The sequence below is a fragment of the Lycium ferocissimum genome, chromosome 5, assembly GCF_029784015.1.
Source record: "Lycium ferocissimum isolate CSIRO_LF1 chromosome 5, AGI_CSIRO_Lferr_CH_V1, whole genome shotgun sequence".
Taxonomy (NCBI): Eukaryota; Viridiplantae; Streptophyta; class Magnoliopsida; order Solanales; family Solanaceae; genus Lycium; species Lycium ferocissimum.
Genome location: NC_081346.1, coordinates 3,646,284 through 3,718,372, shown reverse-complemented (window position 1 = coordinate 3,718,372; position 72,089 = coordinate 3,646,284). Strand labels below are relative to the sequence as shown.

At 37.1% G+C, this 72,089-nt stretch overlaps 3 protein-coding genes and 1 pseudogene across 7 annotated transcripts; 2 read left to right on the top strand and 2 right to left on the bottom strand.

Moving 5' to 3' along the window:
- Positions 1-19,274: 19,274 nt before the first annotated feature.
- On the bottom strand, positions 19,275-29,695 carry LOC132055495 (protein decapping 5-like). Of its 4 annotated transcripts, XM_059447352.1 has the most exons (11): positions 29,410-29,695; positions 24,477-24,577; positions 23,144-23,215; positions 22,879-23,061; positions 22,225-22,800; positions 21,630-21,689; positions 21,480-21,545; positions 20,696-20,767; positions 19,846-20,049; positions 19,622-19,726; positions 19,275-19,536 (listed from the first exon to the last, which is right to left on the bottom strand). In XM_059447352.1, exons 1-11 carry the CDS (start codon positions 29,543-29,545, stop codon positions 19,372-19,374), a joined length of 1,740 nt encoding a protein of 579 aa, XP_059303335.1. In that variant the 5' UTR covers positions 29,546-29,695; the 3' UTR covers positions 19,275-19,371. The 4 variants fall into 4 exon arrangements, with proteins under 4 accessions (XP_059303335.1, XP_059303333.1, XP_059303334.1 ...); XM_059447350.1 differs by having other exon boundaries at positions 22,225-23,061; XM_059447351.1 differs by lacking the exon at positions 20,696-20,767 and having other exon boundaries at positions 22,225-23,061; positions 29,410-29,694.
- Positions 29,696-34,830: 5,135 nt separating this feature from the next.
- On the top strand, positions 34,831-36,320 carry LOC132055494 (peptidyl-prolyl cis-trans isomerase CYP26-2, chloroplastic). Its single transcript, XM_059447348.1, has 2 exons — positions 34,831-35,827; positions 36,052-36,320. The coding sequence occupies exons 1-2, from the start codon at positions 34,962-34,964 to the stop codon at positions 36,152-36,154; spliced, it is 969 nt and encodes a 322-aa protein (XP_059303331.1). The 5' UTR covers positions 34,831-34,961; the 3' UTR covers positions 36,155-36,320.
- On the bottom strand, positions 36,049-45,027 carry LOC132055493 (uncharacterized). 2 transcript variants are annotated; one of them, XR_009414584.1, is made up of 8 exons: positions 44,839-45,027; positions 43,159-43,339; positions 42,090-42,213; positions 41,616-41,953; positions 40,086-41,091; positions 38,099-38,292; positions 36,265-36,705; positions 36,049-36,191 (listed from the first exon to the last, which is right to left on the bottom strand). XR_009414584.1 is itself a non-coding variant. In XM_059447347.1 (7 exons), exons 1-7 carry the CDS (start codon positions 44,919-44,921, stop codon positions 36,625-36,627), a joined length of 2,007 nt encoding a protein of 668 aa, XP_059303330.1. In that variant the 5' UTR covers positions 44,922-45,027; the 3' UTR covers positions 36,049-36,624. The 2 variants fall into 2 exon arrangements, 1 of the variants encoding a protein (XP_059303330.1); XM_059447347.1 differs by having other exon boundaries at positions 36,049-36,705.
- A 10,858-nt stretch (positions 45,028-55,885) lies between these two features.
- On the top strand, positions 55,886-57,109 carry LOC132058091 (early nodulin-like protein 5; annotated as a pseudogene).
- The last annotated feature ends 14,980 nt before the right edge of the window (positions 57,110-72,089 follow it).

The following is a 72,089-nucleotide window of genomic DNA, read 5'->3' as shown; positions in this document are numbered from 1 at the left end:
CAGGAGCACGTGACTTTATACACCTGTGCCATAAAAGGCAATGACGTCGAAGAGGATGAAATTGAGTCCGTGTTGTTGAAAAAGTTTAGGGAAACCCTATCGAAGGGAGCATTAACTTGGTATGACCATCTGCCCGAGCATTCAATCACTTCTTTCGAAATGCTCGCGGATGCGTTCATAAAAGCCCATGCTGGAGCTAAAAAGGTGCAGGCCCGGAAGGCGGATATTTTTCGTATATCCCAAAGGGACAATGAGTTATTACGTGAATTTGTCAACCGGTTCCAAAGGGAACGGATGGAGCTCCCTCCGGTTCCAGAGGAATGGGTGCACAAGCTTTTACCAAAGGGCTTAATCCTCGGAGCTCGACGGCCTCGTTCAAACCAAAAGAAAACTTGGCCGGAATGCGAGGGCGCGACACAGGCGGATGTCCATAACGACATGCGAATCAAAGATTCGGGTAAAGGATGACCAACTCGAGCTTCCCCCGGGGCCTGTAAATATGAGCAAAAGCTCTGAGAGAACGAGGAAAAATTACGAGCCGGAGTCAAGACCATCGAGGGAAAGGTATCGGCCATACTCTCATTCGGAAAAGCCAAGCTTCAGGTAGGAAAAATCAAGGGTTGGCCCCAGTCAATTCTCCGGTTGGGGTGATAGACGGACCGAGCGCCCGTCGAACAGTCGAGGTCTATCATTTAGAAGTGATGCCGGGAGTTCGGCTAGCAACAAAGACCTACCGAGGATATCGGAGTACAACTTCAGCATCAATACCTCGGATCTCGTCTCGGCCATTGGCCGTATCGCAGAAGCAAGATGGCCGAGACCACTGAGATCAGATCCGAGTCAACGGGACCCGAGCGTGATGTGTGAGTACCACGGAACTCATGGTCACAGAACTGAAGACTGTCGCCAATTGAGGGAGGAGATGGCTCGGTTACTGAAAAATGGCCACCTCCGAGAATTCCTGAGTGAACGAGCTAAAAGCCACTACAAGGAAAGGGAGTCCCACAAACGGGCCGAACCGGTGGAACCTCAACATATAATCAACATGATAATCGGAGGTACAGATGCTCCTCGAGGGCCGGTGATGAAACGGACAAAGGTTACCGTTGTGCGTGAGAAGCGCAGCCGGGATTACGTGCCCGAGGGTTCCATCTCCTTCAGCAACGAGGATGCAGAAGGCATCATTCAACCACACAATGATGCGTTGGTAATTTCTATTCTTATTTTTAAATCACAAGTTAAACGTATTTTGATTGACCCAGGTAGCTTGGCCAATATCATCCGGTGGAGAGTGGTTGAACGGCTAAGGCTACTCGATCGATTGTATCCGGTACCCGAGTGCTTAGTGGGTTCAATATGGCGAGTGAAACCACGAAGGGGAGATTTCTTTGCCGGTCAACATTGACGGCACCATTCAGCAGACGGTGTTCTATGTCATCGAAGGGGATATGAAGTATAATGCTTTGCTTGGCAGACCGTGGATACATAGCATGAGGGTTGTGCCATCGAAATTACATAAGCTGTTGAAATTCCCAACACCGGAGGGGATAAAAACCATTCGAGGTGAACAGCCTGCTGCAAGGGAGATGTTCGCGGTCGAGAAAGCACCACTCTTTCCCAAAAAATTGGATATGAAAAATGATGAGTCAGTCGGTGGCAAGGATTCTAAATAACAACTAAAGTGTACGGGTTCGACAGCGGAGCAGAAGGGGTCGGACCCGGGGAATGAAGAAGATAATTTCGGTGTACCCAGATCATTCGTCTTGCCGGATGACTCGGATGCAACCAAGTCTACAGTAGAGGATCTGGAGCAAGTCATCTTGTTCGAATATCTACCGGATAGAAAGGTATACTCCGGGTGGGGTTAACCTCGGAGCTCAGGAATAAGTTAATTAAGTTTCTTCAAGCTAATGCCGATTGTTTCGCATGGTCCCATATAGATATGACAGGTGTGTCACCGAAAGTGATGACTCACAAGCTCAGCCTTGACGGGAGATTTCCCCTGGTGAAGCAGAAGAGGAGGCCAATGCCAGAGCCAAAACACGCCTTCGTAAAGGATGAGGTAACAAAGCTTTTGAAAATAGGCTCTATCCGGGAGGTAAATACCAGGACTGGCTAGCTAACGTAGTGGTGGTGCCGAAAAAAGGTAATAAATTTAGAATTTGCGTTGATTATAAGGATTTAAACAAAGCATGCCCTAAGGATTCATTTCTGATGTCTCACATCGATAGAATGATCAATGCGACAGCCAGGCATAAGATGTTAAGTTTTCTCGATGCTTACTCCAGGTACAACCAAATCCGGATGCACTCGGAGGATCAAGAGAAAACATCATTTATTACCCGGTACGGGACTTACTGTTATAATGTCATGCCCTTCAGATTAAAAAATGCCGGTGTAACTTACCAACGCCTAGTTAATAGGATATTCGAAGAACAAATAAGGAAAACAATGGAAGTTTATATTGACGACATGGTAGTCAAGTCCCTGGAAACAGAGGCCCATTTAAAACATTTGCAGGAAACCTTCGATGTACTCCGTAAATATAACATGAAGCTTAACCCGGAGAAATGTGCCTTCGATGTCCGATCGGGCAAGTTCTTGGGTTTCATGATTGTCACGACCCAACCCCGTGGGCCGCGACTGGTGTCCTAACTGGACACCCATACGCACCTACCCTCGACGTATCCGGCATATCAAACAGCTAATCTCGTTTAGACATACATAAATTCATACAAATATCGGGTACGTCGCATATAAATATACATACATACGTAAACATACTTAGACACGTACACTAGCCGCCGAGGCTATCATAACGACAGTCGCAAACCCGAACATACGTGCCGACCGGTGACAACTCACAACCCACAATCATGTGTGCGGACCTCTAACATACGAGAATAGAATCGAGAGAAAGACGGGACGGGGGCCCCGCCGTACCCAAATAGTCATATATATATAGACCATATGAACAACGAGAAGATATATACAAAAGTATCGGCTCCGGATCAAGGGAGCTCCTCGAAACACGAGATCGAAGTCCTAGACCGGTGGCGTATCACGCGGTGCGTCCGTACCTGTGGGCATGTAACACGACCCCAGGAAGCAAGGGGGTCGGTACGAAGATGTACCGAGTATGTAAAGCGAGAAAGGTAACAAGTATAACCATGATCAAAGACAGGAGTACGGAAGCATAACGGAGCGTAATTAGAATGCGAAGTACAAAAAGTAACACCGTGTCCGAGACCTCAAAAGACATAATGCATATCGGATCATATAATATCATACGAATATGTATCGTGTCCCGGCCCTCGGATAAGGGACTCGGTAAGTAAAGTCATGCATAACGAGAATCATGTACCATATGTGTAGATGACGTGTCCCGCCCTTATTAAGGGACTCGGTAATATGGAATCATATCTCACAAATCATATATCATGTATACATAACGTGTCCGCCTACTGCGGGTCTCGGTGAATAATAATCATGTGCCGTCTTTCGGCCGCCATCCCCGTATCATCGTATCATAATCATATACAAATAACGTGTCCCGCCCGCAAGTACGAGGGACTCGGTGAATAATGCGAGAGAAGTGCGCACGAGAACATGTCTGGCCGGGACTCGGTGAAAAGACATATCATAGCTTGCACGAACGAGTAGTGCGAGAAACATATGCATATAAGTCCGGACTCACGGACCCGATCACACAAATAGTCATAATACGTACCTTTCGGATGCCATGACGGATTATGTCAAATCAGAGTTTTTGGAGACTATTCGTACGTAACAAATATATCATAGGGCTTACAAAAGATTCAAACTGATCGTTCTTGAGCAAACGGAACAATACAAATGGCATATCATTTCAAGGAAATCGGACGATGCTTGTATAGGTATATGTATGCCCTTTTTGGGGATGGCACGATTTCTTACTTCAGATCATATTTTTAGGATCATAACCCATATCAAGACATATCATAAACTTATCATATTCATTGTTCGACAACGGTACAATCATCAAAGATTCCTTTAAACATGGTATAGGAATAAATTAATTAAAATCATAATAAGAGGTCTCGATTCTATGGGCCCACCTCGGGTCAAATCGAGGCGGCGGGCATAAATCATGGATCATAGTCTTTATGAAGTCATTTGAAAGCGTTTGGGACAAACCCGTGTTCATTTGGGAAGGTTTCGTACATATAAGTCATTTTGATGACAACTTGTGAAGAAACGAGGTTCAATCTTCTTGAACGTTTTGACGCTATTTTTAATCTTGAATTATGGAACGCGAAGTGCAATCGAGGCTCACTTTTAAGCCCCGTACACTCGAACATGCCGAAGAAGAATAGGGACGGCTTTACATACCTCGATTTCGCCTTATGCTCGCTTGGCTTCACTTCCAATTTCGTCGAAATCGCAAATGGTCACTCTTACCGAGTTACTATTCATGAAAGCTAACATTTCAACTTTGGTCTATACTTGGCTACCGAAATTTCGGCGAAGACTTCCCCTACACATATGACACCCCCGAGATTCAACTCGGCCAAAACAACCAAACAACAACCCAACAACAACATCAATAATCACAATGAAACACAACATAACATAAATAGTCTTCTTTCTTCATAAGCAACAACTTCCAAACTAACTTCACATTTGCAAACTAACATCGACGTTCTCATATTCATTTACTCATTCAAGACCATCAAATACAATTCAAGAACATTTCACAAATTATACAAAAATTTCACCGAAACCATAATTCGTTCAAAACTTCCAACTTCCAACAAAACCATTGATCCTCTATTCACTTCACAATGCCATAACAACATAATCAACATACCAAATAAATTCAACCAATTCCCTTACATATATACAAAGTATACCAAATATACAACTTTCCAACATAAGGCCAAAATTCTCATTCCAACTCCATACTTTCAAATCAATGCTAACTCAAATCCTTAAACCTTTATTGATGTTACAAGAATCATAACGACACAACTAACATGACAAACAAAACAATTCATTTTCATTCCAATTCTTCCATAACTCACGGCCAACTCCTATATTTTCCAATTTCCATCAATTCATTCTACTTTCATTTTCAACATGAATTTCCATCATAACCATAACTAAAACACAATACAAAATTCAACTCACCATAACCATGCACCATACACACACACACGGCCATATACACACCCACACACACACGGCTCACACATGCACATGCACACACACCATAATTTCATGATTTTCATTCAATTCCATTCACTCTAACCTCCATAAATCTTCTACAACATAAAAGGAATATGAAACCTTACCTTTTCTTAATTTCTCCACTTGCCACCAAGATCACTTCCTTGCTTTGAAAATTATACCATGTTGGAGAGGAACTTGAGCTTAGTAATAGTCCCAAGAGAGATGGATTTTTGAACCAAGGGATTTGGCTCCAAGAATTTCTTTTCTTTTCTTTTCTTTTTTTTCTCTTCTTAGCCGATTTCTCCTCTTCCTTTTTGTTCTTGTTTTTGCTCAATTTTTCTTGAAAATTCTAGAGGTAATGATCCCTTTATAATCAATTTATCACATGCAAAATTTAATAAATCATGGGTTGGGCCATGTAGTGGCCGGCCACCCCTTCCAATCTTTGGGCCTTAATTTTTCATATTTTTTTTTTAGCCCAATTCTTCACAAATCGTATTTCATAATTCCCGAAATAAATTTCTAAAATTCCAATTTTGCCCTTAGGCCCTCTCCGATGTTTTCACATTCAAATTTTCATAACCGACATACACATACTAAGAAAATTTCAAACATAGCCTCCTTTCTCATAATTCACAATTATTTCGAATTTTTCGATTATGCAAAAAGACGGGATGTAACATCCTCCCCCTTAAAACATTCGTCCTCGAATGTTAATTCAACCTCATGGTAGGTCAAAATCGGTGGGGAGGTCTACTTGCCATTTACATACTTGCACTTGATCGAAGAACTTGTAACAACCTTGATTTTCCCACTTCATCCATCTTTCTTCTATATCACCTTATTAGGGTTGTTCATACCATCTTAAATCGAATGCACGGCGGACGAATCTCAACCGTAAACCAGAAGATCAAACGGACGTCAGACGGAGTCATGTCCGGGGTCAGAAGTACAGAAATACGACAGACAGAATCATATTCCGATGATTATCTTAAACGAATTCAAATTCGGAGCCAGACGTACAGAGACATATCAGACGGATCTATAATCAGAGTCAGACATATAGAGATTTATCAGACAGATTTAAAATCAGAACCAGACGTACCGAAGTATATCTACGGTTACGATCGAGTTCGGACGTACGAGAGGTATGTTAAACAGATACGTAATGAGATTCGGTGGCACGAGTATAGTAAATAGAGCTTCGCCGAAAGCGAGGGACGCGAAAATATAGCGTACGGAATCGCGATCGAGTCGAACTACCTTTCCGTACGTCGAGACTTACGAAATTTCCTTGTCATCCTACTTAAATTACCCCAATTTCTCATTTAGTCCCCATATCCATATTTGTGAAAATTCTTCGACGTACTTCCCAGGTCACCCATCCCCGAATTTCTGCGGTCTTAGCACGCTTAACTTCAAATCTTTCACGCATTTTGGTGTACGTTAACGCTAATATAACCGCGTCATCTCGCCTCCACACACGACCTTCGTCACGTAATTTAGTAAGGCAGTGTCGGACTAATAAAATTTTTTTTCGAAAAATTTCCGTAGCGGGTCCCACCCCGGTCTAGACTATATAGTTACCACACGCCCTCCCGTTTCCAATCCGTACATATGTATAGCCGCCCTCGAAGGTTCTTGTAATTTGGGTTTATGCTTTACTCTTACTAGCACCCGAAAAAGAAAGTCATACAACATAATGAAATACGGATCAATCAATGCACGTACTTTTCGAGGAAAGCACAGTATACCCGGATCCGCATCCGTGATACCCTGGTCCCGCGGCCGGTCGAAAGCGGGACACGCGGCTCGAAGGACCGCTAGAACAAGGTCGACTCCGCCTCTCGCTGCGCCTCGACCGGGTGCCGAGATATTCGCCCGCGTGGGCGTGCCGGTTACCGAAGGAGAAACGAGCGGCATCTCGAATGGCAGGTCAGGCGTCGAACTCGAACCGCCCCCCGTACGGCACTCTCACACGAACGCCCGCCGCCGCACGAAAACAAAAGCGTGGCGGAGGCAGCACTCTCCGGATGATGCTGTCTGTTGAGGATGCTTGGGGCAAAGATAACCTCGGCCAGTGAACACGGGTATAAAATTTCAGGTCCGGACTTACTGGAACTACGGCCTACTCGACGGACAGCGCCATCCGTGTGCACGCGGACAGATGCCAGCGGTCCCGACGGAGGAAGAATCTACCCGGGGCGTCGGCGGGGCCGTGCGGCCTCGAGAACCCCGGGAATACTCCTCGGAAATGCGGCCGCCGGGGCGGGTCTCTGTCCATCTTTCTCTACGGACCCGGTCTTCCCCATGCGGGTCCTACCCACACGGTGCGTGGCTTTGTGGCCGGGGCGATGTCCATGGGTGCGCGCGGCCGCCATGCGACGATCAACGAAATAGGGGTCCGAAGCCCACGTCGTGTACGAGTACGTCCAGGTCATCGCGTATCGACCACAATCGTCGGCGCATGTCGGGCAGAGGGTCAAACTCCAAATTATACTCGAATGCTCCTTTCTCTGCTAATGTCCGCAAAATGGGTCAACTCTCGCCGTCGCCGCTGCGAGTCGCGGTAGAAAGTGGCGGAGAACGGGGTCGAACTCGTCCCCGCGTGTCAAAAGGCATCCTCGCCACGGATGACAGCTCCCGGACTCGTACCGATTCGCCGCAACATCTCGTAGTACGTGCGAGGCTAACTCGACGGACGCCTTGGCCTCCCTAAGCCCCGACCGGTCCCTAATGCATGCCTCATTCCAATTTTGCCCTTAGTCACATTCCGTATGTTTTCACATTCAAATTTTCATAACCGACATACACATACTAAGAAAAATTTCAAACATAGCCTCCTTTCTCATAATTCACAATTATTTCGAATTTTTCGATTATGCAAAAAGACGGGATGTAACAATGGTGTTCAACCGGGGAATTGAAATTAACCCGGACAAGATCAAAGCCATCGAGGATTTTGAGGTGGTAAATAATGTCAAAGGAGTGCAGAGGCTCACCGAAGGATATCGCCACGAGTCGGTTCATATCGAGATATTCGGATAAAAGTCCGCAGATTTCTTATTAAGGAAGAAGAATGACTTCGTTTGGACACCGGAATGCTAAAGAGCCTTGCAGGAATTGAAAAGGTACTTGTCCAGCCCGCCTCTGCTGTATACACCGAAAGAGGATGAGCAGTTGTTTCTCTACCTTGCCGTATTCGAGGTAGCGGTAAGTGGTGTTTTGGTCCGAGAAGAATCAGGTACGCAATTCCCTATATATTATGTGAGTAGAACTTTAGGGGATGCGGAGACCCGTTATCCCCACCTTGAAAGTTGGCTTTGGCATTGGTAAGTGTTCAAATAAAGCTCAAACCTTACTTTCGAATGCCATCCGATATGTGTAGTAACTACTTATCCTCTAAAGAACATCATGCATAAACTGGAATTGTCGGGTAGACTGACCAAATGGGCCATAGAGATTAGCGGATATGATATCGAACATAAACCCCAGACGGCCATTAAGTCCCAAATCTTGGCCGATTTTATGACATATTTTACCCCGGCTATGATCCCTGAGATTGAGAAAGAACTCCTGCTAACTTCGGGAAAAGCTTAGGATATTGGTCTTTACACACGAATGGGGCCTCGAACCTCAAAGGTTCAGGGCTAGGCATCGTCCTTAAAACCCCCGCCGGAGATGCCATTAGACAGTCGGTTAGAACTATTAAATTGACTAACAATAAGCGAGAGTATGAAAGTTATGATGTGCAAGTTTGGAATTTAGCTCGGAGTATGGGGGCCGAAATAATCGAAGCAAAAAAAATGCGACTCTCTTGTCGTTAACTAAGTAAATGGCGTGCGAGTTAGAGGATGAACGAATGAAAAGGTATACGGAGAAAATTCCCGGTGATACTACAGGACGAAAGAGTGGGCCAGGTGCGGCATGTACCCGGGGAGCGGAAACGGTAAACCGACGCATTGGCCTTTTTTGGGCTCTTCGGTCAAAGGGGAAGAAATCAACCCGGCTTATAGTGCGGTTAGATGAATTCGGCGATAGAAAACGGGCGTCCGAAATAAACACGATAGGTTTAACTTGATTGGCGCAACAAATACATCGACTGCGCAAGATGGAAAGCTCTGAGAGTGACCCAAAAGAATCACGATCGCTAAGGATAAAAGCGACACGGTTCGCTTTAATAGACGGCCAATTGTATCGACGGTCTTTCTTCGTCCCCTGGCGTCGTTTGGGTCGGGAGAAACCGATTATGTGATGAGAGAGAGGTCCAGCGAGGGGACCTCGCGGTAATCACTCCGGTGCGAAGCCTTAGTGCAAAAAAAATTATCGGAAGTAAGTTATTATTGGAACAGGATGGAGGAGGATTCGAAGAATTTTATCCGAAAATGTGATGGGTGTCAAAGACATGCCCCCGATGATTAATCGGCCGGGGAGTTGCTACGGCTCGGTGATATCCACGCTTTGCCCACGCTACATGAAGTGGGGAATGGATATTGTTGGTCCTACCATGGGCACTAGGTAAGGCCGTTTTTATTTTGTTTATACTATTTCTCCAAATGGGTTGAAGTGCGAGGCCTTCGAAAGATTGAGGAAAAGGAGGTTATTGACTTCATATGGGACCACATTATTTGTCGTTTCGGCATCCCGGCCGAGATAACTTGTGATAACGGTCCTCAGTTCGTTGGCAGCAAAGTCAATGATTTCCTTGAAGGGTTGAAGATCAAGAAAATTGTATCAACTCTGTATCACCCAAGTGCAAACGGACAGGCAGAATCCACGAATAAAACAATAATTCAAAATCTAAGGAAAAGACTTGAAACATCGAAGCATCACTGGAGGGAAGTGCTACCGGAGGTATTGTGGGCTTACAGAACCATATCAAAATCAAGCACGGGAGAAACGCCTTTCTCGTTGGTGTCACGGGGCCGAAGCCCTTATCACGTAGAAGTTGGTGAGCCGAGCCTCCGATTCGTATACACCACCGGTGTCAAACGAGGAGGCCATGGCCGTAAAACTCGACACACGGATGAACTTCGAAAACGCGTTGGTCCGCATTGCGGCCCGAAAACGAGGAAATGGAAAGGTACTATAATCGAGAGGGCCAATTTTTGACATTTTCAAGTTGGGAACTTGGTGCTTCGGAAAGTTACTTTGAACACCAAGAATCCCAACGATGAAAAGTTGGGTCCTAAGGCGGGAAGGGCCGTACAAGATAACCGGAATAACGGGTAAAGGGTCGTATCAGCTGGAATCCATGGACGGACAACGGTTGCGCAATAACTGGAATGTGGCTCATTTGAAGAGATACTACTGCTAAGGTATGGACATCTATCCTTGTGTTTATTTTTTGTTAATCTTTCCTTTTTGCAGGAAGTCGAGTATCGGATGAAGTTAGGTGCTAGGTCTGAAAACACGTGTTGCACTCTTTTTCTTAGTACGGTTTTGTCCCAAAATGAATTTTTCGACAAGGTTTTTAATGAGGCAACAAGTACAACGTGTTACTTAATAAAAATGAGGACAATTGTCCGAAAAGCGCGGGTATACCTACGAGTGGGGACTTGATAGTGCTTACCCGATCATGCGGCTCGGATAAACACTAGGGGACTATCGTATGCACATCGAGGCTTACCCGGTTAATAGAAAACGAAAGCGACTCGACAAAGCAAGTGAACGGCCCCAGATGCTACCCCGGAGAGGTCCTCGAAATTTTGTACTTCTCATCTTCGTCCAAAACCGGACCTTCTGTACTAGGTTTCGATGTAAGGACCAAACGATCAGAACAAATCGTGTCCACTTAGTAGTTGCTATGGCAAAAACAGAAGGAAACGAACGAAATCTTCATGTCATGTACGTGCAAATACTTGCAATATAAAGATTATTGACAATTCAGATTATTGCATTTCGGATATGTCTTCTTGTTAAACACAATACACCGGTGATTACCGCCGAAATTCGGCATCATTTTATCTAAATACCCTATACCGGGGACTATAGTCGAAATTCGACAAAGGCAACAAGGTCGCATTGAACCAAGCCAAAATCTTTTAACACCCTCGAATGGGGACTGCTATATCAAAAATTGATAAGGCAGGGATTCAGGTGTCCGAACCTAATCTATGATAAGTAAGCTGTCGAAAAACATTAGCCCTAAAATGCCTAACGTGATTCAGAGACGTCTGAATTCACAGAGCATAAATAAGTCCCACGGGCAAACCACTCGATCAAATCCCGGGACAAAATGTACTGGACGAAGAGAAAAGCCAATAGTTAGGCACAGCCGGGAAAAATGACTCCGAGCCTTTGTTTGTTCCTTAACGGGATTGACGATTAGGGCAAAAGTCATAACAAGCATTCAGATAAAGGAATAAAGAGAATCAGAAAGAAAATGCACATTCCATATATGAAGGTTTTTTACATCCGAAATTTCTACAAAGTTAAAAAACAAAAACAAGCCAAAAAGGCAAAGGCAAAATAAAGGCTAGCGTAGGCCCTGGTCTACCCGGTGCGGCGGAGCCGGAGTGCTCGGATCTTGTTCTCTCGAAATCCTCCAAAATCGGTATCGAGGGCTCTCTTCGCTTCCTCCTCGATCGTTCGCTTCGAGTATCGGGGCTGGAGGTCCCCAAATCCTTGTTGGGCTTGCTCGAGGTGGCCTCAAGACTTTCCACCATTCATACTCAACCGTAATCATGGTATGAGCCTCGGCGACCTCCACATTCTTAAGAGATCGGCTAAGTCGGCCTCGGCTTGGGCCAATTTAGCCACTGGTTTCAACCTCTTTCATCGAGGATTCTTTGAACTTGGGTAGCCGACTCAAGCTCGGCCTTCAGAATGTCATTGGCCTCGGCTGTCTCCTCAAATTTGGTTTTGAGCTCGTCGCATATCCGGGCCCTATCCTCGGCTTTCTGTTCGAATACCCTCAACTTCTCTTTATACTCAGCATTCTTGGATTCAAGCAGCCTATGCCTCTTGGCCATCTTCACGGTATCAGCCTTGACCGAGTCCAGCTCACTCCGAAGTTGAGGGATAGTGGCCTCGAGTTCACCAAGCCTCGAAGAAAACGGGCATTGTCTTGGCTAAGGCCGACCTTGTCCGCTTCCAGGAGCCGGTTCTTTTCGACTATTCCGGCCAACTCAGCCTTCAATCGAAGATTTTCGGCCTTCGCGCCGAGCTCGGGTTGAAGGTTGGAAAGAAGCATTTTGCCCGGTTCTTGATCTCCTTTACTTGCAAAAGTCTTTGGAACTTCTCGTTTCTCGACCACGGGCATCCAGTGGCCATTAAGGTCGTTAACCTTTTGCGAGCACGGATGAAGGCCTCGTTGACGAGCACCACCTCTGTAAAAGAAACGAAGAGTTAAACTTGGATAAATCGGATCTAAAGTTCACATTGAATTATGGAAGGATTGGGTGATAAGCTTACCGGTTGCCGCGTATGCATGCCCTCGTTAATAAGACTCGCCGGGGACTTCGGCCATCTTCCGCTATCCGAGGTCGAGATGAGGGCGTCGGATAGCTTGCAATTCCCACAGGACGGGACAAGAAACTGCAATCCTCGGGGACAGTAACCACGGCCGATCTCGTCCTCCTCGGATCCACGCTCGGGGCCGGGAAGACACGTACTAGGCTTTCCCTTGAACCAGTTTCGATGGACCGACTAGCTGCCCTCGTAACCCGTGGAATAGGGAGATGTCCAAAGTCGGTACGCTTCCCCGGTTGCAGGTGGTGTATCTCTAGAACATGTCATTGAGGTTAAATAACCTCGGTGCAGGAGAAGTTGGAGTAGCCCCAGCGGTCTCGGTAGAGGCAGGTGCCTCGGATGTTGCAGTTGGGTCGCCATCGGGTAGTGGACCGGTATCCATTGGAGCCTCGGTGTCAGGGACCGGCTCAGCACTTTGTTCGGCCTCCGCAGTCGAAGCGAGCCCGGATCGTCTAGTCCTTTGCAGGGGAGTCTCCTCAGATGAAGCATCACCTGAAATGTCAACATATTCAATTGACCTTAGAGGAGTCGGATAAAGAACTTTTTCCCCACTGTGTGCAATGCGGAGGTAGAAGGTCCTTCCTCGGGCGAAAATAGCGGAATGGTGGTTTCACTCCTCCGGAACAGAGGCGTCGGAGGGGGCCACACCGACTCTTCGAATAAGGAAATTGGGCTCTGCTTCATCCCTTAGAGTCCGAACGACGCTCCTTACCTTCTTCTTCGATTTTTGCCTTTTGTCCGAGGCCTTTCTCCGCCTTTTATTGGCAGCAGCAATAAGACAAGATGTCCCTGCTGAATCAAATTCGGTGCGGGCGCGGCAACAGGCTCGGCCGCCGGCTCGGTCTTGGCTCCACCGAGCCGGGTAAACCTCGAATACGAAGAGGTTATGAAAAGGAAAGGAAAAAGTAGAAGATACAATATATTCCAACTCGAGCGAGTATTACCGTGATTTTGGGCAACCCATCGGCCACGCGACGAAGTTCCTGTGTCGGATTCTTCGTGGGTGTGTTGACGGGGGTGCTCCAACCCATTCATTCATGTTCGGACGGGGAGGTATCCATGCCACGGCTGATATAAAGAGAGAAGGGGAGCAATCGTGTGAATACAAGTGTTTGACAAAGCATTCAAGATTAATTATTGAAGGGGAAGATTAATTATTGAAGGGAGAACTGAGAAATTACGATTATCGTTCCACCCTTCCGGGAAGGGCATATAATCAGCCGGAATAATGTCCGCGGTCCTCACCCAGACGTAACGCTCTAACCAACCTCGGTCTCTGTCTTCATCCATCTTTGAAAAGATCGGGTTCCGACCTTGCTTGGCGAGCTTTATCACGCCCCCTTGGAATAGCCTCGAGGAATATAAACGGATGAAATGTGTCATCGTAAATTCCCTTTTTATATTGTTGGCCAACAGGCGGAGGCAGGCCACGGTACTCCAGATTATCGGACCAATTTGGGCCAAGGTCACGCTGTATGTTCGGCACATATCCAAAATAACCGGGTCAATTGGGGGGTTGAGCTTGAGTGTGAAGGGATAGGTATAAACATATAAGAAGCCTTCCCTATGATCGATGATAGATTCGTCGGGCTCGAGGGAGAACACTTGCACCGGACGATTATCCCATCCGCAATCAGCCCGAACCTGATCAAGTTTATCCTCGGTAATAGACGAAGGGTATCGCCTTACATTGAACCCTCTATCCACAACCAGAGAAGGCTTCTCGGCTTCAAATTCTTTGTTGTAGTTGGGTTTGGACGGTACTATGTCCGAAGCAGTAAGTTCAATGACGGTTTTTTCCTTGGGTTGTGAGGTTGGCTCGGCTCCTTGAAAAGAAACCGAGGGAACATCCTGGGAGTTAGTTTCGGTGTTAGAAGATATGGAAGAGGAGATTGATGAATTCGAAGTAGGATACGAAACAAATTGAAAGTGTAAGAAGGATTGAAGAGACAGTTGGAAAAAATTCAAAATGACGAGATGAAAGAAGAAACACAACAGCACTTTCGATCAAAGAACAACAATTGAGAAGTTAGCAAAGTTGGTCTATTTTTACGATCAAAACAAGCGAGAAAAGGAGATGATCACGATCAAAACAAGCGAGAAAAGGAGATGATCACGATCAAAGCAAGTAAGAAAAGGAGATGATCACGGTTGAAACAAGTAAGAAAATGGGAGAGGAAAACGATCAGAAGTGGAGAAGAAGGTGAAGTGAAAGTGGTAAAATGAGAGGGTTAAAAGCCTTATATAGGCATGGGGGACTGAAACGGTTACAGAGGTCAACCAAGCGGAGGGTGTCACGTGTCCCACAATTAATGAGACGTGATTTGAAGAGACGTGCATTACAACGGTTACCGAAGTCGGCCATTCAGGATGAGACACGTGGCTGATGGCAGAGGGATGTGACACAACTGTTCCCGCCAAAATTTAAAGATAAGAGCGAGCTTGTGAAACCACCGATTTGTGACTTATCCACTTCCCGTTACTCCGATAAAACTACGGTCTGGAAAGCGTGGGGACTATCTGTATACGGTAAAAATCGGATATGCGCAATACCGGTGACACCAGAGCCGGGGGTAAGATCAAATGACCACGAGTATGATCAGTCTTTTCTTCAGACCAGGGATTGCACCAGATGTGGCTGATGAAGAAAAGAGAAGTAAATACGGTAGTCGGTGTCTCATGCTCAAACTCGTCGCGATTAGCATGGTTTCGGTAAGTCAAGTTCCTCGTGTCGTCAACCCGGTTTCTCTCTGTGTCCCGAGATTGAGCGTGGCGGGTGTAGTCGGATTAACCGTACAACGAACGACGCCACGCATCAAGACCTTTTGCCATTTTGTCTGCCGACAACCGTACGGGTGTCGAGCCGCACGGTCCTATCTTATCCTTTTAGGGTTTCTTTATTTCAAAGGGCTTTGTGTAGTATGAAAGGCCCGTGAGGCAAAACTATAAATAGAGGACATTTCCCTACTTTTAAAGGTTAGCTTTTCAAGATCGAGAACATTGTAATAGCAAATATATATTAAAGCATTATCTCACTCTCTCTCTCTTTAGTCGAATCGGTAGATCTTTGTGGTTTTTGCTTATTCTCCTAACACCATTAGCTTAATCATCTATGTGATATATTCATTCAAAGGCATTGATATATATTCATACATACATATTATAGCACGCAAATCCATAATATTTCTCATAAACCCAAAATAGATTAAAATTATCCACATATCCTATACCTTACCTACAAATTCAATTTTTACCTAAATTCGGGGTAAACAAATATAAGTCTGCATAATTAATAATTCACAATATATGAAAAGAGTTGAAGAAAATCATAAAAAATCATAGTCAAAGAAAGAGCTGTTTGACTTCCCAAATTAGTCAACCTTCATATAAATTGAGACTGAGGGAGCAACAAATATGGATAGAAAGCGACATGTTTATTTTACGTCTATTAGTATGATACAAACATCGTATACCATTAACTTTTTCCCTATAAAAACATACACTTAATTAGTAATTTGATTATTGGAGTGTAGTGGGAGCGGGGAAGCGTCATACGCGTATCAGGGATCACTCTGTCCTTATAAAAACAAGTGGAGTGAGGAGAAACATCCTCAGAAAATTGTGGTCCTCTGTTTTTCGGTTCTTACTCCTTTGTCTTCTTTACACCATTTCATTTTTTCCTGTTCCAGGCTCACCTTAAATTTATTTTAAACCAAAGAAATAAAAACCTTTTTAAACGTAATAAAAGTAAGGTAGTTGCCAGGGGATGACCTAGGGACGGAAGAGGATCATCTAAATCAGAAGCGGAGTCAAAATGTCAACTTTATGAGTTTTGAATTTTAGAATGACGACTCCAAATACTAATAACTGCGTTCAAAATTTAATCGCATACATATTTAATGAATTTCTTAACAAAAATGCACTGTTTAACCAAAAGCTACCGAGTTCCACCAAACTCGAACGTATCTAAGCTTCTACCTTCGCCCTTGATCTGAACCCTTTTAATTACTGGACAACTGTACAGTTATATATCATAAATATTCGCCTTAGCTCCTTCATGTGCCTACATTTTTATATCATGAATTCCTGATAGGTGTTGTTCTTATGGGAACACTGACTTTGAGGGATAAGTGGCTAGTGAAAGTGACCTAAAGTAAAATGGCTTGTCTTTTGCGATGGATCAAGAATTACATCTACTATACATGCCATTATATTCCTTATAATAGTTTTAACATTTTGTGTAATAAAACCTGTTCTGCGTCGTTTCATTTACTGTTCTTTAATCGCCGGGGCTTTAGCTTTTTGAAAATGATTCTGCATGTGGCTTTTAGATAGTTTATTTGGTCAATAAAGTTTTAAGAATAATATTCTGAGAGAAAACAACCTCGAGATCTTCAAGTACAAAGGCTACAAGCGGTTTGCTAGTAATTTATGGTGTTTGTCTTAACTACTCCTAATTTAGACAAACTTACCTTAACCAAATATTCTTTGATTTGTCTCGTCGATTTGATTATGTTGTATAAAGTTTTGTGTATATAGTTTTTTCTTCACCGGAATATGCTTGAGAGAAAGAGAGTGGCATTCATGTAAATCCACCCACCATAATCAATATCAAAAGAGTTTTTTTTTTCCCCTTCTATATTCCTATACATCAGGAAGAGAACAAAAAGAGCATAGCTCGTGTTATATACAACTCTACAATGATCTTATTAATATAATAGTACATATAATAAAAAGTTATAAACTCCTTTTTGCTGTCTAAATGGAAAGGCTAATTAAAAGTACGACCATTGTCCAGAAGAAGGGAAACAATTTCTCACAAAATCCCTGCCAGCTGGCCGTTAGCCCTAAACTTCCTTGTTGGAAAAAACATGTCAAAGACACCCTAAAGTTTTTTCTGCACGAAATATTAAATACACAACTATTAGATGTTCTTTAATACTCCTATGTCCTAGTAAAATTTTGAACTGTTCATTTCTTTATGCTACAGATCATTAATCATTTGCCGACAGACTTGTAGTCCAAGGGCGAGGTATTGCATATATTTTGTTCTTACAATAGGATTAGACTTAATATACAGTACTACTCACATTTAGTCGAGTGTATGACCTACATACAACGCACATCTTTTAAATTTCTACAATGAACCAATTGAATGAGTTCTTCTTCTTCTGTTTTTCCCTATTTTGACATTTATTTAAAATAAATAAAGGTTCCATTTTCTTGCAAGAAGAACTCAATTTGACTTGGTTCTACTTAAGTAAGTGATGAGCATATACATGTGCGCAGATATACACAACATATCACATATGCAAAAACAAAATGTCCCTCTAGTACTTGTACTAGGTCCTTGATAAACCATAGACAATTTACTAATGTTCCTCCTTAGAGAAACAAATACTAAAAAATAGTCACATCCAGTTCATCATCATCTTCCAGAAACAAATAGATAGTAATATGTTAAGCTAACATCTTTCTAACTTCCACTTATCACTTGATATATAATTTTTAAACGATACGCATGCATTGACAAGCGTCGATAATCATATGTCAATTGATGAGATTTAAACAACTAATGAATCAAAATATGCTACATTAAACGAGAAAATGAACCTTTAGCATCATACCTGAGCAATATTTCAAGATTGGTTCCTTGGTAGAGAAAAGGCCGTTTGATAGACCGATGCAAAAGGTAAGATTCCTTTCAAAATATCAAGTTCCAAACCTGGCCGTCTTTGATTAAAATATCACGTGTAATAAGTATCATTTTGTGACGTTTATAAACAGTAATAATATGCAATCAATGCGAGCTAGGATTAAAACCTTGCAACAGCACTTGCAAATTATCATTTTAATCGAGCTTCAAAACCGAGCTCCAATAGCAGCATTTACTTTTCGACTCAGTAGAATCAGATCACTGAATTCTACTGCTTGTTGAACCTGCGCATAACAAAATATTTTTAGCACTTCAAAGAAATACTAAAACATACATCCAACAATGTCAACAAAGTTCATCAAAGATAATATTCAAAGCAGCTAGAACTGCAACAACTAATACAACTCCTCCAATGTCAATTGGATACTGTCGACAAAGTTTGTAGAAGACCCTATTGGAAGCAGCTATATCTGCTTGCTTATTTCCCCTTTTGCTTGTAGACGTGAGCACAAGCAAGGATGTCTCAGGAAGTTATGGTATCAGCTGACCATTTACAGCTGATCACATGCTTCTACGATTACCAAGTCCTACAACTTTAAATAGTTTTCCACCATAATTATTGCACTAAATGATAAGACTGAATTAAATGCGACCAGAATATCATCAAAGATAATATTCAAAGCGAGAACTGCAACAACTAATACAACTCCTCCAATGTCAATTGGATACTGTCGACAAAGTTTGTAGAAGACCCTATTGGAAGCAGCTATATCTGCTTGTTTATTTCCCCTTTTGCTTGTAGACGTGAGCACAAGCAAGGATGTCCCAGGAAGTTATGGTATCAGCTGACCATTTACAGCTGATCACATACTTCTACGATTACCAAGTCCTACAACTTTAAATAGTTTTCCACCATAATTATTGCACTAAACGATAAGATTGAGTTAAATGCGACCAGAAGATGACGCACAACCGGATATTGAAAGGTGGTTTTATATCTGAACACCACCCCCATGCAGCAACACGGCAGCTCATTTTAAGTAACGCGGCCTCACAACTGATCTCCTATGACCACGACCACGACCACCCCGTGCATTGCCATGTCCTCTACCACGATACGAGACTTGAGATGCCCCAGCACACCTTGGTCCCTGCCCATGACCCTGTTTGAGTATTGGGATCTCAACTCCAAATGTCTGGAAACACATCAACAAGTCTCTTAATGGAATGAAAATTGATATGCATTTATAGTGATGTGGGCCAATGAACGAGTTATATTACCTCAGCATCTTTTTTCCTTTGTTCACAGAGCGTCACTTCTGCAGATTCTTGATCAAGTGCATCACAAGAAAAAGAATCAAAGGAGTCATCCTTACAGAAAACAGGCTGCAAAACAGATAGAAGTTAATAAAAAACCAGCCATAAACGTCGCGTGCACAGAGCATGCATGGATAGCAAACCTTAGACAACTTCTAAATCAACTTGTGTGTATTCCACCAGCTTACCTTACTATCGTCTTTTACATGTACTTCACTGGCTTCACCTTTAACATCAGAGTCTTCCGTCTCTTTTTCATTTTCATCTCCATCATCTGCGTCGGCTTTGTTATTTTTGCCGAGATAGTCCCATACCTCTTCCTTATTGGACTTTTCATTCATTGCCTCAAAATCAAAATCCTCCTTAAATCTTCTAATGACACGAGAGGAATTCTGAATATGAAAAACAAAAGTTATTCTGAGGAAAGATGTGAGACTATTATTAACAAACCTACAAGGAAATAATTAAAAAAAAACTAGAAAATACTAGTTAAGAGAGCAACAGTAAGCGCACTCATGTTTCCCTATTTGCAAAAGATTTGAAAGAAAAAAGGAATCTCCACTAGGGGGGAGGGATGGGGCCGAATTGTAGGTGTTAAGAAGAAAACATGATATGTCTCCAAATAGGCTATGTTTTTTGTTTATATAGAAAGCAAACAAAGGAGTGAGCAAATGAGTATTTCACAATAACAATATAAGGAAGAGAGAAAATCTTAAGACTTGCCACAATTATATGACAAGAAGAATCTATAGTGATACAGTGGCGAGTGTACATGTGAGACGTAAATGAAATTTTTTACTAAGAAAAGTGGATAAAACAGGAGGCAGCTACAAGTAATAAGGAAATTTGAGATAACCGAATTGAACAAGGAAATTTGAGATCACTGAGTCGTTCCATGCAGTAAAACTTGAAAACGTAGTCCAGAAAGTATAGCTACCAGGAATTCTCAAGGATACCATGTCTACTCATTTTTTTTTTTTTAATTTAAAGGTCTAGTCAAGAAAACTCAATAAGATGAATTCCTCAAATAATGGTCACCTTAGGTCCACGTCCCCAAAAGCGACTTCCCGCATAGCCAGGATTGCGTAAAGGAACACCATCTGGTTGGAACTATATAGAGGCAGAAAAAGGAGGAGGTCATATGCATAATACGAAGAAGACAAGTAAAGAACTCTGAAAATTTTGAAGAGAGATAACAGAAACAGGCCATACAAGAGAACACAAGTAGAGAATCATGACCATCAAAACGGATAAAACTAAAAGAAAGAAATAAAAGAAAAATGAAAGAGGAATTTGTCTGAAGACATGGGACCTGATGATAAACAAGGAGAAGAAAGGAACATATCCAACTGGACTAACCCTCCTCTGATGAGGAAGTAAAGCAGCCCCAACAAGCTGGAAGGGGGAAAAGTAGTATCGCATAGGTCCCTTTCTAAGTAAGAGTAAGTCATCAGATGGTGCACTAAAAGTTGCCAAAATGCATGAATAGTCAGGTAGTAATAAAAACAAAATGTTCTAAACCTAATACACTTTACTCAATTTCTTCTTCCCACCGCATGGTTTCTTGAGCTTTGATGTATATATAAAGCAACTCCATTTGGCTGAGACGATTTTTTTTTTTTTTTTTAAAAAAAAAAAAAAAGCAAGAGCCACTTCAGAGTACAGAAATACTTGAACTCTTTTTTTGTCTTGGCACCAAGGAAAGTGAGACAGATATGGAGTTTGCTACCACCCACAGGTTAGCATCTCTATTCAAGAAACAGGCTAAAACACCAGTTTAAACTAGCAATTCAAAGAAAGTCAAACAAGTGTGTTAAGTTACCACATTTGCCCGCCCTTGTGCACGGCCTCTATAACTATGATTAGTGAATGCAGGGTTTCGATGCGCCTGAATGCATAATAAACATCCCATTAGACACAAATCGCTACCTATGTAGGCTTAAATGAAAATGCAAACAAAAGAGAGAATTACCTGATCTCCTCCTCGAGCAAAATGACCTTTACAATGATGAGATGATGTAGATCCCAGCAACTTGAAGGAGAGGGGAAAAAATAGAAAGGGTTGTCAAGCACAGAAACAAGTTAAAGATTATTGACTACTGTTGTTTTGAGACAATGTGATCCAAGCAATTAGAAGAGGGAGAGAGGGAGAAGAGAGAGAAAAAAGGAAGCACAAACACATAACAGAACCTCCCAGAAAAGTAGGAGTCAGCTTATGGCTTACCATGTGCCATTAACCTAAGGGTCTAACTTTTTTGAAGTGTTAAAGTACAATGGAAGTCAAGCCGGAAGATGCTTATTGAATTTCACGGCGTCGGAGAGAGATTTTGGTTAATATTTGCTGCTTTCATTTTTTTAACTTAAATGTAGTTTACAAGCAGCAAGAATATACTTGATTGTTTGCTAATCAGCATTCAGCAATAGTTATGGTTTAACTCATCAGTGACAAGGAACAAATATGGTTTACACACGAAACATAATTTAGAAAGGGGAAAAGGGTGATATCAGCTCAACTGCTTCACAAGGAAGAACAAACTAGGAGCTGAGGGAACAAAGAGAGGACATACAGTTTTAGCTGTGGATTTCAGCGATGACTCCAGGGTTTCTCCAGTGCTATTTGATGATAGCACAGGTTCCAATACTGGTGCTAGAGCAGTCTTTGCATCAATATCTGTGGTCTGCAGTGACTGAGATGAAGAGGACTGCTTCAATCCTGACTGCTCCTCAATTGTCATGGAAGATAGAGTTTGAGAGATTGTCGGATCAATTGAACTTGATTCATTAATAACTGAAGCCGGAGTAGCATTAACAATAAGTACTTCTTGCAAAGAAGATGCCATTTTTGGGCCAGGATCCACTGCTACACTTGAAAGAGCACTAGATCCTTCATTTGGCCTTGGAATAGATAATAAATTAGACACAAGATCAGCAAACCGCCCCGGATTGGATTGAACAAATGGTGTGGGTAGCAAAGGAGGCAGTGTATTTGGGGAACCAGTACTACCACGCAGCAGCAACGGATGACGGAGTTCAGAAAACCTGGATCCTCCAGCTACAGATGTATTTACATTCTGGTGTTGCGCTTGCTGCTGAACTGGCGGAAGTGATGCCAACAAACTCTGTGGCGGCGGCGGATAACGATGCTGAAAATAAGAAACTCCTCCTGAGGATCCAACTAATCCTGGGCAATAATTAGGTACAACAAGCCTACTGATATTTACAGGTGGAGGAGGGAGCGATGAGCCCCAAAAGCTAGAACTTGATGCTGATGGGCCACGGGGCAGATTCAACTGGACTGGTGTAACAGGGAGAATGGGATGCACACTGGTACTAAAATTTGCTATTTGTGCAGCACCATGAGATGTCGACGCCATAGTTGTAGGTGAGGGCTGAGGAAAATGAGACTGCAAAAAATTTACATGCAGAAGGTTAGACAAGTCTCCATGGTGAAATCTGAAAAACTAATCTGTATAGAGATGAGTATACCTGTATTATCGCAGGATCGTCAGGAACAGCTGATGTACTTTGAGGTAATGGGGAAGATATAACTTGCAGATCCTGTGCAACTCAAGACAAAAGAAAAAGAGAGATTCAGAACGAGATCATGTTTTCGGAAGAAAGAAGAATATTTTATGATGTGATGAATGGATCTAACTTTCAACACTAAAAAACCTTCCAGCTCTTGCAGAGCATGCAAATTTCATTCAGCCAACTGAAAGACAATAAGTCATCTTTTCCTCACGACCTCTTCCTCATTTAAAGCCATAAATTTCATATATATCGCAATGTTATCTTTTCTTTTACGTCTTCCTTTCATGATACAAAATTGTATGCCGATTAAACAAAACGATATATGCAGGATGGTCACCAAGATTGATGAGAAACCATCCAATGTCACTCAGGGGATGCCACAAACTTCCTATAGCATTTTCTGCACAAACTTGATCTAGCAACCAGGAAGATCTCTTCCTTTTCACCATTTGGTGCCCCGAAGGAAACATATGTTACCGTAGCTTATATGAAAGAAGGAAAGAAGAAGAGAACCTGAGAACCTCACGCCTCTGATTTCAGGTATACAATTCTTGCTACAGAATGGGTTTAATAAGAGGAGTCTCTCTTGAGTGGCTCCTATAGGTCTTAGAAATCTCTTTTTCAGTAAAAAATAATTGTTTACGTTGTATGTACGAGGCTATAGATGGTCTGTCTAAGGCTTAGAACCAATGTTGGAGTTCCAGGTTCTGACCTGGCACTTCTTAGAAGCATGCATATGGCAACAGAGGTATCAATATCAGTCTCTGACATTTTGAGCTTCCCATAAAAACACACACACACACTTTATACCAGTATCTCCTTCTAATATTAGTCTCCTATCTTTCATTTTTGGATAACCACCACTTAAATCCTTTTTCTAATGCTAGTGAGTTTGATTTTCCAGTCCTCGTGTATTTCTTATGGTGGAAATTACATTCCTTAAACATAACGTTACGCTTTTGTTTAGCACTTCTCATTAGTATCTCATAAGGGCCTCCTAAATTACCTACCAATTAAGGTCTAGCTGAAGTATAAATTACCTACCTTTTATTGATAGCTTATAGGTAACATTCTAAAAGATTGTTTACTGGAGAGCATACATAAAGCTAATGACACACAACATTACATAGCTCTGAAAAACTTTCTTATTCTAATAGAAAGCAAAATGGTACCAATATTCGAACCATTGGAACAGCTTCACAACATCCTAAATTGTTTGAAGACACTCCATTCACCTCAAAAAATCTAGTTGACAAGTTAGCAGGGAAAGGATGTAAGTACAGTTCACCTTTATGTCGCAACCTCTGAAGAATATGTGCTCATAGATTTCATCACTCGCAAGAAGCTGAAGTCCATCTTTCCTCCGTCCTTCTGTCCCAAAAGATTTCACTGCAGCCAGATATAGATTAATTACGCGTAAAAAGGGTACATGATACGAAGCAAAAAAATTGACATGAGAACAGTGTTCTACGCCTGCAATTCATACTTACACATAAAGCTGCAACTGAATTGCTGTCAATAGCAATTACACTAGATATATTTAAAATATTATAATAATAATTGAACAAGAAACAAAATCCAGGAATTATAAATGGAGATCAGTACGTAAAAGATTTGGTTTCTTTATTTGGTTGCTTGCAGCAAAAGATTTGTCAATTTCTTTCACACGAAAAGATTTTTATTTCCAATTAGTAATTGGAGAAGTTATTATTCATTTCTAACCATATTCTACTTCAATATTGACGACAAGCTTCCAAAGCAACTAGAAGTTTCAGAAACTGAATCTAAAGATTCGTCCTTTTATGCACTTATTCAGGAGACTAGAGGTACAAAAATCAAGAAGGGCCACTTTCCAATTTACATGTACAGTTCTGCCCCTCAAATCACTTTCCAATTTACATGTACAGTACTGCCCCTCAAGTTAGACATAGATTCAATGACACACCAATCAGTTGACAGGAATTAAAATCTCGCATTATGTCTATGTCTGAATATAATATTTACTACCAAGCAACCTTTATTTTGGCAGTAGGCACGCTTATATCCATACAAATTTGTCTGTGCATGCATGAATCATGCAGAAATTTAGGGTGTAAAGATGCTCAGGTGGCTACAGAACTTCCGTAAGCCTTTCCATCTAATCTTCATGGCCAAACCAATGCTGCTTATACCACCATAGTCTCAACTACTTTTTCCATCTTATGGTTGAATTGAATATTTAAAGAAACAATTTATTGGAAGTTTAGAATTTGAAGAAATAGTTCAGCAAGTATGAACTTATACTAACACGTACAATACCTAATATGTGGATGGCCTAGTTTTACATCATGGTAAATTTCACTCCATAAAAGCTTCATATGATCATAAACAGCATCAGAGCGTCATGCCATTTCATTCACTTCTCTATGACAAGGTCTTTTGCGCAAACTTCTATGACTTTAATGCCTTCTTCTTATGTAATAAATATTATATCAAAGAACTTTTCTTTGCGTAAAATCAACTAACAAGACTTCCTAGATTTTGACTGATCCAAAAAAAAAAATGACTTCCTAGATTTATCAACTGACGGGGGCAAATACGTAGTTAGTTAGTAAATGAGACTCAGTTAACTATACAATTTCTTATCTATACACACACACACATATATAGACTTAGTTTTGAGAAATTATAGAAGTAACCAGAAAATACTACTCCTCTTGAGCTTTACATTAAGATGAGCTTATTTAGGAAATAATTCTAGTAAACGTTATTCCTTGCATCCCAGTCCCCAGAATGAATAATGTGATCCGAAGTATGAGGAACTACAGTGAAATACAAGCAGATTTCGAACATTGATCCCTTCATTATCTGAGAATGGAATTTCAGATTTAAAGCTAAATAAAGAATACTAAAACCCGTTTCTTAAATAATTGAGAATATTTGAAAGAAGAATGAGTTTGAAATAAGTCTAGGTCAAAACAAGAATTGTAATGGGAGAGGGAAGCAAGCAAGTAGACCTAACACAAAAGGAATTCAACGTAAAGCAAGATATATATCAATAATAGTTGGTGTATTATATGGACGGGAAGAAGCATCACTAAGCTGGTCTAGAATAATGCTGCATATCCTGGTCTAATGTATCTTCAAACGAAGTTAACATTCCAGGTTACCAACAGTGTAATACTATATATGTCACACTCTTTCAAGTCAAACATGATTCTTTTGGATCTACGTGACAACCTTAAATGGGTATGACCACTTCCAAATTAACAGATCACAGATAAAAAAAAATAAAAAAAATAAAAAGGATGCAGACTCCAAATGAAAGAAGAAAACAAAGGAAAAATAAGCAGCATGACCAATCTTGACCCAAAAGGAGATGCAGGTAGCAGACACTATGCTCTTCATGCGTGTGTCTCAAGTTAGCCCCGATATTGAAATACAGTTGCACAAGCATTTAGTATAATCCAATATCCTACTAAGGTTTTTGCTTCCTAATTTGGTGAATTCCTAAGGTGTCATTGAACTTGTGAATATTCTTAACTAATTTAAGTGGCCGCTCGAGCAAGTTGCTTGGTGTTGTTAGGGTTTATGTTTGCCCTAACGAAATAGTGTGAAAGAAAAGTTCTATGTAACTTTCCACTACTCATACCCTGTCTCATTGTACTCTTATTCAATCTCTTCTTCTTCTTCTTTTTTTTTTGTGAAGCACTATTCATGGAAACGTGAACTCCTGGTAACTTTCCGTCTTAGTCTCTCTTCTCTTGATTAAGTGCTAGCAGCTGTTTTCCATTTTAAGCTTCTTACAATTTCCCTATATTTTCTTCGTCTACGCTTTCTTTGCCATTTTTATTTACTAGATGAGATACATCCTCAATCTTGAAAACCATGTGATTGATTTTTTATTTCGTTTTTAAAAAAAAAGTCAAGGTAACACATCCATAGGATTGAATCTTTGATCAGATGTTTTCAAAAAAATCCTTTTTTTTCCTAGGATAAATATAATCTTTTTGCCTTCCTTGGCTATGCTCCCAACAGGACTTCAAAAATAACAGAAACAAATACGACAGCTGATACTAATATTTATAATACTAGCTGTCACTAAAAAGTTCAATTTGTAGGTGTTGATCACCAGAAATTAAACTCTTACAACACACATGCATACTAAAAATCACTACAGAATTCCCAAGAAAAACAAGAGAAGGACTATTTCTGTGTGGTTAAGTATAAAAACAACTCAAAATCGAGGTTTGAGAATCCCGAGACCACTAAGAACCAGTACAGATAACCAATGCAGCATTATATATAGAAACACACAGGTAAAACAAAAAAACGAACAAAAAGTACTATCAGAGTAGAGATAGATTATACACAAAAACAATTAAAATCAAAAACCAAAAGACCCAAAAGTACTATTTTTGTACAAAAAAAGATAACTGCTATTTCTGTGTGGTTTTAACAAAAACAAAAACTCAAAATCGAGGCTATAGAACCACGAAACCAGTAAGAATCAGTTAAGATAACAATGCAGCCTTATAAAAACATACAAATACAACAAAAAAATGATTACAAAAAAGTACTAGCAGTGATAGAAGGACTATTTCTGTGTGATTACTGATTTTGTACAAAAACAACTCAAAATCGAGGCTATAGAACCACAAAACCATAAAACAACTAAGAATCAGTACAGATAACCATGCAGCATTAAAAAAACATACATATACAATTTAAAAAACAAACAAAAAGTACTATTTCTGTGTGATTTTGTACAAAAACAACTCAAAATCGGGGCTAGAAAACCACGAAATCACTAATAATCAGTACAAATAACCATGCAGGGTTATAAAATCATACAGATAAAATTAAGAAAACGACCAAAAAGTTCTATTTCTGTGTGATTTTGTACAAAATAAACTCAAAATCGCGGCTATAGAACCACAAAACCACTAAGACCACTAAAAATCAGTACATACAACGAATGCACTGTTATAATAACACATAGATACAGCAAAAAAGAACAAAAAGTTTTTTTTTTTTATCAAGTAACAAAAGTGATAGAACTATTTCTGTGTGATTTTTCACAAAAACAACTCAAAATCAAGGCTAGAGAACCAAAATCAGTGCAGATAACCAGTGAAGCGTTATAAAAACATATAGATACAACCAAAAAAAAAATAGGACTATTTCAGTGTGATTTTGTACAAAAACAACTCAAAATCGAGGCTATAAAACCATGGAACCACTAATAATCAGTACAAATAACCATGCAGCGTCATAAAAACATACAGATACAATTAAAAAAAGACCAAAAAGTACTATTTATATTTCTGTGTGATTTTGCACAAAAAAAACTCGAAATCGGGGCTATAGAACCACTAAAATCAGTACACACAACCAATGCAGCATTATAAAACAAAAAAATACACCAAAAAAAAAAAAGACAAAAAGTTTTTTTTTTTTTTTTTTAATCAAGTAACAAAAGTGATCGAATGACTATGTCCGTGTGATTTTGTGCAAAAACAACTCAAAATCAAGGCTATAAAACCATAAAACAACTAAAAATCAGTACATATAATCAATGCAGCGTTATAAAAACACATAGATACAACCAAAAAAAGTAACCACAACTCAAAATCGAGGCTAGAGAACCAAGTCAAGGACTATTTCCGTGTGATTTGTACACAAAAACAAGTCAAAATCGAGGCTATAAAACCACTAATAATCAGGACAAATAACCATGCAGCGTCAAAAAACATACAGATACAATTAAAGAACGACCAAAAAGTACTATTTCTGTGTGATTTTGAACAAAAACAACTCAAAATCGCGGCTATAGAACCACAAAACCACTAAATTCAGTACAGATAACCAAAAAGTTTTTTTTTTCTTTGATCAAGTAACAAAAGTGATAGAAGGACTATTTCTGTGTGATTTTGCACAAAAACAACTCAAAATCAAGGCTATAAAACCACTAAACCACTAAAAATTAATACAGATAATCAATGCAGCATTATAAAAACACATAGATACAACCAAAAAAAAAAAAAGTTTTTTTTGATCAAGTAAAAAAAGTGATCGGAGGACTATTTCAGTGTGATTTCGCACAAAAACAACTCAAAATCAAGTCCATAGAACCACGAAACAACTAAAATTCAGTACAGATAACCATGCAGCATCATTAAAACACACATATACAGCAAAAAAAAAAAAGTAGTAACAAAGTGATGAAAAGGTATATATACCGTTACGAAGACCAATGGTGGAATCACTAGGGTTGAGAAGAAACACAAAGCCTTCATAACGAATATCTGATTGTGATATCAAACTAATAAAACTCCCTATATACAAGTTTACCGGCTTGGGCGGTGTTATTGTCATTGTGGTTTGTTTTGAGAGAAATGAAACCCTAATGAATAGTTAGCGATGAATTTATAGAAGAGATTACAAGAATCCAAAATGAAGAAGAAGAATCCAGATGAAACCGCTTGCCCGTTTTATGTGTCATTTTGTCAAAAGAGTGAAGCCAAAGTGCAAGTGCAAGTGAAGCTCCTTTTATATCAGCACTCAACTGTTTTTCCCTCTTCATTTAACTCTTGTCTTCTTTTTTTTATTGTTTTTTTTCTTTCTGTATTCTAGTGCACGTTTTAGGTGCTTTCCCACGTAGGATTTTGGTTTTTTCTTTTTTACTTTCCTTCTTTCACTGAGTTTTTTTTTTTTTTTTTTTTTTCCTTCTTGGGCGTGATTAATTAGGAAACACGAAGATTCAATTAGGCATCAATTCAAACTTCCATTCATAAATTTCATAACAATCTTTAACACTAAATTATTAGGAAATTGCATAATTGTACCATTTTACTACGCTCAAACATCTATAATAACAGTGTTTGTCCGAAAATTTCATGGCTGTTATATTGAGAGGTGATCGTGTTATGTATGTATACAAACATTTCATGTTTATAATTCATTTAGTTGTTATAAACAAAAGTATGCAAATAATTGTTTTATGTACTTTTTATGTTATAAACGAAAATAATATTTGTTAATTTTAAATCTTCAATTGATTTTCATATCTCATTAATTAAAAATTGAAAAGACTAATAAATTACTAATAAATTCATGATTAGTTTTATCATACCGATAAAGAATTAAAATCTAAGGAACATATGCATTTAAATTAATTGAGAATTTTAATATTTCATGTTTGACATAAGAATTTGCAACATATTGTAGGTTGTTTCGTAAATTTCAATCTCTTAGTGATGATATATGACGCTTGAATTGACGAGGAATTTTGTCCAAACTTCTTGTACATAACATTTATGATGATTACTATAAATATTTTAATATTTTATTTTTATATATAATATATTTCTTACAAAATATTATAGTATTAGAGAGGTATTTTTACAAAGATTGTACTATTATAATGAATGTCATTATCATTAGAATGTAACGTCATATATAGTAATAAAACTATAACATGAAAAATTAATTTCGGAGAAAATCAGACCATTATGGTGAAATATTATTATAACGAATGACAATTATAAAGAGTTTCGACTATATATTGAGACTTATTTTGGTAACAAACAAATATTTTTTTTTTGTTTTTCAGTCTTTTCATTGTTAAGTTCGTGTTAAGCTTGAAGCCAATGTCATGACGATGTTTTACCTTGGGAGAGTGACATTTGATTATTTTCATACCGTATGTCTTTTCACCTGGATCTTAGCTTCTTCTTTTTTTTTTTTTTTTTCTTCATTCAAAAACTCTACAACAATAACATACGCACTGTAATTCACAGGTGGGGCCTGGGTGTGTAAAGTGTATGAAGACCTTACCCTATTTTCGGGGAGGCGGCTGTTTCCGACGCCCCTCCGCTCGGCGAAAAGCACATCAAAGCAGATTGAAAAAAGAAATAACGGAAGTGAAGAAACCACGGCAAAGAACTATAGAAAGTATGACAAAGCATTCTGAAAAAGAAAGAAAAGAACAGTAACTACAACAGAATAATACGATAATCGAAGTACAAGAAACAACATATAGTAACAGAAATCAAAGGACGAGAAACTACATGAGAAATACTACGACTACTAGTACGGAAGGAAAAACGAGACAATACTCTACTACCCTTTTACCCTAATTTCGTGTCCTCCACCTCCTATCTTTTTTTCTTCAAAAAATCTGTTTAGTACAATTAAGAAAGATAATTCAGAAATGAATTCTCGAATTGTTTTGGTAATATCCCGCTATGATGATAATATATAATGATAACTGCATGAAAAGTATAGCATGAAGTGATCTTCAAAAGTTCAAACTTGAGTAAAAAGAAGCAATTTTAATTTAACTTGAGTTATTATAGTCATCCTTTTTTCACATATTCTTAGTAGTGGCCAATTATTATACGGGTTGTATTCTCTTCTTTTCTAAATGATAAATTATTCTCACGGTGTAATAGTGACAATTTTTAAATTTTTAAACGAATCAAATATCTTCTAATAAGCAACAAGATGATTACTTTTTGAATTACCTAAAAGTTTTACAATAGTATTCTCAGTCATTAAAATATATACAAGACAAATATTTGCTTAGCTATGGTTTTGACAAATATATACATTAAATTTGTCTTGTATATACTATAGTATCGATTACCCGTCAAAATCTACATCATTAATTAGAATATGAAAATAAAAATTCACCTACTAATATCAAAGAATTGTATTTAGACTTTATGTAGTTATATACTAACATTGAACACATCCTTGTGCAAATTGTAATAATAAAATTTTAAATTACGACTAGTTTATTAAAAAAAGGCATAAAGACCTTGTGCTTAGGCCAAAATGCCAGTTACATTTCTTATTTTTGTGAGTACTCTATTACCTTTTTAAACTTTCTGAAACGAATTTATGTATCTCTTTGAGTGTTTGCTTAGGTGGCAGAGAGTATATTCTTACTTTGCTTTTTCGTTTTTCCTATTCCTCTTTTTCTTATGTCACAGGCTTCATTAATCTTTGTTGGGTTGTTTCTCTTAGGTTGTCGTGTCAAAATTTTGAAATAAACTGGGTGAGGTTTCAGATGATTTGAAAGTGGAAATAAAGGGTAAAAATATGGATGAAAATGGAAATAAAAAGTAGAAGGTGATTTGGATAGGCTATGACTGGAAAGGAAGAGAGAACGAAGAAGGAGAAAATATGAAAATATAAAAAAGAGAAATAAAAGTGATAAAATGACTTTGTTAGGCGCATGTACCAGCTATGATGTTTTAAGGGCATGTTTGTTACATTTTAAAATAATTCAGGAATAATAAAACCTTCGTCAAGAAAAAAAAATTTAACATACATTTTGATCCAAATACAAGGGGATGTTTATGCATTTTCCCTGATTTATACCATGTTGATTATGTGCACTTACACTTTCTTTTTTCTTATGGAGCAGTATATTGTGCATCAAATTATAAACAAAATCCATGACTCCTTCACGTGTTAGGCTTGTACTTTTTGTTTTCCCCAATAGCACGTTTATAATGCTACTGCTTTAATCTTGCGAGTAGAAAACGCATCATTAAATGGTGTGAACATCTATGAAATTCTTTTTTGGCAACATTTTCAAACATTACTCGACCACAAAAATAAGTACTCCCTTCGATCACTTTTACTTGTCACGTTCGCTTCTCGATAGTCAATTTGACTAATCGGAGCTAAATTGAATTAGGTTAATACAATATTTAAAAATTAAAATTTAGATATTCGAAAACTATACAAGAAATATTATAAGTTACAATTTTTCTCATATAATATAATAAAAAAATACATCTTAAAATATTAGTCAAAGTTGATGTAGCTTAATTTTCAAGAAGCAAACTATGACAAGTGAATGGAAGGAGTGTTATATTTGTAATGTCACCCAACTATAAAAAGAAATAGGGGAAATTACACATTTGGGCGCTCGGCCAATTCACAATCGCTAAACAATATACATAAATTATACTTTTGCTTCGCTATTTTTTTCTCGAGCCTATTTAAATTAATTTTCCTAAGGGCCTTTTGGAAAGCTACCCGGTAATTGGAATTGGGTGTAATCACATAGTTTGACCCGTTTGTTCGACTCGTGTAATTACACTACGTTATGCGGGAATTGGGGTGTATTGAGAATGTGTAATACACCTCCACCCTCCAAGCGGCCGAGAATGTAATTACACTCGTAATTACATAGTGTTACCTTTTAGTTTATTTCTTTTTAATTTAATTTTAATTTCTTTTCTTTTTTAATTTATTTTTTATTTCTATTATTTAATTTATTTTTATTTTATTTTAATTTTTCTTCTTTTCTGATTTATTTTTTATTTCTATTATTTAATGTCTTTTTTATTTTTACTTTTAATTAATTTTTATTTTTTAAATATATTTTTATTTTTATATATTTATAATTCATTTCTTTCTCATTCCCAACCTTTACTTCGTTGTTCCATATAATCGTCGTATTTTTTTTTAGTTTTTTAATTTTATTCATTTAGCATAAATCGTGTTAATATTCTAATTTTTGAAACTACATCTCTTAATATTAGAAAGAATGAGTCATTAACAAACTTTGATATAATAATGTCGACGTTATTAAAGTAGAATTTCATCGTGAACGAGGTTATAGACTTATATTTTCCCTTTCTTTTGAATTATATAGTATTTACTTATGTTACGTTAAAACTTACTTATGTAACGTTTGAATTTGACATAAGAGTATTATGTTAAATTTTTTCTTTTGGATTTTGAATTTGGATTATATTTTTTATTTTAAAAATATTTGCTTTAGTACTATTGACTTGTTATTTCACATTACAACAACAACAAGAAGCTCAAAGATAATCCCCACCATGGGTCCAGAGAGAAAGAGAGCGTACGACCTAACCCCCACCTCGGAAAGGAGGGCTACTGCTTTCCGAAAGACCTCTACTTTAAGAGAGGAAGACAAGATAAAACAAGACAAAAGGTCGCTACGTAAGGCAAGATATCGAAACAAGACTTGTTATTTCCACATCGTACGTTTTATTTTTCACTTACATTTGATAGAATTTTGTCAAACATTTGAATAATGTTATGGCATTATATTTATAAATATTCTTTTTTTGTCAAACATCCAATCCCATGATGTTGTCACAAAAAAGGTATGCTTTTAAGTTTTATAATCAATTAAAATTAAAATATTATTAATTTGAAATATATATCAATTATTTTTACAATATTAGTTACAAATATATGATTATTAATTGACATATTTTCAAGAAACAATGTATTATTAAATAACTAATTTAATATCATTTATAAAGGCACATATTTTTTAAATATTAATTTTAATTTTTTTATAACCAAATGTTATTTTTAAATTAAACTAACTGTAATTACACTTGCGCAAACCAAACAACACGCTCATAATTACACCGTAATTATATTACGATAAATAAACAAGTCATCAGTAATTCGCAATACTGTGTAATTATAGGCTGTGTAATTACTAGGGTAGTAATTACACCAATTCCAATTACCAGGTGGCTTTCCAAACATGCTCTAAAAGATATTTATTCCAGTTGGATGATAGCTCAAATGAGCCCAACTGCCCAAGTTAAGGATGGCCCAGTCAAGTCTTTATAAACCAGTAGCATGATAGAATTAGATATGACAGGATTGGCTGTGCTGTTCCTATCCACAAAATCACTGTGTATCTTCTAGGAGAAAACAGAGTGAAGAAAGAATAAGTTGGGTAAAAATTAGAGAGGCAGAAAGGGACCAAAATCAGAAAATTATGCAGTACTCAGCACAGTTTCTCCAGGCTCCAGCAACCCCGCTTCCTCCAAAACAAATTCAAGGCACAGCCACAACTAAAACTCTTTCAATTCCCAACCAATGCTGCAAATTCTCACGCAGAGAACTCGCCATTAGCACTAGTTCATCCATGCTTCTACTCTTAGGCTCTCATGCTCTAGAGCCGTTGAATTTGTCAAGAGCAAGGGCAGATGAGCTTCCTGATAACCCCGATAAAATAGAACCAGAAGAGCCTTCAAGAAAAGTCGACTATTGTTCAGACCAGAATGTAACAAAGAGAGCATTTCTTGAAGTATCAGTTGATGGGGAACCTATTGGAAGGATTGTTATCGGGCTACAGGGTGAGAGTGCCCCGGTTGGCTCAGCAAGGTTCAGCAATCTTGTTAGCGGAGCAGCAGGGGTTAGTTATAGAAGAAAAGATTTTGTGAGGATAATGCCAAATTATGTACAACATGGTGGATTGAGGTCATATGGAGTGGATGCTGAACTTGCAAAGAGCACTGGAAGAACTATGGAAATCGATAACCTCGTGAATGAATGGGAGAAACAGAGTGAAATGTGTCAGGGTACCAAGAATGTGGCAAGAAGTGTTAGCATTATTGTGAGGGACCCCTCAAAACCACCTCCAAAGACGAAGCTGGTTGCTCGAGGAGGAAAGCTCGAAATCGATCAAGAAGAAGTGGGAAAAGATGTGAATGGAACAGAGTTTACAATTGCACTTAAAGACTCACCTGAGTTAGATGCCTCTGCTTTAATCATTGGGAGAGTCTTGGAGGGGATGGATGTTGTTGAGAGAATTGGCCAGGTCAAAACTGTGAAAGAGAATACCAGTTCTCCTTATTTCAGGTACCAGTAATCTCCCAATCATCTAGATCTGGTGGCTAGTAATGAAAATTGATTACATAAGAACACATAAAAATAGACTAACTGGTTAACTGGTATTTTCAAGGACTAAGAGAACGATATATACCAGTTTCCTAATAAGAAAATCATAGTATACATAAAACATAAACCAACCGATTCACCAAGTGAACCGTATAGATGCATTAATTTTCTGGTTTTATCAACAGGGCAGCCAAGTTGATAGGAGATAAAAGGGCTGTAGTTGCAGAGAGAGGCTTCAACAGACCTTACTCAAAGGTGAAAATAACTAATTGCGGCTTGATGGAATGATCAAAGATGCAGTTGAGAGATTTTTGTCCTTTCATTTCTGTTAAGAGGAAGAACTATTCAGCTAAAAGTGTACAAAACTCATGTATCAAACAAATTCCATGCAATTTTACCTCTCGTCCGAGAGCTTACATCAATGGTAACAATTACAGTGTCTTCCCCTTGTTTATTTCATCTGTCAAAAAGAACAGATTACAACCCTCTCCAAATAAGTAATCAATAATTTCACTTTGGAGAAATCATATCAAACAATGTCATGCTAATTAGCCACTATGACAATTCTAGAATAGAGGTGCATCCTCTACAGCTATTCTTCAAAAGTTCACAGTTGTGACATCCAGGTAAAATATAGGCAATAAGACGCAGAAACTGTCTCCTCTGAGAAGGTAATCTCATCACCCAGTCTGCTTGGCGAAAGTCATTTTCCTCGTGAAACATGGGGTGTACTCCATCACATGGATAACTTTGTTGAATTAACTTGGACGAACAAGCTTCCTTCGTTTGGCCGTTGGAGATGTAAAAAGCTTTTGCACTGAAGCAACAGGATCATCCACCTGCATAGGAGCAAAACAAGATAAGTCATTTGCTTTCTGGTGATAGAACTTTCCATTCATCCCATTACTCGGACCATCTGGTATCAAGAGATCAAAAGGAAGCTTGTCCTTGCATTGTCTCAAACACCACAGACAAACCACTAACAATGCGTGTTAAGGACCAACTCACCAGATTTCACTAACACCATTATAAAGTCATATAAACTACCCATTAAATTCAGATAAACAGTGCAACCAAGCAAAATGTCGACAAATTAAATGAGCTACAATAGAACCTCTAGTGATAAACCGTTTTCAATTATCAGCAAACAAAAAGACAACACTGAGAGCTTAGTCTGGGCAAGCAACATCCCAAAGTCTTGGATGCACGAAGATGCCTCAGCAGTGTTATAAGGGCATGCAATTTGACCGGGCATCTTAGACTAATGATCTCATTTGTTTTGTTTTTTCTTTTTTTTGCGATTTACTACGAAAATTTAATGGATATTGAAGTTGTCATGTTCATATAAGTTTGAATAAAAGAACTAAGTAGACATGGTCAATAAAATGTGAAGCTCAAAATCGAAACCTGGTCTCCAGAAAGATAAGTCATCTATCCAACAGAAGATAGTACTCCTACTATATACTTCTCACTGAATTATTCTTGGTCTATGCATTCAATTCTCTGAAGTACATAATGCACAGTATCCAAATCGATTTTTTCTTTTTTGTCCAAATGCAAATTACTAAGTTTAATGTAAACAATCTTTCCTTCAGTTCTCAAGTTATCATATCAAAGGAAAAATTGGAGTATGACTCCAGGCTGCATATAGTGGACCATCTGGAAGGAAAGGAATTCAACATGTTTTGAAAATAAAAGCAATCCTATCCAGAAGATAAAGCTTAATTGTATTCGACTTCTGTTTTTTTTGGTGTAAAGAAAAGTACATAGATGACACAGAGACACTCATACAATTTCTAGAGTCTCTTCAGTTGCTGGTTTAATATTTATGTGTAGCTTTTGTTAGCCTCCCTGTAACTATGGCCTTCTGGCCCCTTTTGATTATAATACAGCTTGTTACCATCTCAAAAAAAAAAAAAAAAAAAAAAAAAAAGGTTATCATATCCAAACAGTAAAGCTAAAAATTGTATTTATCCAAGTCAAGGCCATGATGAAAATGATTTTTGTGAAGGAATGGAAGGAGCAGCATTTCATCAATATATATATGATAAACACCAACCAAAATGTCAGTTTATACGTTAATAAGGTTGCTTTAATTAGCTACTGATTGTTACCTTTTTCATAGTAAGCTTAGCCTAATTACTACACAATTAGCTAAAAACATGTCTTTATCCTTAACGGTCAAATTAACTTGCTACCTTATCTATTAGTACTAGTTTACTTCTTCCTTACCTTAATCAAGGAAGATGAAGCATAACTGGACAAAGGAGAAGAAGATTCCTCATGACGCTCTAAAGCAGATAATGTTTGTTCCCATCCTGGCGGAGAGCCACCATTAGATGCAATCCAGGGGCAAAAGTATCTGTGCAGCCTGAAGGGATCAAACTCCAAAGCTTTATCTACGGATAGAATTTGCAACTCCTTCCCTGAAAGGACAACGTAGTCTGTCAGTTACACTCGTACGCTCAACATAAGTAGAGAAAAAAATGCACTTAAAAAAATGTCTTTTCTATTGCTAACAATTTAAACACCCACCCTCCTCTCCCTTGGCACCCAAACAAAAAAACACATTAAGATACAGCATTTGCAGCATGCAGAGAGATGTACTTGGCAGGACAAATGGCTTGGGGACACTTTAGTAAAAGAATCATTTCCTTCACTATTTCTGATAGCTTCTAACAAAGAAGCAACATTAGCTCAATATTGAGACAACAACTGTTGATGATTTTCTTTCTCTCTTAGAAAGATTGGGACATAGTACTTTGGTGGCAGAATCTCAAGACAGAATCCTCTGGGGCAATTCTAAGGAAAAGATTTTCCCTGTGAAGGAATGTTACAACTGCTGGAGTTCTCAAAATAGCCTTTTAGAGGTTTGGCCTTGGAAACTTGTATGGAGAACCAGACAGCCTCTCAGAGTCACTTGCTTCACTTGGACTGCACTGAAGGAAGCATGCCTAACACAAGACAATCTCAGGAGGAGAGGTGTAATCGTCGTCAACATGTGTGCCATGTGCAAGCAGACCAATCAAAGTGTCAACCACCTATTTTTGCACTGCCCTGCAGCCTTTGGTATTTCTTCTATTCTATGCTTGGTCTCCAATGGGTAATGCCCTTCAACATCAAAGATGCCTATGCTAGCTGGATACTCTGGAGAGTTGACAAATCCATCAAAAGGATCTGGAGAATGATCCCAGCAGTAATTTTTTGGACCCTATGGAAGGAGAGAAACAATAGATGCTTTGATGGAATCTCAACTCCTATTTGCATTTTAAGTCTAGGTGTTTAGTTAGTCTTTTCAGTTGGCACTTTTTTGCCCCTGTAAACAGTGTGGATAACTTTCTGGATTTTGTTAGCTCCCTTTCTCTAGTACAGTAGAGATGGGATTTCTTTAGACTGTTTTACAGGTTTTTGCTAAGTCTGCCTCATGTTTTGTTTGAAGCAGCTTTTTGCTCATCTATGACCTTGCATCTTCTTGATGCTTTTCTAATGACATTTTATTACTTTACCCAAAAAAAAAGAGAGATGTACTTCCTTAAACACTTAAAAATGAAGTATATAAATACTAAATAGTGCTGAGTCTTCATCATAAGAATTTCTGCATGAAAATGCAATAATTTTGTGAAATTGTAAATTGGTTGAAAAGAATCTCTTTTCCAAGCATATATGTCTGATATATCAGCAAAGCAGATAAAAATACTTAAAGAGGCAATATGGTGCAACTCAAAATGTGCATCACGGAATAGGGAAGGGACCTGCCTAGACTTGAAGCTGGAGAAGAATAAAATACTTGGGCATCAACGAGGTCAGGTCTTTGGACAGACAGCAGAATGTAGATAGGTGTGTACTACTGATTCATGGACATAAAAGAGAATACCAAAAGGAAGACGCCTAGATTCCTTTAGAAAATATGCAAAATAAGAAAAGACTGAACAGTCCTTGGACAGTAATGCAGGTCCGATCAGCAATTCAATGCAACTATGCAAGTATACCAAATTTGGACCATTTCATGAAACTGGATCTATATTGCTAAGTGCTGCAAACTAGGTTAAACTTGGACCATTTCATGAAACTGGATTTGTATTGCTAAGTTCTAACAAACTTGGTTCACCCTCCAATTCCCACTATAATCCACTTCACGGACACAATTGCAACAGTGCTAATGCTAATGATCGAGCTTGATCATAGAAACAATGACACAAGTTACTAAAAACTGAATTACCTCGACTAGGTGAAATGTCATGAATAAGAGGACGCACTCCAGCCATAACAACATCATTCCCATTGCCTTGTTCCCCTCCTTGTGTAAAATTGTTAACCTCAACCATCACTCTGCTCTCACCACTTTCCCCTACACGACTTGCGACACTATCCTTGCCACTTGATCCAAAATCATTTCCAGCCTTGTCCTTACAATGATCCGTGACTGCTGGATCAACCTTGTTCACACTTTCTGCATTATCAGCCATTTCAGTGGTGTTACCAGAAACTTGTGCTGCAGCCTGGCTGTTTTCTGGTGGAGCTTCTGTAATCACTTCTGATGTAGACAATGAAGTTCCTTCCTCAGTATTTTCTCCTGCAAGAAACTCCGGGTTTTTGCATACACCAGATGAGCTCTTGGTTACTAAATCATCCTTAAGCTCAGATTCAGCAATAAACCATGCTCTCAAATTCCGTCCAATGATTGGCAGAGATATTTTCGCCATATAATTATGTGTTGCTGGAGGAGGACCACCTGCAATCGTCAAGTTTAAATTTGGTGGTGTTCTATCTAACGTAGTGTCACCAGGAGTTGCAACGTGTCCTATGCGTTCTCTATTCTCATCACGATCACTGTTGCCTGAAAGAAGGTTTTTACCACCATCGGTGTGACTGATATGATCATTGTTCACCTGTGTGTATCCACTTACTCGTAGAAATTCCAAAGGCCGAGAAACCAGGGGAAAATCCCATAGACCTATACAAGCCCCACAAAGCCTGCAGTCCAGAACAACAGAATATGGATTGATGATTGCTTCTTCAGAAGCTTGACTGTCATCATCCGGCTTGCTCTCAGAAGTCTTATCAGTAGATGAACTGTAGACAGTAATAGTCTGACTTTTTCCGCTCAACATAGACTTATCTGAGAGATTGGCATCCTTACTAGATTGATTCAGCTGATCCTTGGGGTCAACTAAATATGGCAGTCTGCGGAGTTCCCAGCCACATAAACTAATGAGCTTTTGTGCCTAAACATGATTCCATATATCAAATATCAAAAACCGCAAATTGACAAACACAACCACTTCATCTAACAAAAGCAAATTAATTTAAAAAATACATTAGCTCATACAATATTTTAGATTAAGTCTAAGCTAAGAAAAATTAGATTTATAGCTTGATAGGATATAAACGCTGCTCACCTCCCCCACCCGTCCCACCTAAAAAATAATAAGAAGAAGAAGAATGATAAAATCTCGTGATAATTCTAAGATTTCTCCACCCACAACCCCTCCTCTCAAAAAGAGAAGAACCTAGGGATATGCAGTCCAAGAATAAACAGCATAGCAATCAACCGGACAATGGATAAGACAATTTTTTTTATAGCAGATATGCACTTTGGCACTAACTTTTGCCATCATACTAATTAAATCAGAGAGATCAGATTGAGTAAGAGACGGGGTTAGCAGCACTTTTGTACTTATCATCATTCTCCTGCGACGAGAAACTAAAGTGCAATATATGCTGCACACGCTCAAATTTTCTTTCATACCTGATAATATGTGAGAGAAGACACTGAAACGGGTTCATTTCTGGTGTCTTCTTCTTGGGGAGTTTCCATGGACTCATTACGTTCCACAGTCAACGATTCTCGTAGAAACTGTTCCAACTGAGGGCTTCTCAAGAAATCAATGGCCTTAGGTGAAATCACGGGAAGAGCAGCAAGCTGTGATAGAACAGAATGCCGCATTTTATACTGATCAACTAGCACAGCAGTAGCTGTAGGTGGAAAATCTGCTAGTTTTTCATCACAGACATTGTCGATCCAAGGGCAAAGTAGCTTGTGTCCACTATCTAGCTTCAAGCTGAACACCAAGGCCGCTTTGTCAACTGACGCCCACGAATGGGAGAAGCATGAAATGAGAAGCACAAATTCGTTATGAAAGGAGAATGGGGTAACAACTACCAATTGCTTCTGTTTTAAGAAAAATAGTAAGACAAAACATAGAAAAGCTGTATAGCTTACCTTGTTGTTGTGTCCAAGATGGCGGAGTAGAGAAGAGCATTCGTGATCCACATGCCTCACAGGCAATGGTGTCCATATCTACATTAATCCAACCCCTTCTAGCACAGTTAACAGCACTGATTGCCTGCCGAGGAATAAAAGCATTGCGTTCTAAGATTAACAATATGGCACAGTGGAGACAATTTCTGTACATATAGATAAACAAAAGGAAAAATCACACAGGGAAAGATTCCATTTTTCTCTAAGGAAAGATGTAAAGCTAACCATTTCAAGAAGATAAAGAAGAAAAAAGTGGATAATAGGAATGTAAAAAAGATGACACATTCTAAAGGAAGAAGAATCAAACACTAAAAATTCTAAGACTATTTCTGAAAGAATCTCCTAGGACAAGGGTAAAAGCCTGTATAAGCTCAAGCAGTCAGCTAGAGTGTTAGCTTTGGAGTTGTCCTAAATGATTATACTTCTCTATTACGAACAACTGAACAAAAGCTTGTCTTTTAGAAGTACAGACAGAAAGTCTGTTGTTTGTTCCCTTGAGGCATTACATGTTAAATGATTATGCTTCTCTATTACAAGAACAACTGAGCAAAAGCATATGGTGAAGAAGCACTTGTTTTCTGCTTCCTTAAGGCATTACATGTTACTTAGGCATGGAATGGGGGTGTAGGAAGACCGCCATTCCGACCCCTGACCTCAAGTTTCCCTTCTCTCCTGCTAATACCCACCTTACCTGCTCTTCACAAACCGCACTTTTTAGGTTGAACTCTAAAAAGTCTTAATCCACGGATCACTAGGATGTAGTACCATGGGCGGAGCTAGGGTACCGGAAGGGGTTTTAATGAAAAATTACACTGTATATACAAGGATAAAATTATATCTTATGTATATATAGCAGATAATTTCCTTGGCTTCTTTGTATGTTTACTTCTTTATATTTTAAATCCTCTTGGTAACAATACTGGCTCCGCCATTGTGTAGTAACTATTTAATTTAATAAGATTATGTAAGTAAGTGAATCTCCACATTCAAATTAAGAACATCATAATAAGAGAGGGGAGTAAATATTAACCTGTGGTTTAGCAAACCAGGTCATAGACTTAAAAGTAGATATCCTTCTAAACAAATCATCTCTGTCCCATGGTCGAGCTTCCCCTGTACCTTTAGTAGCTGATAAGTTGTGCCTGTTAACTTTTCCACTTGATGACATGTCCAGGCGTTTTTTGCCTCTTGACAATTGAACTCCAGATGCACTACAGCAGCCAAATTAAAACCCCAGAATTAAGCACCATATCTCAGAGTTGGAAGTAAGAACATTCATCAAAAGGAAAAAAAAAAAAAAAAATACTCCCTCCCTCCGTTTGATAATAAGTGGTGTTTTTAGCTCGAGCACACTTCTTAAGAAAACTACAGATTCTTAGAAAGTAAAAAGTGTTTTTACTAACTTACCCTTAATCAAATGTCTTGAAAAATAAGTACTCCCTCGGTCCATTTTTACTTGTCCTCTATACTAAAAATAGATGTCTACTTTTACTTGTCCATTTTAGAAAACCAAGATAGAATTTAACACTTAGTCAAGTCAATACATGATAAGTAAAAATGGACGGAGGGAGCACATCTTTAAGTAGTTTCTTGATTATGTAAAACTCCATTCATTTGAATAAGGATAAAATTGGAAGAAAAAAATCAAATGTGTTCTTGATTTTGTGAAACACTACTTATTTTGTTTAAAACAAAATGAAAAGGGAAAAACGCCACTTATTTTGAACTGAAGGGAGTATTGAATTCCAGATGCACTATAGCAGCCAAATTAAAACCCCAGAATTAAGCACCATAGCTCAAAATTGGAAGTAAGAACATTCATCAAAAAGGAAGAAAAAAAATACTCCCTCCCTTTCATCATAATTACAATTTTTAGCTTGAGCGCACCCATTAAGAAAATTACACATTCCTAGAAATTAAGAAGTGTTTTGTCCCAAAATAAATGTAACCTTAGGAATTCAAGACAAAAATTGGCAAGTGTTTCCAATTATGTCTTTCGCATTAAAGTAGTCCTCTTTAATATTCATAAATTCTCAAAACACATCTAATAGGATAGTTTAGTAAACTTCACATTGTATATATTGATTTCTTAATAGGAGTGATTTTTGCTAAGGTGACACTTATTTTGGGATAGAGGGAGTACCATTGCTCAAAGTTGGAAGTAACAACACTCTTCAAAAAAAAAAAAAAAAAAAAAAAACTACCACTGTTTCATAATAAATGGTGTTTTTAGCTTCGGCACACTCTTAACAAAACTACACATTCCAAATAAGCAAAGAACTATTTTTACTAACTTACCCTAAATCAAATGTCTTGAAAAATAAGTACTCCATCTATTCCAATTTATATGCTACACTTTTCTTTTTAGTCTGTCCCAAAAATAACAGTGATTTTTTTATATTTAGAAACAATTTAACTTACATCCACGCAAATATCAAAAATTTATTTTGTATCACAAATTTCAAAAGTATTTCTTTTCTATCTTAAACTCGATGCCTAATCGAATGGTGCCACATAGATTGGCACTGAGGGAGTACATCCGTAAGTAAGTAGTTTCAAGATTATGTAAAACTCCGTTCATTTAAATAAGGATAAAATTGGAACAAAAAAAATCAATGAACCTTGTTGATTTTGTGAAACAACACGAATTTTGAACTAAAAACACACACATATTTTGAAACGAAGGAAGTAGAGAGGGGAAAAGAGGAACCTGGAATTGGGTTTGGATTTGAGAGGAGTACGAAAGAGCTTATCCATGGCATCTTCAAATCGCTTTTCTGATTTTTCAGCCATATTTTCTTCACTGTCTAAATCTGCGTCTGTAGAGAGAGAGGCGCCAATTCATATTTAATGTGTATGGACCGTCATTGAGGAGGATTTCTTTTTTCGATCCCCAAAATAAGCCGGTTAATTATACAAGGCATAAATCCAGAAGATTTAAGCGAACGACCTCCTTATTATACTAGCAAACTACGTTCGTGCGATGCACGGAATCTAACATAATTAATCACCATATTTAGTTAATTTAATTATTTGAAGAGACTTAGTCAGAAAATTTTTTAAAAAATGATTTAGGATGTATCCTAACTAATCATTGACTAAATGGTAGAAGTTTAAATTAAAAAAAATAGGCATAATATGGTAAATCACATAATTTTAATCACTAAGTAAAATTCTCAAATTGCTAAATCAAAATATAAAATAATAAATTTTGAAAAGGTGAAGAAACAATAACTAGAGAATAAAATAAGCAACAAAATGGAAAACTAAATATCAAAGAAAATAGGAGCAATTAAAAAATTAACAGGAGAAGGCAATTAAGCGAAGAAGCAATCCACAAATGAAACTCCTTAGTGAGTCTCCATATTTTATGTATTTTCCTCTCATTGTTCCCCTTAATTTCTCAATTGTTGTTAAAATTTGTCTTATTTTGGTTATATCCATCTCTTTTTATATTTAGTAAGTTGGCAATTCAACTGTCCTAAATGCCAAGTTTATAATCACAAGATTCAACTAATATTTTATTATATTAGACTCATTTTTAATTTAAAATCACAAGATTCAAAAGTCTATTTTTATTGTCTAGTCAAACTTAGACACTTAAATTGAGACAAAGGGAGTATATGCCAAATGAAGGCAATGAAACGACAATTGAGACACTGCGGACACGTGGGAACCTAAAAAGTAAACACACAAGAGGTAGAATTAATGTTAAACTTCTGAAATGTACACATGTTAGTCCTTGCTTAGAGTATAATTTCATGTGCTTTCTATAATAGAGTAATAAAATGAAGTGTAGAAGTAAAGAAGTATTATAACGTAAACGTGAAATACACGCGTACAGGTGGCAAACCAAGTAGTAGTACTTGTTAAATAAAGTGAACCCACAACTGAAAAGAAAAAAAAAAAAAAAAAGGAAGAAACCAAGTATAATTGAAATAAGTCTAAATTTAATGTACAACTCACACAGCTTTTGGTACAATATGTGTAGCTGTGTTCGTCCCATCTTCACGCTTATATATAATAAATAATAATATATAGATAGAATGTCTGCAGGCAAAAAAAAAAAAAAAAAAAAAAAAGGGGGACTTTGGTTAACCATATTTAAGAAAAGTTGGAGCCTAATTAGAATTATTATAATTTTAGGGCAACTATTAAATATCCAAATTTTAAATGAATGGTTCAGGTTTTTGAAATACCAAACCAAACCAATTGAGTCGGGTTTTTAAATCTATAAATTAAATCAAACCAATAAAAGTCGGGTTTTTCAACCTCGATTTTTTTTTTTTTGGGTTTTTCGATTTTTTCTTTCTTCCGTAAAAGTCTTCATACAAAATATAACTTTTACTTCAAATATTTCTTCAATCTCAGTAAGATACAACTATATAATTAAGGTTTTTCTTAAGAAAATAACAAAAATGTGACATGAGTGATGACATTGTAATAAAATAGTCAACAAATAAGATAATGACATAGCATAAATTAAATAATACTACTAATTAATAAGCCATAATGAAAATGATCCTAATCGAAATTTATTAAGTCATGCTAGAAATAAAATTAAGTTAGGTATTTTCACAGTTTAAATTTATCAATGCAAAAATAAAAATAGATATCCAACATTATTGTCATTCCTAGTGTCAGGATTGAATTACTTTTGTTAGCATTAGTATTGATTTGGTTTTGGTTTGGACTTTATTTGAGTTACTAATATATATGGGCTATAAAACTTATTGGACCATTCAAAATTTTAGTCCAAGCTTGAAATAATATGTTAAAAGGCAAAACTACGAAAACCTTAAGAAATATTTATAAATTACATTACAAATAAATCTCTTTATGTATAAAATATTTTTAAAATTTGTATACATGTAATGTTGGGTAGGTTTGGTTCGGTTTGACTTTTTTTATTTAAAATCAAACCAAAACAATTATGGTCGGGTTGTTTTTCAACTACCAAACCAAGTCAAACCAAACCACTAGTCGGGTTTTTTTCTCGATTTGATTCGGATTATCGATTTGGTGCGATTTGTCGGTTTTCTCTGTACACCCCTATAGTATTCGCTATTAATTTCCTACATTCCCTCATCTTTTTCTTTTTCTTTTTTCATGGCCAAATGCTTATTTTCAAACAATATGAAACAAACAAAAATTTTGGTGGGTCGGGTCAGGTTCGTTTAAAAAAATGGATACACTTTTTTTTAAAGCCATGAATATATTTTTTTTTAAATGAACCGGACAACCCACTAGAAACAAAAATTGTCACATGGCTTTAAAAAAATGGGTAGACTTATTTTTTTTAAAGCCACATGACATTTTTTTAATTAAAAAATAAGTAAGATGATTCTTAAAAGAAGTCCTATTAGCGAAAATGGTATAATTACACTGTTTGTAACGAAAGGGATATATATGCATCACTTTTTGAACAACAGATATATGTTCTTCGCAAAGTTGAGGGTTATATTTGCACCTTTGCCCTTAATTCATTCTAAAATTTCTTAATTTGTCAACGTTTAGAACCTTGACTGTTGCATAGGTTGTCATCGATAAATGAACAGATCAATATGCAACAAAAAGAAAGACAAGTTAATTGATCTTTCTCAGGATAAAATTGCAGAAAGTGAGTTTGTTTTCTTAAACACAATTTTCAACAGTGTTTATGGTACAATCTTCCAGGCATATCAATAAATCTTTAAAGATTAAGAAGCACATTGGTATAGTGCGATGTACAAATTTTTCAGTTGCATTTTGTATATTGAATGAGTTGGTTAAATCGCATTCCTTATTTCATTTGATAGTGATTTATTGTTAATGTCATCTCTCATGGATTTTTTACGTCTATTTATATTAGCAGCTTATAAATCGTCATTAAAAGTTCAGATTTTGGGCAAAAATTCCTTTAAGCTGGAAGGACCGAATATTTGTTCTTGAGGAACGGAACATTTGTTTTTAAAGCTCCAATTGGAATGTATGTTCAGCACTGATATTTTTGAGGAACGGAAAATCATACTTCTAGTAATCAGTTTATGACTCAACAAAAATGACATTATATAATCAATTTGTGTACGTATCTTCTTATGTTGTTGCGAAAGACTAATAAACAATCCATTACTCTTTTGATCAAATATTTATTTTATTTTCCTTTTAGGAGGACGTTGTTTTCTTCCGAGGGATGCAATAGAAGTTGATTGTAGGATCCATTTGAAGAAAAGAGGACAAAATTAGTGATAGCAAAGAAGCTAATAAAATAAAAGTTTTATGTCAGGTCATAAAATTGAATATGTATATGTATACTAAGACTCTTAATAGGCAATAAAATACCTAATTACACTTAAAAAGGAAAAAATAAGTAGTCTATCTACTCATACTTAAAAGGGAGATGGCGCACTCAAGGTAAATACTACCAAGTAAATATGAAAAAGAGCTTCAACTTGTAATTTTCTTTCGTAATTTGCTTATTAACCTCGAAATCTTTAAGGAAATAGCGCCAACACTTGTTCCCGGTAGTTGAGCAACAATTGCTTTCTCGTCTGCTTTCCAATTCTTTGCGGACTCCCTATATTAATAATAAGATTAAATAGTAAGAGAAATAATAATTTAAAATCTTAAAGAAAGAAAAAAAACAAGAAATACATATGCTTGAGGACATTACATGTGCAAGCGCAGCAAAACTAGTCGGTATTGATAGAGTCAATGTCTTTGGATGAGACATACAAAGTAAGCTATCAATTATATATTTCGTCCTATATTCATGTGAACATTTGAGCTTCATGTCTAGCTTTAAGTGTTCAATATGATGCAGCGGTTGTGTTGGAATCCACAATTCATGAAGTCCACGTTTGCCCAATAGACAAAATCTTGCCTCCAAGATTCACGCATAGTAAGAAGATAACTCGATAGTATAAATATTAAAAAAACAGTTGATTAGGTGTTTGTAAAAATATATGAACGTACCTTATCACGAATGCACAAGGACAATACCATACGGTTGCTAAAATTATTAAGACGACTCGTCAATTTCTGGAACCAAGCTCTATTGATTTTCGTCATATAAATAGATAGTTTAATCCTGGTCTCTATGAGATTTGAAGTAGCACTTGGAGCTAAAATCGGTACATATGTTTTACCTATGTACTCGAAAGAAGATAAATTGGGAGTGGAAATTACACTAGTAGATAGCCGTGTAAAGGATAAGATCAAAGTTCTGAGTGATTGGCTAGAAATTTTGACATGCTTTCCAGTCCTACAACGGAAATACAAGATTTCAAGATGTGAAAAATCTGAACATAAGTTTTCATGATCAAGACCGACAGAAAATCTCAAACAATCCAAGTGAAATTCCCGCAACATTCTACAAGCACGAATATCCAAGCAAACTGCATGTTTGAAATCACGTGAGCGATAAAACGAAATACTTGTAAATTTGGGGCAATAGCTTCTATTTTGCAAATAGAATCATAAACAGAAGAATCATGCTTCACATAAAGCCTCTTCAAACTGTTTAATTTAGGCACCACTATAAATAGTATTAGCTTATAGACGTTCCCTATTCCCATGAAAGATTTTCTCTCATGGCAATTGACCAATCTCAATTCTCTAATAGAAGGGTACTTACTGATAAACTTGGATAGACTTTCTCCATATATCCTAACACTATCCAATTTCAACTCTTGTAAAGAAGCAAATTTTGCTTCACCACGGAGCACACCCTTATCAAGTGTGCAACAACTTAAATGAAGAATACTAAGACATGTAGACTGAAAAATATTGGGCAAATTGTCAAAACAATTATTCCTAGATCTCAAATACACCTCATTGAAATTCATTTCGTCGATCAATCTCATAATTTCGTAGGTATTCTCAAGATAGCTAAATTGAAACCTTAAAATCCGTTTATCAACCTTAAACAACTTACTTTTCAAAGTCTCAAGAGAGTCAACTACCCAGTCCAGGAACTTGTTATGTGTTTTCTTTATACCTACGTAGTCGTGAATATTTGATGCCATATTTGAGGGGGAATTTTTAATGAAAAGTGACTGATTAAAGTTGAGAGCAAATTAAAATAAGCTGGCGTGTTATGATGCCAATTATTGGAAACAAGGCGGACATGAATTAGGTCTTGATATTTAAGGTAGGAAATATCAAATGAAGAATATGATCCGGAAGCCTGTCAAGTGGGTCGGGCGGGGCCGGCCATATAAATGCGGGTCGCATGGGCTAGGCCGGGCCATAGTTGGTGGGCGGGGTTGGGGGCGGGTTGGAGGAGGGGAAGGGTGTCCGGCCACCCTCTACCAGTAGGGTACATAGTGGGCGTAATTAGCGGACCGCAGATTCGGGTTTTAGTTAGTGGATGAATGGGATTTTAATTATTTAAAAAAAAAAACTCTAATACTAAAATTTATTAAGTTTGATACTTTAAAATCTAGTTGTTGTCAACTTTATTTTAACTATCAAGTTCCTTAAATTATACTTTGGCTCTATTTTCAATCTATAAATACCATTCATTCTTCTTCATATTGTCTCTCACATTCCCTCTCTCTCTTTCCCTAAATTTCTTACTCATCTAAATCTCTCTCTCTCTCTTCCAACTTCCAAGTTCAAATTTCAAAATTTAAATTTAATGAATAATGGTAATCCTCCACCTCCTCCTCCAGTCTGAAGATCAATTTCAAGTCCGGTGTGGTTGCATTTTGAGCGAGCGAGACGAGGAACATGATAAATGTCAACATTGTGGTCAAATATATCTCCATAAGTCCGAACAGGTTTGGGGGTACCAGGTCCGTTACGTAGGCACTTGGACAAAAGGCACAAAATTGAACTTTGAAGTTCATCTCTTCTTTAAATTTCTCCATCGATGCTAGCGTTTTGAACTTTTCATTTGTAATAAGTTAACGGTTCAAGTTTGTATGTTTTGAATTTGGAATGTTATTAATTTAAGTTTGAAGTTTTATTTTAAATTACTTATGTAGTCTTGTATCACATTCTCAACTTTTTATAATTTTTAGCACTTAAATAGCCGTTGGGAGTCTTCATTCCAAAGACATATTCAAGATGTACACAAATATACCATTAACATATACAAGATATACACAAATATACCACTTAAATAATATTTTTTTTTTTTTAAATTAATTCGAAATGGGCACAGTTTCCCGATGGGCCGGAACCGAGCCTGCGGAGCTAAATGGCGTCCGGGGCCAAATTACCTAATTTTTCCGTCCCATCCACCTGCTACCGGGTTGGGGGCCGGGACGGTGCGAGCCGGGTTAGGTGGGCCGGTCCCGGGCCGACCCGGCCCAATTGACAGGCTTAGATCTGGTAATTGCAACGTTGGATCAGTACGAGAAATTTTTGGTACTTTTTGAGACATGGGGCAGAGGTCAGCCATGGCATGGGAACTGAAACAACACAAATGCCAACCCTAACCTTGGCCCAATGTAGTGATATATTTTCAACAACTGAAAGTAAAATATATAGATTTTCAACACCATGCAACCAAACCTATATACGTAACTTTATTTTACCAAAGTTATTTTGACAAGCAATCGAAAATTAAGGCCCAAGCAATGGTAAAATATTAACTAATTTCCAAGTTTAATTGTCATACATTCCTAGTTTCCTTTCTCTCTCTCTCTTTTTTCTTTTTTTGGGTTAAAACTATGTCGAAATAATGACACATTATTTAGAACTTGAAAATAAACCGTGAAATGTAAATCACAACCATACTTGAACCAACACAAATATGGGAGTAGTTTTTTTTTTTTTGATAAAGTTTAAAAAGTAGGAGACTTTTTCTGATTCCAAATTGATAGTCTCGTAACTGGCACTTGTTTGTAAGCTTTTGGGAGGTCAAAAATGTTTATTTTTTTCCAAAAAGTATTTATATTTAAAAAGTGAGGCGTTTGACCAAGCTTTTGGAAGAAAATAAGTACTTCTAAGGAGTAACAGAAGCTAAAAATATACTGTACCTTTTTCCCAAAAGCACTTTTTAAACAAATACACTTACTAGGTGTTTGGCCATGAAAACACCTAATTACTCATGCAAAAAGAGGAAGAAATAATCTCCCTATTCTTTCTTTTACTTTCCCTAGGCCCATATTAAATAAGTAAAAAAAAAAAAAAACACAAATTCAGTAATGAAAAGAAAAGGAACTTGGCCTAACTAATCAAAATTGCCAAGCAAATTCGAAAACAAACATCAGCTTGTCCTTTTCACTAGTCATTGTTTCATGAACTTCGAAATCTTTTAGAAAATGGCTCCAACACTTGTCCATATTATCAGAGCAACAATTTCCTTCTTTTCTGCTTTTCAATTCCTCGTGAACTTCCTGTACAAAATTAGCAAAATGTTAAAGAGTAAATATTTTAGAATCATAAATTGAAGAAGAAATATCTATGCTTGAGAACATTACATTTGCCAGTGCAACAAATCTTTACGGTATTGATAGAGTTAATGTGTTTGGATGAGACATCCAAAATAAGCTATCAATTATATACTTCATCATATAATCATGTGAAGATTTGAGCTTGTTCATATCTAGCAATATGTGTTTGATGTGATGTAGCGGATGTGTTGGAGCTCGTCCAATTAATTTGCTCCATAAATTTCCACCTTTGCCTGGAGAAAAACTTGTCTTCATCATTCATGCATAGTTAAAAAAAAAAAAGACTCGTTAGTAGGAATATATATGTATATATGTGATAGAAATAAAGAGAAGGGATAATAGACTTTTTGGTCCCTAAATTAAGGTGTATTATGATTTTAGTCCTTGTGATATCCGACGAAACACATTTAACCTTTAATTGATCGAAATGCATGTTTTTAATCCTTTTATGTAAGAAGTATGTTGTTGTATGATCTACTTTTAGAATTAACTACACTACTGTCAAATATGGGGTAACAATACAAGCTTAACAAAAACATGGGTAATTAAAATGTGGAACGACTAATAAATATGGTAAATTTGTAAATACTGACAAGCAAATTAAAGGGATCAAAAGCGCACATTTCAACATTGGAGGTTAGATGTGCTAAGTCAGATATCACAAGGATCTAATTGACAAAAAAAGTTCATCAAAAATTTACATGTTTCCTTATAGAGTGATGTTCATGTACCTGATCTTCATCACGAATGCAAAAGGTCAGTACCATATTGTTACTAAAATCTTTAAGATGACTTCTCAATTTGAGGAACCAAGCTCTATTGATCTTCTCCACATTATATGCTAGTCCAATCTTGGTCTCTAAAAGATTTGGTGCATCACTTGGATCTAAAAACGGTTTATATGTTGTACCTATGTATTCATAAGTAGATAAATTGGGCGTCGAAACTACACTAGTTCTCGAACAATCAGATAATCGTGTGAAGAATAAGATCAACGTTCTGAGCAATGGACTCGAAATTTTAACAGTGTTCGATGTCACACAAGGGCCCATTAACAAAGTTTCAAGACGAGGAAATTCTAAACAAAAATTTTCATGATCAAGCCAACAGAAACTTCAAACAATCCAAGTGAAATTCATGACATTCTACAAGCACGAATATCCATGTTAACCACACGTTTCTTTTGACTCCGATAAACAAAATGGAACACTTGTAAACTCGGGGCAATAACTTGTACGTTGGTAATAACAAGATAAGAACACATTGACTTCACATAAAGCTTCTTCAAACGATCTAATTTAGGTAATACTATAGAAGTTAGGAACTTGCAATTCACCAAACTCAAATCTCTAATATTAGGGCACTTACTAATAAACTTGGATAGAATTTTTCCAAATATTTTAACGCCATCCAATTTCAACTCTTGCAAAGAATTAAAATTTACTTCACTATGGAAAATTTCTTGATGAATAAGGGTGCAATGAGTTAGATGAAGAAGAGTAAGGCATGTTGACTGAAACATATGCGGCAAGTGGCACAAATAATTCCCAAATCTCAAATACACCTCGTGGAAATTATTTTCATCCATCAATCTCATTATTTTATGGATATTCTCAAAGTAATTAAATTCAACGCGCAATACCCTTTTATCAGCATTGATCAACTTACTTTTACAAATCTCAAGAGAAGAATGGACCCAATCCAAGAACTTGTAACGCGATTTATGGACGAAAAGGATTGGTCAAAGTCGAAAACGAAGTATGATGGGGTGTTACGATGACAATTCTTGGAAACAAGACGGACATGATCTAGGTCTTGAGATGTAAGGTTGGAAAATGTCGAATGGAGAATACGATCAGGCAATCGCAATGTTGGATCTACCGAATTAGTACGAGAAATTTTTGGTTTGTTAATTGATTGGGCCATGGCGTGAGGATTGAAACCCTAACCAGACTGATCGTAACGTATTAGACCAACAGTTGCATTCATTCCTAGAGGGAAACCTTTAAACTTTGAGCATAAACGAAAACCTTTCCGACTTGGTTTCAGTAACCAAACAAGACTATTGAAATAAACCCCTCACTTTTATTGAATTACACTTCAGTCCCTTTTATTTATTTATTTATTTAACAAGACCTACCGAGTACTATTATTTCCATTTAGATGCTCACATTCCACACCGGGTGTTTACACTAAACCAATATATGCATGTCATGTTTTTTATTAAAATTCTTTTACTTAATAATGATTAAATTACTTAATCATGGTTTGGTGTGAACACTAAGTATGAGTAAGCTTTTTCCAATAAATACATATCATTTGTTTCGAAATTAGAACTGTCTTGGTTGGTTGTTAACTGGAAACTAGACAAAACATGAACCAGAAAGAATAAATTTTCAGTTTTGTCATTGGGATGTATTTGGCATTACTTTAAAGGGTCTTTTGGTTTAAAATAAGGATTATAATCAGGAATTCACGATAGATAATCTTACGTTCGATATGAGATGAATAATTTCATGATTCTAGTATAACTTTTATTTTGATTTTAGTGAATACCGACAAATTCAGAATCAAAGAGTACTGAAAAATTTAATTCCCAATCTTATGCTATAACTCTCTAATCCTCTAACCAAACGGTAACTTACTAGTCCTTCAATTTTAAACTGCTTCCAATTATTTCGTTGTGATGAAATCATCACGATGCGCTACTTCAGTGTTTATGAATAATCCTTCAGTTTGAGCTGTTGAATATGTCCATCAAATATATTTTCCCGGCTATTCCAATAGATGTTTAGAAGGCATATAATTAGATGCTACTAGAAAAGTAAAGATATTTAGTTGATTTTGTGTTTGCTATTGTCGTTGTTGGGATAGCCAAATTACGAACTGGTTTTATAAGACAAATTACAGATAGTATTATAGAAAAAAAAAATGTTGTTAAAAAAGATTTTCTAAGTGGAAACAAACTTCACTTCTCATTAGAAATAAAACAATTATTTTCTTACCAGCTAATTAAACTAGGATTCGAGAAGTCTTCTTTCTACCTCTATTTTATGAATAACTTAGCTAGCTAGATAATGATCGCGTGAAATTTTAATTTTCACCAATTACTTGAATTGACGTTTGAAAACCAGTAATACCGAGTCAAATGAAGAACTTCTCCTCAACTAACTCCATAAAGCATGCACCCCAAAATTCTCCCCCAAAACTCAAAAACATAACCAATTTCGAAACTACTTCTCCTTTTTAAACAAGCAAACGAGCCACAATTCTCATCTCAGATTTCTCATCATTTCACAACTCACAAGTAAAACATATACAAGTACACTCACTTTTTTCTAGTCTTAAAAAAAAAGACTTAATCTTTCCTTCATGACTTACTCTAAAGCTTTTCTCTACCTGGTCTATTTCTTTTCTTTTCATTTGTTCACTGTTTTTTCCACTGAGTTCACTGTTGGTGGTCACAAAGGATGGGTTATCCCTGAAGCGAAAGATGATCAACTATACAATGAGTGGGCTTCAAAAATAGGTTCAAGGTTAATGACACCTTAAGTAAGTACATGTTTACCTTATCAATATTTTCACTATTAAACTTAACTAATACGCTTACCCCTTAGAGAGATATCTAAGACTTTTAATCAGTGATACAATGGTACTCTAGTAGACTAGTACCGATATATCTTTCTTCATTTGAATGAGACTATCAGTTGTCAGTGCAAAAATCAAGATTTAACCGATCACTAGCGATTTGATGCACCTTATCATGTGAAGTGGTGTCACCTGAATAGTAGCATAGCAAAGGGTAACCAATTAAACACTATTTGTCAGAAAATTATTGTACCATATGAAAATTATACTGCATGTATAGGTAAAAAGTTACTTTATATAACACCATTTGATCAGAAAATATTAGTGTGTGAAAACAAAAAGTAAGAGTTAGCTGTACTTGACATGGATAGACTCCTAGTCCAATGGTCAACTTGGCGTTGTAGAATGGTGCTCTACTCCGTACTCACTATATCTTTTTCTTAAAACAGTTCCGTCGGTATAATTATTTTTTAAATAAAAAAATCATAGTGGATTCACCGTTCATGTGTTTGCTTTCAATATATTTATCTATCGATATATTTAAGTTAAATCGATTCATAAGTCAACATGTTTACGAGACTTTAATATCCTCATTAATTTTGTGCGTCTCTGTGTAGTTTTTGAGTACAAAAAAGACTCGGTGTTGGCAGTGACTCAAGCAGAGTACGAGAAGTGCAAATCAGAGAACCCCATTTTTTTCTCCAACAATGGAAAATCCATCTACAAATTGGACCGACCCGGCCTGTTTTATTTCATTAGTGGAGTATCGGGCCACTGTGACAGGGGCCAAAAAATGATTGTCAAAGTATTGGAACCAGCAAGCCCACCTCAAGTTGCAAATCATACTACTGGGCCTACTACTAGTGGTGCAACTCAGCTGGCTAATGTTGCTGCTTCTCCAAGTGTTGTGGTGTTTGTGGTTTCATTATTTGGAGCTATTTTTATTTAGTTTATAAAAATAAATGCTGGAAACACATTAGTTTTAGAATTTAGGTTACGTAGTGTGATGCTAGGTGGTGATTGTGGGTGGGGTGGGGTGGGGAAGGGGTTGGGGGAGATTAGCTAGGTTTTTAGAACTTATTATCATCAATTTTTGGAACTAAATTGCTACTTTGATTTCTGGAATAATTATTTTGCTAGAGTAAAAGAATTGGATTTTTTTACATAACGTTAGCCTTTCTCTAGTGTTATGTAATAGTTACATCCAACTGTGGGAACATTTTCTCAATCTCAGGTTCGTTAAAATTAGAGTATGTATTTACTGATACTAATGACGAGTTAAATTTTGTTAAAATTATTGTGCTGTTTGAATAGTCGGCGAAGTGATATGTTGAACGTCCACTTAAACTTTAGAGGACCGTATGAACAAGTAATTGCACGGATTGGCCTTCAAATGGATTGGTCTTTACTTTTACCCTTCAAATGGGCTGGTATTTAATTTTTGCCCTTTAAAATCGAACTTATGCTTATAGGGGCATCGGTTCTTTAAGGGCGCTGGCATAACTTGTGAATATTATGATGCGTAACTTATCGACGATAGTGTGAGTTGATGGGTCTTTGTAATAGAAAAATAATTTTTTTATATAAACGGAAATAAAATCTTTTAATCTTTCAAATTACATATTTGAAAACTACGTAAAAGGTTTTATAAGTTACAATAATAAATAATTTAAAAGGCATAAGAAAAAATTGTGATCAAGGAATAAATACGTTTGACTCTCGAAATTTGATTACTTTGCTGTATTTAATATGTTATATCGTGTTACTTATCGATTATTATCAATCAATGTCATGAAATATATATTGGGGAAATAACCCATATGTACGACCCAAACATCTAGTTTGTAATCATGTAGCCCATTGTATCGTAGCTGTATAGATAATGTATAAATTGCTCAACTTTTTTTTTTTTGCAACTTTACATGTACATCCTTATACACTATTATACATTCATATATATTACATATACATTCTTATGCACTATTTATAAAGTATATGCTTTGTATAACTAATGTATAAACATTGTATAACTATGTATAAACAAAGTATTCCCTTGGGGAATAAAAAATTGATTAAAATCTAAAGAACTTCATTGTATATCTTACAAGATATGATCTATTCAAATGTCAGATGCAACACATATTTATCAGCTTCTAAAAGAGAGAGGGATAACATGAGAGAGGTTGATTAGGATTTTTGAAATCCAGTTCAATCTAATTCTTTCCCAGATTGTGGAAGGATGAAATAAGGTGATAAATAAACATTAATAAGTATTGTACCAGTCTATCAAGTTTATTTGCTCCCTAAGGGCTCATTTGGTATGATGGATAAGCAAAAATAGTCGAGGGATAAAAATTTAGTACCGCCTTATCTCACGTTTGGTTGAAATAAAAACTCGAGATAACTAATCCCGGGATTAGTTATCCCAGAATTATAGTGTTTTTTTATTTCACATGGAGGGTGGAATAACAATCCCGGGATAACTTGGTTTCTAACCAAACGAGCCCTAAAATTTTACTAAGGGATCAATTGCAAATTTCACATTTTCTGAAAGTCATTTTTTGTCCACGTGTATATTTAGGCTCCAAAACTCTTGTTTGAAGCGAACGTCTTCTTTAGCTTTAGTGTTGCCCTTTTCGTCTTCTTTCTTCACTGATGAATCAACGGAATTGAGCTTGGATTGTTTCAATTCAACAGAAGTCAACGGGAATTAGAATGGGAAAAGCATTAAAATACCAATAAAAAAAGAATCCAAGAACAAGCTATGCACAGAAGGTCGAAGGCAAGCTAGCGCCGCAGTGAGAGAAGCAAGGGCTAAAATGTTAAGTAATGGAAAGTTAGGCTACTATTGGAATTAGATGCCCGACCGGTATCTAGGGGTAATTAAACCATATACTATATATATATATATATATATATATATATATATATAACTAGTCTATAAGTCCGTGCTTGATCGAGAACCGGCCATGATCAAGATAAAAACTCCATAATAGTTTAAATTAGAAAATAAATAATTTGATATTTTGTAAACCACCATAGCTGGAAGTATTTAAAATAATTTCAAACTGACTATAACAGTAGTCGACTTCTATTTTGCTTCTTCTTTTTGGTGATTTAAGAATTTTTCTATTATTTTTTAACAATAATTTTGATATAAAAGAATTCCTTTATGTCTTCACCACGAATTATTGCATTTTTTTTTAAAAATATATCATATCACTGTAAAAGCCTCTTCATTTTCCTTCATCTCCTGTCCGTCGCTCCCTCATACGAATCGAAACTGAAAAGAGGGGCGAGAAAAGATGGCGAATGCTCCTCAATATTCCTTCAATCGCTAACCGTATTATGTTTGCTTTGACGATATCTTCTGTTGGAATTATGTGACCATTATTTGTCTTCTACTTTAGTTAAATAACAGGGTAGTTTTTATCTTATAGGAATTTTCATTTTGTTAGCCGATTTAAATACATTAGCGGTGCTAAAGATATATTCACATCACGTCTACTAAGTTTTTATCAAGAATTGGTCAAATCTTTGCTGGAAAATATTTTGCTCTAGTGTCCTGGAAGCTTTCACTGTTGTTTACATCAGTAATCCGTGTCTTTTCAAATTGGATTTTCCCTTTGTTTATCAAATTTTCTAAATCCTTTAAGTTTGGGAGTTTGAACTAATATATTAATCTCATTTCCCCTTTTTAGACTTCATAAAACGTAAGTTTAATGTTTTAAATCTAAAGTAGTTTTTTCCGAACTTTTACATTCTTTTTTTATTACCTTGGGTTATTGAGTACTTCATATTTAGCCATCATGTCCAAGTTAACTTGAAGCATGTGAACGTTTTCTAATTTACTGTCTCTTTAAAACTTTAAACAATTGATTTTCGTGCTCAGCACAAGCCTTTTTAATTAACTTTAAGTCCGGTTGGTTAACCATTTTTAATGGATCTTAAAGGGTACTTAACACCTTCCCTTTAGATTAATTGAACCCTTACCTAGAAGCTTTTGGTTTCGTAGACTTTAAAACGGAGTTAACTTTAGACAACAACTTCAATTAACTTTAGGTGTCCTAATTCACTATAAATAATTAGGTGGCGACTCCTTTATTTTAATTAACCCCGGAATTACCGGAATGTTGTAAACCATTTTGATTCCGGTTAAAATGGGGTATAACAATCAATAGGTGAAAAACTACATAGATTAGAGCAAGAAAAGGGAATCACTGCGTGCCTCATTGTATGCCACAGGTATAATCTGCATTGCTCCGTGTCTTCTCCATGCTAAACCTATCGATGCTTATTCACCGACATATTTCTACTGGAGTCTCATGTTCTTGAAGAGTTTATATTATTGTTTGATTTTTCTAATTGTTTTCCGTTGAAATATAATTTAGATCTTTAGTGGGTGTTATACTGTCTTTGTGACTAATGCTGAATCTTGGAGCTTAGTTTTCCTGGGAAAGCTGTGGGGTGTGTGAGCTGAAATTCAAGCTTCTAAGGTAATTAATTTTCTGTTTAAGTAGGTATGCTCTGGCATTGATCATGTTTTATTGTTTCAAATGAAGGAAAATCCATGCAAAGAGGGATAAACAGATAATTCGTCATTAGATTGACCTCTTAAAGAAAGCATAATTATGTAATCTTAGTTATGTATGACTGCTTTGTTGTTAAAGTTGAGACACTTTGTAGTAAGAAATTTGCATTTGTGTCAATTGTTCCATATAGTTTGCCTTATCAAAATTCATGCAATTTGAATTTGCGTGAATAAAAGGTCTTAGTGCAAAGGTATATTTTATCTGCTCTCCTAAGTTCCAGCATTTCGTTTAATTCCAAATCTAGAATATATTAATGTACCATAGTGAAGGTACCTCTTGAAGTAAATCAGCAACTCCCATGCTTCCTTGGTTCATTTTGGTTTCTTTTAGTGTTGATCTTTTTTTGATAGATGTGAGTTGTCAACCCAACTTTGAAGTAGAAGTGGTTGAAGGCACGAAGGAGGCAGAAGAAGATTATGCTTCTATAGAAACAAAACAATTCAACAAGGAAGCCTCTGGGTAAAGCTTAGAGAAAAAGAGTCCAAGGCTTCTCGAAATAAGTTTGTTGTCAGTGGTGAAAAGGAAAATGAAGAAATTAAAGAAAATTCTAATGGGCACATATATATAACAACGAAATCACAGAGACAGAGAAAATTCAGAGGACAAAGTGTCAAGGTTCATTGCCTTATCTTCAGTTTCCACATTTCTGGAAAACATTTCTTCCACGCAATTCTGTACACATGTTTTTAGCATTCTGCTCGTCTAGTTTTTTTATTGTTCCCAAGTTTCATATAGAAAGACTAAAAGACAAACTTGAAGAGGAAGAAGTAACTCCCTATTTAAGGTCACAATAAATTCTCAGGATAGAATTTTTCCTGCCAAGCTAACATTGGGTTCCGATGTTAACATTGTGTCACTTTGCTTAGCATGGTCGCTTTCGCAAAACCCCAACTTGTATCCATGAATTGTTGGTCCTGAGGCTACAAAGTATGTGCATATGGTTTAGATTTTCGCTCTCTGTGTATATGTATGGGTAGAGTGTCACGACCCAACCCACGGGTCGTGCGGGCACCTACCATATGACGAGCTAGTAGGCGAACCCTTACCAATATAAACCCAACACTTAAAAAGCATGTGACAATCACCCTCAAAATTAATAAAATTAAACGTAAACATTTATTACAGACTTGTTTCAATATAAATAAATCTGAAATAAACCCCGAGATCTAGTCTAGACAGGTACAAGAGCTCCTACAATACAAGAAGACAAGATAAATGACACGCCCTCCGTTCTGGGAGTGAGATGAACGAGGGCCGGAGGGAGAATATCGACGGACCCATGCGACGAAACTTCACTAAAACTCGCCACACATCTACACCCAAAAAGAGCGTAGCAAGAGTAGTATCGACACCACACATCTTTGGTAAGCATCATAGGTCGACTAAGATTAGTTCACGCAACACAATATAAAGTTAATAGATTAAGCAGATAAGTCAATGAACCTCCAGATTCTAGATAAAGACCATTACCATTACCGCCCCCTTACTTCTTTACTCCCGATGCTTGCTTCTTTTATTTTTCCCAACCACGGGGTATTCTACTAAATTCCCACCTAGTAACTCTCGTGTTCACATTCGTCGCATACTATACCTTTACACTTATTGTTTAAAGAGTCCACCTATTCACCTTACTACTATGTTCCGGTGTATCTAGGGAATTAAATCACTATCTACGACCAACACTACACTTACCTTGTGTAACCCCTCCCCCCATCAGGCTCTCAGCACACACACGGTTTAATGGACAATGTTAACAAAAGAAATACACACATACATAACAATAAATTATGGGAATGCAATGCAATGCAAATGGGATGCAAGACCCGACACACTGTACATACATGCTATCTGATGTCTCCAAATTAGTTAGCCTACGACTGCGGGACCCCGGTGTCTGTAACACTCGTTCCGGAATACTCCTCGGACCCGAGCACAACCTCTGCTACGGAAAGAACCTCGGACGCGGTCCACATTAATTTGCATACACATATGTAATCCAAATACTCGATCCTACAACCACAAGGCCGGATAACACCTTACGACACTCATGCCTTGCCTATTTACCTGTATTTCCACCTGAACACGGCAGTTGGAATACACAAAACTACCTGACAAATCAATCATAATCCCAGCCCTTGATGGGGGAAATGCAAACAACTTCATATAATTCAATTAATACGACCTTCTAATTTCAAGGAAATAACCACATGAACAATCGACAATAAGATATACACACGGAATTTACTCCCCCCTCCTAGGGTAGCATTAAGTAATCACAAGGTATCTCTGTGGCGACCACATCACTTCCTTTTAAGCTAAATTCTTATTATCATAGTCCTGACTATACCCTATTCTAATCATATTACAAGTACGTCTCTCCAAACTCCGGTTGCTAAAGACGATTAGCTAATCAAAGCCTAACTAAAGTAAATCGTACACTCTTTGAAGCGACCGTATATATGATTCTTCATGAATTGCTTGTCTTCTTAACCTCCATCCGAATCCATAGTAACATCTTTCGTAGGGGAAGGTGGAAAAAAAGGGATTAGAAGGGTTATTTTTTTCTTGGGGGCCATGCTTTTTCGTTCATGAGGAACCCTAGAAGCAACCCTTGGGAGTCTTATGTTTGAAAAAGGAGAGAAAATAGACTAAGTACACGTTTTTCGATCATTGTTTCTGCGTGGACATATTAACGGCGGTCCTAAATCAATATGCGTATCACATGCGCCGGTCCTTAGGCGAACGATGCATAAGCGGTGCCGCTACTGACAATCCACAGCCATTAGTCCGCCTTTTAAATTCTGGTCCGACATTTTCTAAACCCTTCTGAAATTGATTTTTCCCACTCCTAACTCTTAAAACATATTACGAAGCCTATTAAATACGACCCTAGACTTAAATTGGGCATGTTTTTTGCAAAATATTAAATAACGACCGGACGGGTCGTTACATAGAGTCTATGCCATCACATTCAACACAACAACAACAACATACCTAGTGAAATCCCACAATGTGGGGTATGAGAAGGGTAAAGTGTACGCAAACTTTACACTCTACCCTTCTCAGATCCCACTTTGTGGAATTTCACTGGGCATGTTGTTGTGTATATGGAGGAGGTCAGGGGACCGAGAATGTTTTGTGGAGTACAGAGGAGCTACAACGGAGGAAGTCATACATTTTTGGAGCATTTGATGTTGTCAATTAATTCTCAACACGAAGGCCAAAGTAAGAATGCTGTGAACAAGCATCTTAAATTAGGCAAATGTTGTATCTTTTATCGCAGGGTAATTGGACCAGTTGAGGCCCTTGCAAAATTAACCTTAGAGTTCAACTTCTAACAATGTTTAATTTCTTTTTCTGATCACTTTTTCAATTTACTCCATCTTGAATAATGTTTATCTTTCAGGTACATAGAGAACTCCGAGCTTCAAATAGAAGACTTGGAGAATGATAAAAGACATTGGCTTCTATTTCGGTTCTGGATCCACTTAATTGGTTTTAGATTTCAGAATGTTACTAGGAGTATTTTAATTTGAAAATAATATCAGGTTACATTTTGAATTTGCCTGTGGAACTTTAATTTATTCCTGTTCTTGGAACTTTAAAAAGGTTGTCCCTGGGGATTGGCATTCGGACCGCCAGATTGGATATCAAAATTTCGGTTTGGATTTTCGATTTTCGGATTGAAGAAATTTCAATCTAAATTAGTTCGGATCGGATTGGATTTTTTAATTTCAGTTTCGGGTTAATCGGTTCAGATATTTTGGATTTTTGGTTTTAACTTTTGAGTCTTTAAGGCAAGTTTATTAGGAACGAAATTCATGTGCGCTAGTTACCAAGTTACGTGCCTTGGCATAATCTGAAACCAAATATGTGGATTCAACAAATAGTGGTTACCACTAAACCAAAAGGTATCAAATCACATAGTTTAGGTGCGCCTTATTCTTAAAGTAGTGAAGTAAACTCCAGCTTTGCAAGCTATATTATAGTGTTTAATTTGGTAGAAAATTCTCTATTGGACTTAAAATTATAATGGGTAGGTCCGAAGGGTACGAATATATTGGACCTTTGGAGTAATTAGTATTGGGCACATATATTATCAGTAGGCTAAACATAAGGTATAAAAATTTCAGATTATTGGATATTCGTAAATCCGAAATACCAAATCCGAAATCCAAATAGTTAAAAAATAATAATTTTGAAGTCCAATCCATAATCCAAAAATCCAAACCTAATATTCAAAAAAATGGGATTTCATTTTGAATTTCGGGTTGGCCCAAACTATGCCCACCCCTAATATTTGTAATAGGTTAAATTGTATTGATGGTATAAAAATTCATCACTCTCCTAACGTATTATAACTTAAATCAATAAATAATCACATGACGCCTTTTAAACGAACTGATGCATAAAATTTGTGCTAAAGAAAAAGGGAACATTTCACAAATGACTACCTTTTAAGGGTTAAATATTGGGCGTAGCTACATGTTTAGTATTTACGCGTCGTAGCAAACATTGTAGCTTGTTTCATTTTTTGCTGTATTCATTTTTTTTTTCGTTGTATACATTTTTTTCGCTGTATTCATGAATACAGCGAATTTTTTTCTTCTTTTTTCATTGTATTCATGAAATGACTATCTGTATTCATAAACGGGCTCATTGTATTCATGAATATTGCGAGTAAAACTAAATACGTAAAAACATATATACTCCAAAAATTAACAAATACACGCTAAAAAAAATGAATACAATCTAAAAATTTAACCAAAAAAGTGAATACAATCGCCGTATTCGTGAATACAACAATACCAACCACTAGTTACCGCCGGATACCGCAACGATTTTCGAATCGCATCTACTGAAAATTTCGCAACAACAACAACAACCCTTAAAATACTTCCAGATCTGAGATATAAAAAATAGAATATGCTTAGATCTAAGAAAATACACTCAGATCTTAAAAAATCTGATTTGACGACGGAGAGACGATGGTGGTGGTGGCCATGGATTCATTCCACCATGTTGAGTCTAATTTTCAATTTTCAACCCAGTTGAAAAAGCAACATTGGTAACCCAGACTACTTTTCGGTGTTAATTCCATTAAATTAGTGCTCTTCTTCACTAATAACACATCTGAAAACTGAAAAGACACTAATTCCATTAAATTAGTGTTCTTCTCCTACAAGCTTTGATTGAAGAAAAAGTGATTTTAGCTTCAATTTCTCTCAACTCCAATGGCGAAGAAGGGAAAAGGAGAGAGAAGTTGAGGAAGAAGAGAGATGGGAGAGAGAGGAAAGAGGGAAGAGAGCATATAGAGAGAGAGAGAGAGACGGGCGAGAGAGAAAGAGAAGAGAGAGAGAGCAATGAAGAAGAGAGAAGGAGAGGAGTTTAGTTAGCTTGTGTAATTAAGATACAATATTTAGCTACCGAGATGTAATTAAAACAAAGTGTAGTTACTAAAAGTAAATACAACTTATATGTTCTCTATCCCAAGTAATTATCCCAAAAAAAAAAAAAGGTTGGGCCAAGATATTTGCTTGTTCATGTAATTTAAGAAGAAATTGCACGGTTTCTCTTCAAGCGGATTGGTCTTTAATTTCTATCCTTCAAATGGGTTGGCCTTCAATTTTTTCCCTTCAAATCAAACTTATGTCTAGCGAATCCCAAGCATAACTGCGAGGATATTATGATGCGAGAATATAAATTTATGCTACGTGAAAAAGTTGTTTGTCTTGAGGACAAAATTTAAAGACCAAATCACAATAAGGACGAAAGTGCATATGGCCCGTAATTTAACTTTTCAGTTTCTTGTGGTACTTTGGAGAAGCCCATATATTTAATTGGGCTCAACATGAAGTTAGCTTGACAAGGGCAATCGTGTGAGTATCACGTACTTTTGGCAGAATTATATTTAAGTTTTTTCCTTTCATAATTAACTTAGTCTTGCATCACAAACATATTTAGGATTTGGTGTTGATGTTTCAGTTCCCACGCCATGGATGGTGAGCTGTTCCTTATTTCTCAAACAGTTGAAGATATCATTAAAAACCCAACAATTTCTCGTACTAATTCGGTGGATCTAATGTTACGATTGCCCGATCATCTTCTCCAATTGATATTTTCCTACCTTAGTTAATGTCCGTCTTGTTTCCAAGAATTGGCATCGTAACACCCAATCACACGTTGCTTTCCACTTTAACCAATCCCTTTTTCGTGAAAAAAATCCAAGTAAATCCTCGCATAACGAGTTCTGGGATTGGATCCGTTCTTCTCTTGAGGTTTCTAAAAGTAAGTTGATCAATGCTGAGAAAAGAGTATTACGCGTTCAATTTAACGATCATTCGGATATTTATGAAATAACGAAATTTCTGGACGAAAATGATTTCCATGAGGTGTATTTGAGAATTAAGTTATTGATAGTTCAATGTTATTGCTACTATTTGCCGTATATTTTTCAGTCGACATGTCTTACTATTCTTCATCTATCTAATTGTGGAATTGAGAAGCATGTGCTCCTTGGTGAAGAAATACTTCCTTCTTTGCAAGAGTTGAAGTTGGATAGCATCAAGTTATGTGAAGAAACTCTATCCAAGTTTATTAGTAAGTGCCCAAATATTATAAAATTGAGTTTGGACAATTGCCGGGGAATAAGCTTTATCGTACTACCTAAATTGGATGGTTTGAAGAAGCTTTATGTGAAGCTGAATTATTTTCATTATTTTACCAACATACAAGTTATTGCCCCGAGTTTACAAGTGTTCCATTTTATTGATCGGACTGAAAACAAATTAGTTGCTATTAGCATGGATATTCGTGCTTGCAAAATGTTGCAAGAATTTCACTTGAATTGTTGGAAATTTCCTAAGGGTCTTGATCCTGAAAAATTATGTTCAGATTTTTCTCATTTTGAAACTTTGTTACTTGGCCCATGTCATGCAAAGAAGCCTCTCAAAATTTCGGGTCCGTCGCTAAGAAAATGGATCTTAGCCTTCCCATGACTATATGAATGTTCAAGAAAAAGTATAATTTTGGCTCCCAATTCATCTTCTTTCCAATATATGGGTACAACATTTCAACCATCTTTAGCTCTAAGTGATACTTCAAATCTTTTAGAGAACAGCAATATTGTATTGGTTCCTAAAATTGATGAGCTGAATAAAGCTTGGTTCCTCAAATTGAGAAATCATCTTGAGAATTTTAGCAGCTACAATACAACATTGGACATACGCATCCGGGAAGAGGTACATGAACCAACACATGTTAAATCTTTTAATTAATCAGCTTTGTTTCTACTCTTTAATTTCCATGATATATTATATATTGATGAATCATCTTCTCACTATGCATGAATGAAGAAGACAAGTGCACGTGGACATCATAGGAGCAAGCCAAGTGGACGAGCTCTGGCACAGCCGCTACATCATATCAAACTCTTAATGTTGGACATAAACAATCTCAAATTTCAACAGGAATATTTGATGGGATACATAATTGATCATTTACTTTGGATGTCTCATCCAAATATATTGACTCTATCAGTACCGACTAGTTTTGCTCCACTTGCACATGTAAGCTTTCAGTTCAGTTTACGTGACGCTGTTTCAAATTTTTATTTATCTGTATTTTTTTAATTTGAGAATAATTTCATTTTGAACAGGGAGTAAGCAAGGAATTGTATAGCAGAAGGGATCGCAACTGTTGCTCAGGTACTCATGACCAGTGTTGGCGTCATTGCTTAAAACATTTAGAGATAAAAGAAGAAGTTATTAATGAAAAGGAGAACAAGCTGACGAAGCTCATTTTCGGATTTACTTGGCGATGCAAATAGTTAGGCCACTCCCTTTTTGTTTTTATCACTGAATTTGTGTTTGCTTTTGCTTTTACAAAAATGATTTTTGGTCTGCACTTAGCATGGGCCAATACTGTAATTACCTGTAATAATTATTCATATGATCTTTTTTATTGTCGTTAGTTTTGTCCTCTTCTCTTCCGACTGATCTTAATTAACTTCTATTGCATCAAGAACAAGGATATGTTTCATTCTTAGTAAACACCTTAGCTCTTGAAAAAATAAATAAAGAGATTGGACCGAAGAATGTCCTTTTCTATTTACACTACCGCTATTTATCAGTGTAAGGAAATCTGCTGTGTATATTTACACAGCAGCTATTGTACAAGTCATGTGCCCATCACTATTCTACTGGTACTAAAATAAAATATTCTATTGGTACAAAAATAAAATATTTACATCAGCCCATAATGCCACATTATGCAAGTCACGTGCTTTTATGCTTTCACGCTTTTACTTTCCACATAGTACCACATTGTGTAGACATGTTCTTTTATGCTTTTTTTCACGTGTTCCATCAGCTTTTTCTTTGTCACTGTGTGTGTTCCAAAAGATATGGCCATTACACCATCTCATCTTCTCACTTTTAAAACCCTCCTTTACTATGGCCGTTACACTCCTTTTAACCTTCGTAATTCCAACACCCCCTCAAATTGGAGGGGAGGAGACGAACACCCAATTTGCTTAACAAGAAACGATGAGAAGAAGCGGGTAAAGGCTTCGTAAAGAGATCGGCGGGTTGAGACGAAGATGGAAGAAAAGAGAGTGAGATCAAACCATTGAGATCTTCATTGTTGCGACGAAGTGGCAATCAAGATCGACGTGCTTCGTCCGTTCATGAAAGACGGGATTTTTAGCGATATGTATCGCCGCACACAAATCGGAAAACAGAGGAATTGGAAGGAAATGGGTAGATCTAGGTCGGAGAAGAGACGAACAAGCCATGTGAGTTCTGCTACTACTCGGCGCATGGATCGGTACTCCGCCTCGGCAGATGAAAGGGAAAGGGAGGTTTGTTTTTTAGATTTCCAAGAAATGGGAGATCCACCGAGCGTGACATAAAAGCCACTGATAGATGCGTGATCCCGGCAAGTGGCCCGGTCGAATCGCAAAAGGCGAGTAAAGAGAGAGAAGGTGAAGAATTTAAGAAAATGCCCGGACTTGGGTCGTTGAGAAGGCATCGGAGAACATGGTGAGCGGCGTTAAGATGAGCTTTGTGAGGGTTTTGCATATCTTGACTAAGGTGTTGAACGGAGAATGAGATGTCGGGACGGGTATGAGTAAGAAAATTGAGTTGTCCTATTAACCTCCCAGAAGCAAAGGTAACATCGGAAAGAGGTTCACCCATGTTTGCTTGTAACTTGTGGTAAGGGTCCAAAGGGGATGAGACCCGGTTTCAAACCGAGACAGTTGTATTCGGAGAAGAGTTCAAGTAAAAATTTGCGTTGATTGAGGATTAGTCCCTGTGGCTCGCGGATGATCTCAATTCCCAAGAAGAAATGTAGGTCACCCAAGTCTTTGATTCTAAATTCTGAGTCTAAGAATGATTTTAATTCATCGAGTTCGCTTTGTTGTTTCTCGTAAGTAGTATATCGTCCACATAAACTCGCTAAAATTGAAATAGAAGAATTGTGCACTTTGTAGAAAACAATGAATAATCATTCAATGAACGTGTAAAACCTTTGAACTTCAAAGTGGAGCTTAGACGTGAATACCATTGTCGTGATGCACGTTTTAAGCGTATAACGATTTCTTAAGACGACAAACTTGAGTAGGATCAACAACTTTCAAACCAAACTGGAAATTGCATATACACTTCTTCGTCTAATTCCCCATGTAAGAACGCATTATTTACGTCCAACCGGAAAAGGCCCCAACCTTTCTTAATCGCCAATGCTAGAACACATCCGATAGTTGTTATCTTAACAACGAGATCGAAAGTTTCGGTAAAATCTATGCCTTCCTTTTGTATATCACCTCGACAACTAACCGAGCCTTGAGTCTTTCCACATTACCATTGGAGTTCAATTTCACTTTGTAAACCCATTTTGTAGGCAAAGCCTTTTTCCCTGGTAAAGAGACAACTTCCCAAGTGTCATTAGTGATCAAGGCTTCTAGTTCCTTAGTCATAGCATCACTAAGACTTTGGATATAAAACGACTTTGGGAAAAAGTGGTAGGTTCTTGAATATGTGACAAAGAATTAATGTAGGATTGGTTTGAGGTAGACAAAGCGAGAGAAAGCAATAGGAGACAACTACTTCAAACGAGTTCGAGACATTAGAAGGGTGAATGGTCACACACATAATCTTTCAAGTAAGGGGTGTTTTGGTGATCGACCAAACCTTCTAAGAGTAGTAGGATTCGAATAGGTGTAGATGGTGTAGGAGGAACCATAGGACCATGAGAATCGATTGTTTGCGGACTAGTAGAATGTGTGGTACTAGGAGGAGAGGGAGGTTGATCGGTTGCGAGTGAGGTGGAGATGGATTAGGATCATCTTCAGTAGTGAAAGAAGGTACAGAAGTATCAAGCTGATCATGAGCTAAATGTTCATTAGGTTCATCTAAAGGAAAAGTAGGCACTGTGATGGGGTTAGAAAAAAATGGAAAAATTGATTCATAGAAAATCACATTCCGGAGATAATAAACTTTTTGGTTTTGAGGCTAAACATCTTGTATCCTTTCTTCCCAAAAGGATACCCAAGGAAAATGTGGTTACGCCTAGATCCAATTTATTTCTCGCCTTGTGAAAGAGTGGAGGTAAAGGCAAAACACCCAAAACATTTCAAATGAGAGTAAGTGGGGCGTACACCAAAAAGTTTTTCATAAGGTGTTTTAAAAGACAATACTTTAGTAGGACATCCGTTAATAATGTAAGTTGCGAGTCATAGAGTGCATCCCCCCAAAACTTATGAGGCAAATTTGATTGGAAAAGCAAGGCTCTACAAACTTCTAGAGGTCTTTGTGTTTCCTCTCCACAACACCATTTTGTTGTGGAGTGGCTACACAAAGGTTTGATGTAAAATTCCTTGAGAGAAAAGAAAACTAGAGCTTTCAAAAGCGGATCCTAGCTCCATTGCATTATCGGATCTAATGATCTTGACCCTTTTGTTGAACCTGTCTTTCTCGTCATTGCCAAAAACTCTTAAGAATGGGAAAAGCATTGCTTTTAGTGGATAATAGGAAGGTCCAAGTTCCTCTTGTAAAGTCATCTACTATGGTAAGGAAGTATTTATATCCATCATAGGTAGGAGTTTTATAGGGTCCCCAAGTATCAATATGAATTAAATCAAAAGGTTGTTTAGTAGAAATATGACTGTTAGGAAAAGGAAGTTTGTGTTGTCTAGCCAAAGGACAAACGAACAAGGAACAGAAAGTTGTGAACACAAATTAAAGGGATTCCATTGATATTTCTCATATTTGAAAGAGGAATATGGCCAACCTTACATGCCATAATGGCTTTGTGCATTACAAGCGAATAACAAGAAACGATGGATGAAATATCCTTCATTAATGGAAACTAGAACTAGGAATACTACAAACTTT

Excerpts from the sequence above, each read along its gene's own strand:
- LOC132055494 (XM_059447348.1), top strand. The coding sequence starts at position 34,962 with ATGCAGTACTCAGCACAGTTTCTCCAGGCTCCAGCAACCCCGCTTCCT. Across the intron at positions 35,828-36,051 it reads ACCAGTTCTCCTTATTTCAG|GGCAGCCAAGTTGATAGGAG; the intron begins GTACCAGTAATC and ends TTTTATCAACAG.
- LOC132055493 (XM_059447347.1), bottom strand. The coding sequence starts at position 44,921 with ATGGCTGAAAAATCAGAAAAGCGATTTGAAGATGCCATGGATAAGCTC. Across the intron at positions 42,214-43,158 it reads CCTGGTTTGCTAAACCACAG|GCAATCAGTGCTGTTAACTG; the intron begins GTTAATATTTAC and ends ATTCCTCGGCAG. Across the intron at positions 38,293-40,085 it reads TGACATTTCACCTAGTCGAG|GGAAGGAGTTGCAAATTCTA; the intron begins GTAATTCAGTTT and ends TTGTCCTTTCAG.
- LOC132055495 (XM_059447350.1), bottom strand. The coding sequence starts at position 29,545 with ATGACAATAACACCGCCCAAGCCGGTAAACTTGTATATAGGGAGTTTT. Across the intron at positions 20,050-20,695 it reads TTTGGGGACGTGGACCTAAG|AATTCCTCTCGTGTCATTAG; the intron begins GTGACCATTATT and ends TTTCATATTCAG. Across the intron at positions 19,727-19,845 it reads ATGTAAAAGACGATAGTAAG|CCTGTTTTCTGTAAGGATGA; the intron begins GTAAGCTGGTGG and ends TCTGTTTTGCAG.